General features: G+C 43.7%; 2 protein-coding genes and 1 pseudogene across 2 annotated transcripts; all 3 read left to right on the forward strand.

Annotated features, from left to right (window-relative positions):
* The first annotated feature begins 7,460 nt into the window (after positions 1 to 7,460).
* Positions 7,461 to 9,381, forward strand: LOC146578198 (E3 ubiquitin-protein ligase TRIM21-like; annotated as a pseudogene).
* A 17,811-nt stretch (positions 9,382 to 27,192) lies between these two features.
* On the forward strand, positions 27,193 to 46,816 carry LOC146578199 (uncharacterized). The gene is made up of 12 exons (XM_085268629.1): positions 27,193 to 27,264; positions 28,175 to 28,300; positions 28,385 to 28,468; positions 29,042 to 29,280; positions 30,226 to 32,023; positions 32,903 to 33,076; positions 35,470 to 35,556; positions 35,745 to 35,918; positions 36,087 to 36,260; positions 44,980 to 45,150; positions 45,913 to 45,959; positions 46,134 to 46,816. Exons 2-12 carry the CDS (start codon positions 28,224 to 28,226, stop codon positions 46,706 to 46,708), a joined length of 3,600 nt encoding a protein of 1,199 aa, XP_085124755.1. The 5' UTR covers positions 27,193 to 27,264; positions 28,175 to 28,223; the 3' UTR covers positions 46,709 to 46,816.
* Positions 46,817 to 64,599: 17,783 nt separating this feature from the next.
* On the forward strand, positions 64,600 to 66,293 carry LOC146578200 (E3 ubiquitin-protein ligase TRIM21-like). The gene has a single exon (XM_085268554.1). The coding sequence runs from the start codon at positions 64,611 to 64,613 to the stop codon at positions 66,291 to 66,293; it is 1,683 nt and encodes a 560-aa protein (XP_085124680.1). The 5' UTR covers positions 64,600 to 64,610.
* Positions 66,294 to 72,089: the final 5,796 nt, after the last annotated feature.

Raw genomic sequence — 72,089 nt, forward strand, 5'->3', positions numbered from 1 at the left:
GGACTGTCAAAACTGCTGCTGTATAATGCTCTCCACTATCTTTGTTTAATTGGTCACATGCCTGCATCACATGACTAACATGCATCATCGTTTTAGAAAGTCTCTGTTTTCACTGTTCACTGTGACACAAACGCACCGTCTCCAAATTATTCACTTTCCGGCTGTTTGAATCGTCGCAGCAGAGGTGAGCAGCGTGATAGGAGTGGATGTAGCTGTGGGTAATGAGAAAAGATGAAAAGAACGATTGATAACTTTTTCGTTAAGGCCGGTGCTCTGACACGGAGCCATCAACCTCTCAGTGTCTAACACTGGTCTGCAGACGGCATCAGATAATGAGCCACATTAGATGGACTCTGAGCCCACTGACAGTAAAAGGGTGAAGTGTAGACATTTGGAAGAGAGCGGCCTGACCAGTTTCTCTGACTATGATCTTGCCCAGGAGTGGGCTCCGCGGCTGCTCCCCCTGCTGTCTGGGGAGGCACAAACAGCGGCCCTGAGTCTGCCTCCGGCGTCGAGGAGCAGCTTCCCGGACGTGAGCCGGGCGGTGGTGGACAGGCTGGGGCTCACCGCCGAAGACCATCGCCGGCGGTTCCGGGCCTGTCGGCTGGCTACGACGGACCGACCATTCGCCTGGGCCCGGCAGCTGCGCGATGCGGCGGTGCGCTGGCTGCAACCAGGAGCATCGGAGGGCGAGACGAAGCTGGTGGACAAGGTGGTGCTGGAGCAGTTCACGGAGGGATTGCCAGCGGAGACGGCGAGATGGGTCCGGTGCCACCGGCCCGCGAGCCTGGAGGTAGCGGTGACGCTAGCGGAAGACCACCTTGCCGCTGGAGCAGGGGAACCCGGGGACGCCGGACGGAGGCCGAACAAACAGGCCCCAGTGCCGGCCCCGAGACGCCGTGTGCCGGCACCAGGGCAGGCAGAGCGGCTGCCGGCGCTGAGCCCCACTAACCCTTTCGCGGCGTTGGTGCCGTCCAGGGCAGCCGAGCCAAGTGGAGCCGCCCCCGAGCCACGGAGAGCAGCACAGACGCCGGGGCCGGAGTGTTGGAAGTGCGGGCAGCCGGGGCACCTGAGGAGGGATTGTCCGCTTATGGAAGTGGGGCAGGTGTTTCGTGTTGCTGGCGCCCCAGCACCCTCCCCCGGTCCAGGAGGGACATACAGTATTCCGGTAAGGACTCGAGGGGGTATACGCCAGGCGTTGGTGGACACGGGCTGCACGCAGACCCTCGTACACCAAAGCTTGGTTCGCCCCGGGGCATTGCTGGAGGCAGAATGGGTGGAGGTGAGGTGTGTGCATGGTGACGTTCACAGGTATCCCATAGTGCCGCTGTTATTAAAGTATAAGGGCAAAATGCATAGAGTAACGGCGGCGGTTAGCCCGCGCCTGTCGCACCCCCTGATTCTGGGTACCAATTGGCCGGGGTTTCATCAGCTACTGGGGCAGTACGCGGGGGTGCGATCACGACCGGAAGCGGGGTGTAGCGTGTGCGCGGCATTCAGCGGTGACGCGGGGTCGTCCGACACCGACTCCGGGGGGGAGGAGCCGGCGGGTCCCTCACGGGACGTCCCGCCGGCCCCGGAAGTGTCCCCCATGGGTGATTTCCCACTGGAGCAGTCTCGTGACGGCACCCTACGCTCAGCCTTTGACCAAGTGATGGCTATTGATGGTCACGTGGTGCGCCCTGAGGCCGCGCAGACCTACCCGCGTTTCGTCTTATTAAACGACCGGTTATATCGAGTGAGTCGTGACACTCAGACCGAGGAAACACACACCCAGTTGTTGGTGCCGCAGGGCCGCCGGGAAACGCTTTTCCAGGCGGCCCACTATAACCCCATGGCAGGGCATATGGGCTACGAGAAAACTCTGGAGCGAATAACGGCCCGATTTTATTGGCCTGGCATCCGAGCGGATGTGCGCCGCTGGTGCGCGTCCTGCCCGGACTGCCAACTTGTTAACCAGCCGGCCATACCGAAGGCGCCGCTGCGCCCTCTCCCCCTCATTGAGGTCCCGTTTGAGCGCATCGGCATGGACCTCATCGGGCCGTTTCACCGGAGTGCACGCGGCTACCGCTTTGTGTTAGTCCTGGTGGATTACGCAACGCGGTACCCGGAAGCAGTTCCGCTGCGCACCATCTCTGCAAAGAGTGTGGCGCAGGCACTGTTTCAGGTCATCTCCCGAGTCGGAATCCCGAAAGAGATACTGACTGACCAGGGCACGTCGTTTATGTCTCGTACACTGCGGGAACTGTACGAATTACTGGGCATTAAATCTATTCGGACCAGCGTCTACCACCCTCAGACTGACGGGCTGGTGGAGCGGCTGAATAAGACTTTAAAGTCCATGATTCGGAAGTTCATTAACGAGGATGAACGCAATTGGGATCACTGGCTAGACCCTCTGTTATTCGCAGTGCGGGAGGTGCCCCAGGCCTCCACGGGATTTTCTCCCTTTGAACTGCTGTTCGGCAGGAGGCCACGTGGGGTGCTCGACCTGATTAAAGAAAGCTGGGAGGACGGTCCGAGCCCCGCCAAAAATGAGATTCAGTACGTGTTGGACCTGAGAGCAAAACTCCACACTTTGGGGAGGTTGTCACGGGAGAATTTGCTCCAGGCTCAGCAGCGTCAGCAACGCCTGTATGACAGAGGGGCTAGGCTCAGGCAATTCTCACCGGGAGATAAAGTGCTTGTGTTACTCCCTACTTCCAGCTCGAAGTTGCTCGCCAAGTGGCAAGGACCCTTTGTGGTCACACGGCGAGTCGGGGACGTGGACTATGAGGTCGCTCGGTCGGACAGGGGAGGAGCCACGCAGATTTATCACCTCAATCTCCTCAAACTGTGGCGAGAGGTTGAAACCGCTTCTCTGGTGAGCTTGGTGAAGGAGAGAGATGAGTTGGGGCCTGAGGTGCCAAATTCTATCATTCCCGCCTCCCTCCCTTGTGATGACCATCTCACACAGGCCCAGAGAGCGGATGTTGTCGCGTTGCAACAGCGTTTTGCGGACGTGTTCTCCCCCCTGCCCGGCCGGACGTCCCTCATCGAGCACCATTTCGTGACGCAGCCTGGCGTGACGGTGCGTTCACGGCCCTACAGGCTCCCGGAGCACAAGCGAAAAATCGTGCAGAGGGAATTGGCGGAAATGCTGAGGATGGGAGTAATAGAAGAGTCGCACAGCACCTGGTGTAGCCCCATCGTTCTGGTGGCGAAGAAGGATGGGTCTATACGGTTCTGTGTCGACTATCGCAGGGTGAACGAAGTGTCACGCTTTGATGCCTACCCCATGCCTCGGGTCGACGAGCTCCTGGACCGGTTAGGCACGGCCCGCTTTTTCACGACACTGGACTTAACCAAGGGCTATTGGCAGATTCCCTTGTCTGCCGAGGCCAGGGAGAAAACGGCCTTCTCCACTCCGTACGGTTTGTACCAGTTCGTGACACTTCCGTTTGGCCTGTTCGGGGCCCCGGCCACTTTCCAGCGTCTCATGGACCGGGTACTGCGTCCGCACGCAGCGTATGCTGCCGCCTACCTGGATGACGTGATCATCCACAGCGACACCTGGGCGGAGCATGTGCTGCGGGTGGCCGCGGTCCTGGAGTCCCTGAGGGGGGCGGGGCTCACGGCCAATCCGAAGAAGTGCGCGGTTGGACGGAGGGAGGTGCAGTATCTGGGGTACCACCTGGGGGGCGGGCAGGTGCGTCCACAGGTGGAGAAGACGGCGGCTATCGCATCCTGCCCGCGCCCCAGGACGAAAAAGGAGGTGAGACGGTCCTTGGGGTTGGCGGGTTACTATCGTCGCTTTGTGCCGGGGTTTGCGCAGCTAACCAGCCCCCTGACCGATCTCACTCGAAAGGGTGCCCCGGATCTGGTCCAGTGGACGGGGCCGTGTCAGGCGGCGTTTGTGCAGGTGAAAAAGGCTCTCTGTGGGGAGCCGCTGCTTCACACTCCTAACTTTTCCCTCCCTTTTGTTCTGCAGACTGACGCCTCGGACAGAGGGCTGGGAGCCGTTTTGTCCCAGCAGGTGAGGGGGGCCGACCGCCCTGTCCTGTTCATCAGCCGGAAGCTGGCGGAGCGCGAGCGCCGGTACAGCACTGTGGAGAAGGAGTGCCTGGCCATCCGGTGGGCGGTCGGCTCCCTGCGCTATTACCTCCTGGGACGCTCATTCACCCTCTGTTCGGACCACGCCCCGCTGCAGTGGCTCCACCGCATGAAGGATGCCAACGCCCGGATCACCCGGTGGTATCTGGCGTTGCAGCCCTTTAAGTTCAAGGTGATCCATAGGCCGGGGGCGCAGATGGCAGTGGCCGATTTCCTCTCTCGCTCGCGGGGGGGGGAGTTGGCTCGGCCGGACGGCTCCCCGGCCTCGAACGGGCGGTGGGGGTGTGTGGCGGAGGCGTGGCCCCGGGCGCAGCTGCAGGGGAGGAGTGGAGTGGAAGGCTCAACGGGGCGGCGCCGCGAGGCTGGTAAGAACAGCTGATATTGTTTATGGACTAATGATGGTCTCCTCCGCTGTGTTTATAGTGAGACGAGGAGGAGCGGCCAAGGGAGATCAGCTGGGCTCGAGCTGTCAGACGGTGCGACTGAGTCAGCTGTCAAAATACAAATATATCAATAAACGTGGAAGTTGGCTATACCTGCCTGTGTGTGCGTGTGTCTGTGCTGGGTGTACTCTACAGACTCTAAAACAATTTGGTTTTGGGGAGTACTTTAGGGATTGGATTAAAATGATTTATCTGTGTCCGGTGTCCTGTATTCTCACTAATGCAGATAAATCCTCTCCCTTTCAATTACAACGCGGGGTGAGACAGGGGGATCCCCTCTCACCGCTTCTTTTTGATATAGCCCTGGAGCCCCTAGCCATTAACATAAGAAACCACCCAGGTATACAGGGAGTTAAATTTGGGAATGTGGAAAGTCTTGTTAACATTTATGCAGATGACTTACTGATCTGCCTTTCCAAACCAGAAATCTCATTCCCTAATCTTTTAAATTGTATTAAACACTTTGGGAAATTATCAGGATATATGATCAATTGGGATAAATCTGAATTTATGCCAATAACAGATAATCTATGCCCAAAGTTCCTCAGCTCACTCCCATTCAAATTAGTAACTACGTCTTTTACCTATCTTGGTCTTAAGATCTCTAAAAATCCCAAACTCCTTTATAAATTGAATTTCCTGGAAATGCTGGATAAGTTCAAAGATGATATTAGAAAATGGAAGCTGCTTCCTCTGTCTCTGATCGGTCGAATAAATCCAGTTAGAATGGTGTCTTTGCCACGATTTTTATATCTTTTTCAAAACCTTCCTATTCACTTGCCACTTAAATTTTTTAAGCAGCTTGATTCATTGATTCACTCATTCATTTGGGCAGGAAAACCCCCTCGGATATCCATGGCTCATCTTCAAAAAAACACTTCCTGCGGGGGGTTAGGTCTCCCTGTGTTTAGACATTATTATTGGGCAGCAAATTCAAGAGCTCTATTGCACTGGCAGTGGGGCTCGCCTATTGATTATTGTCATGACAAGCTTCCGATCTGGCTCCAGGTAGAGGCAGCAACAGTATCTGAAGCCTCATTACCGGGCTTATTGTTTTCTAACACGGGTTCTTTTAACAATTCGCTCAGTCGTAATTTTGTTGTTAAACACTCCTTAAAGATATTAAGTCAAATTAGGAAATCTCTCAAACAACCTGATTTTTCAGTAGGAATGCCAATAATACATAACTACTTGTTTAAACCAGGTAAAATGGATAGGGTGTTTTTAGAATGGGGGGAAAAGGGATTGAAATACATTGAGGACTTATATACAGATGACAAATTTATGTCCTTCCTTCAACTTCAAGAAAAGTTTCAATTACCTCAATCACATTTTTTTCGTTATCTTCAAATAAGGAATTTTGTTCAACAAAACTTTTCAGACTTTCCACTGAAGCCACGAAGTTATACTTACTTTGATATAATTCGGAAAGCAGATTTTAAACATTTGATATCTCAGTTTGTTAAGTGCTTTACAATCCCAGTTGATTCCGACCGAATTAAGAAAACATGGGCTGAAGACCTCGGGGTCCCTCTGTCTGAAGACCAATGGTCAAATTGTTTGTCCAATATTCAGAAAGGCTCAATAAATGCCAGATATAAACTAATCCAGTTTAAAGTCATTCATAGACTACACTTTTCTAAACTTAAACTTAACCGGATCTATAATTCTGTATCCCCCTTATGTGACAGATGTAAAGTCGGTGAAGGTTCCCTTGCACATTTATTTTGGCATTGCCCTGTTTTGAATGCTTTTTGGAGCCAGATTTTTTTATGTGGTTTTCAAACCAATTTAGGAAAAAAGTACCACGTGATGGTACATTGGCTATACTTGGATCATTTGCATCAGTCGAATCTTTTTCCTTTTCACAAAAACAGATAATTACAATGGGTATGCTGGCTGCAAAGAAACTTATTCTTTTACAGTGGTGGTCTTCTTCGGCCCCGTGTTTTAACAGGTGGCTTAATGAGATGGTGTCTGTGGCCAGGGTGGAGCAGATAAGATTTGATAGAGAGGGGAAACTGGCGAGTTTTTGTATGATTTGGCAACAATTTCTAGAATTCTTAAAAAAATAACTGATCATAATTCATGCCTCACACTCCGCGTGAATTATTTTATTTGTACTATTTTCTATATACAAAGAAAAAGAAGAAAATGTACAGAGAGGGTGTAGTTCTCTACCTCTTATCGCACTCACAGTATTGCACATTTGTTCCACAGATCTGTTTCACAAGTCTGTTGTGAGTGTATTGCCCGATGGTCAGTGAACCGATGATACATTCAAAGTGAGGTTAAGTAGTGCTGTGTTATTTTAAGTGTTCAGTGTGTTTTTGTTTGCCGTCAGTCTGACAGTTGTGGGGAAGAAGCTGTTGAAGAATCGTGTTCTGTGTGTGATGCTGCTGTCCGCTCTGTTGTGTCTGAGATTGTATGTGCAGCTTTGTATGTGCAGGTCCATGGATGCAAGTGTTGTTCCCATAATCCTCTCTGCAGACTTTCTGACTCTGCAGAGCCTTCCTCTCTGTCTGTGTAGTGTTTCCATACCAGACAGTGATGCCTGCGGTGAGGATGCTGTCTATCAGTCCTCTGCAGGCCTGGGTGAGAGGGTGGTGGCTCATGCCAGCTTTCCTGAGCAGCCGAATGAAATAAAGCCTTTGCTGGGCTTTTTTCACAGTTGCTGTAGTGTTGAGAGTCCAGCTCAGGTCTGATGTAACCTGCAGTCCCAGGAATCTGTGGCTGTTTGCCCTCTCTACCTCCGTCCCTTTGACGATAAGAGGCTGCAGGGGAGGGAGTTCTTCCAAAAGTGCAGTATTCATTCCTTGGTCCGTGTTGAGGATGAGGTGAAGAAGCTTCTGTGATGAGTAGAAACTTAAAGAAGTCCAGACGCTTTTCTCTCCAAGCTCCTCAGACTACTGACGCTTGTTTCTCTCTTTGTAAAAATGAAATTTAAAGTGAATTTTGAATCAAATGTTTCTCTTCTTTCTCCCTCAGAGTGCAGACATGTCTGCTGCCAGCAATCTGCGATCTGAAGATCAGTTTCTGTGCTCCATCTGTCTGGATGTGTTCACTGATCCAGTCTCTACACCATGTGGACACAACTTCTGCAAAACCTGCATCAGTCAGCACTGGGACATGAATCAGAGCTGTCAGTGTCCCATGTGTAAAGAGACTTTCTACACTCGACCTCAGCTGAAGATCAACACTTTGTTCTCTGAGATGGTTGCTCAGTTCAGACGTGAAGCTCAGCAGAAAGCCAGCAGCAGCAGCTCAGAGCAACAAGCTGCCAAACCAGGAGAAGTTCCCTGTGACGTCTGCACTGGAACCAGACTGAAGGCCCTGAAGTCCTGCCTGGTGTGTCAGACCTCCTACTGTCAGACTCACCTGGAGCCTCATCTGACACTGAAACGTCTGAAAAGACATCAGCTGGTTGATGCTGTGGAGAACCTGGAAGGCAGGATGTGCACGAAGCACGATAAACTCCTGGAGCTGTTCTGTAAGACCGACCAGACATGTGTCTGCATGCTCTGCTCTGTTTTAGACCACAAGAACCACGAGTTTGTTCCTCTGAGAGAAGAATATGAAGGAAAGAAGGCAGAGCTGGAGAAGACAGAGGCTGAGATTCAGCAGATGATCCAGAAGAGACGACTGAAGATTCAGGAGATCACAGAGTCGGTGAAGATGAGTAAAGATGCTGCAGACAGACAGAAAGCAGAAGGTGTTCAGGTCCTCACGGCTCTGATGGAGTCTGTTGAGAGATGCCTGAAGGAGCTCATGAAGGAGATCGAAGACAAACAGGAAGCTACAGAGAAACAGGCTGAAGGTCTCATCAAAGATCTGGAACAGGAAATCTCTGAGCTGATGGAGAGAAGCTCTGAGGTGGAGCAGCTCTCACGCTCTGAAGACCACCTCCACCTCCTCCAAAGCTTCTCCTCCCTGAAAGCTGCTCCACCCAGCAAGGACTGGACAGAGGTCAGAGTTCATCCACCATCATATGAGGGGACTGTGGGGAGAGCTGTGGCTCAGCTGGAGGAGACAATCAGGAAACTCATGAAGAAGAAGCTGTTTGAGGCTGAGCTGCAGAGGGTGCAGCAGCATGAGGTGGATGTGACTCTGGATCCTGATACAGCTCATCCTTATCTCATCCTGTCTGATGATGGAAAACAAGTGTATGATAGTGATGTGAGGAAGAATCTTCCAGACAACCCAGAGAGATTTTCTTACTGTGTGTTATGGTTTTAGGAGAGCAGAGTTTCTCTTCAGGCAGATTTTACTTTGAGGTTCAGGTTAAAGGAAAGACTGAGTGGGATTTAGGAGTGGCCACAGAGTCGATCAACAGGAAGGGACAAATCACACTGAGACCTCAGGATGGTTTCTGGACTGTAGGGCTGGTAAATGGAAATGAGTACAGTGCTTGTGCTGGTCCTTCAGTCCCCCTCTGTCTCCATCCTGGTCCTGAGAAGGTGGGGGTGTTTGTGGATTATGAGGAGGGTCTGGTCTCCTTTTATGATGTAGGTGCTGCAGCTCTGATCTACTCCTTTACTGGCTGCTCCTTCACTCACAGACTCCACCCATTCTTCAGTCCCAGTCTGAATTATGGAGGTAAAAACTCTGCACCTCTGATCATCTGTCCTGTCAATAACATTAATCTACCCCTGATTTCATTTGTAGAACCGCTTGATTTCTATTCTGATTCTGATTGAAGGGAACAAATGAACACATTGAGTGTAAATCCTCTACAGTCTCCATGTTTCTATAGAATCTGATCATCAGGACTCTGATTCACACTTTGATTCTCATGGAGTTTGATTTGAACAGAAGAAAAGTTGAATCAGGAAATGTTCCCACTGATGGAGACTCGAGCTGAAGAGCAAATATCAGAGAACAAATGTCCAAAAGCTTCATTTCCAATAAAGTTTGTTCAATGCTTTGAGTGAATCCAGACTCATGTGTGGCTGTTATACGGAGCATCAGAGTCCAGCTGAGTTATGTTGGATACAAACTGCTTATTTTGGCTCTGTGAGGAGTTTTGTTCACTGAAAACTGATGAGACGGATAATATTCAAAGAACTCTGTAGAGATTCATGCATCCATGTTCTCCACCTGCAGGTGTGGAGGAGAAAGGTGGAGCACAGACTGCTGCATCCTTCCAGTCACATCATTTTGATGATTATATTTGCATGTTGTGATGATTTGGGTTAAAGACAAACAGAGTTGAACGGCTGCAGTCACAGCATGAAGACGATGCTGAAGCTGAGCTGTCAGTGAACATGTTTCACTGTGATTTGATTTGAAGAATAGAAAGTGTGTGTGGCTGCTGACAGCTGCAGTCTCTGCTAGTCTGCATAACACACACACAACTTTCCCCCTGAGGCAACGATGCAGCAACAACACAACAGCTGCAGACACACACACACACTGTTAAAGAACACTTTACTGTTTAAGGCAGAATTCCTCAGTAACAATGATTTGAGTCTACTGTGTCTACTGTGGTTTCCAACATACAATCTACTGAAACATGTTTTTCTTTCTGCCGTACAAACTATTTGATCACAACATCTTTGCTTTTTTCCTCCAATCGTTTATTCTGATTATTTTATTTAGTTTAACTAAGAAAAGCTTAAAATTTAACTCTTAACCTGTGTAGGAATGTTTAGCTTATTTTAGAGTTTAGAAATATGTTATCATAGAATGTAGAATTATTGTAGGGACACTGTTTGTAAAGTAATAAAGGCCTCACTCTCTTGTGAAGTTAGGAGTAGATTTTGGAAGGCTTCTCCCCCACTGAGTGGAAATTCCCCAGAGGATGTCTTAAGGTGGGGGTGTTAACATTTGTAACTGTGGGGGGAGTTTTATGACCCCTAGGGAGTCATCTACACCCACAGTGTTTTAACTGTCACGCACACACATCCACACGCACACTCACTCATGTGCACTCACACATACACACAGGTATGCGCACACACTCACTCACGAGCACTCACATAGACACGTGGGAACGTGCACATGTAGGCATTCACGTGCTCGTGCACATAGACACAGACAGAGTTTGCAGCACACCGTAGGGGTTTTTTATGATGGGGTCACTTCTATAAAGCTGGCTGTAACTAACAAAGGGGTGAAGATTTTTGCAGAGGGACACCGGCCTCATCTTCCCTTCTAGAAGTGCATGCTTAAATGAAGAAGAGTAAAGATAAATGAAGATGAATAAAGATTTTGTAAAAATGACTACTGAGTCCGGTGCCATCTCTGGATACTCGAGGAATAAAAAGAACGTATCCCAGTGTAAATTCACTCAGTAGAAAAGGCGGCTAGTGACCGCCTCAGTGCGACTAAAGCAAGAGACTTTTTTAAGAACTCCAAGTTGATGTTTAGCGCCCCGTAAGGATATCTCGGTGCGTTAAAGCAGGAGACGTTTGTTACGGATTAATAGAATCGGTGTTTCATCCGTCCTAGTCATTAGGAAAAAAAGTGGCGGTGTGTGATCCATCCCCGTGCGTTAAAGCAGGAAACGTGTGTTATTATTAGTTAGAAAGCGGGGCTGAGAGGCCTCGTCGCCAGCTACGGGCTGCGCGTGTCACGGGTTTGGTTACCCCACCTAGTCTCGGACGCGGGGCTAGGACCTGAAGGCAGGAGATCCAGGGTGGTGACCTGGGGATTCGTGGCTCCTTAAATAACTAAGTCGGGGAGAGGTCCCTGTCACAGTCTGAAGTATGCATAAAAGCAGGATTGGTTGCTTTCGCCAGTTAGATTCCGAGCTGAGTTGAACCAGTGCCTGATGCAGAAGGAGGACGGTGTAGTGTGTGTGAAAGCGCCGTTAGAGTCGGCGTCTCGTCTGAAGTACGGGAGTCAATTAAAGTAATAAAAGAATTCGTGTCTAAAAGTGTGTGTTTGTGGTGTGCAGAAATCGCGGCAGGAGGCCGTGTCGCGAATTGTTGCAAGCTGTGAAGTCAATTGGGGGGTTTAATTTGGTTTTATATTTTTTCGGGGAAGAGAAACCGCGGTATCAAGTCCGTGGCGCAAGTTTTGAACAATTCGTGAGGTGCACGAGCGGACGGCACCCGCTCTGTGTGCCGCTTGGGGCGTTGTCCTGAATCAGCAGAAGTGTCTCGCAGAAAGTTTGAATGGGACTGCGAGAAGCATGAAGTGTGTGTGAGCCAGCCTCGAGGGGCGGGTTCACAGGTGGGACGAACAAAGAGTAAAGTGTGCGTGTGTGTGAGTGAGAAAGAAAAGGTGGGGGCGAGTGACCAGCCTGTGAGTGTGTGTGAATTCCTTGATCATAAAGAGGGAGACAAAGTAGATTAGTTGATTTTCTGTGAAATAATAAGAGTTAATAATTAAGAAATTGTAGTGATCAAATATGAGAAAATGAACTAAAGTAAATAAAGCAAATTAAAGAGTGGATCAGTGTTAGACTAATGATAAATAAATTGATAAAATTAATAGTGACATTTAAAGTGATCAAGTACTCAAGGATGAATGGAGAATTTGATTGCTGACTGTATGAGAGCTGTTGGGCTGAAAGGAAATGAGGTTGAAGGAGTGAGTTAACAGGTTAATGTGGGGTGAAAAAAAAAGAGAGAAAAGAAAATGATGAAAACAAAGAAAATAAAGTGTGGAAGTGGGAGTGGGAAATTGTCTCCAACTGGGAAGCAGTGACGCTACAGGTCACCTTCTTCCCCTGCTGGTTTTATGATGGGGTCGCTTCTATAAAGCTGACTGTAACGAACAAAGGAGTGAAGATTTTTGCAGAGGGACACCGGCCTCATCTTCCCTTCTAGAAGTGCATGCTTAAAGATGAATAAAGATGAATAAAGATTTTGTGAAAATGACTACTGAGTCCGGTGCCATCTCTGGATGCTCGAGGAATAAAAAGAACCGGGGTAAAACTGATTTCGCGACACCTGATTTAAACGTTTAATTTCTCATTAACTCAGACTTTTAATTTATTTCCTTGTTTAATGTATTATTTCTTTATCCTTGTTTAAGTTTTGCCGATCCTTTCTGTGTAACCTGTTTAATCTGACCTTTGACCCTTTAATTTTAACTTAACAGTACTCTTGTTTTGACCTTTGACCTCTTTATTCCTTATAACCAAAAAAACCCTTTTATCTGATATTTTCACCTTATTGATTGATTATATATATCTATTATATTTTCTCACCTTACCTTATTTTGACCTTTGACCTATGTCCTTGTTAGCCTTGATCTTCCTTCATCAAACGTGAAATTTCTTTCACCTTTGAACTTAAAGCTTAAATCAAACCTTTGTTAAAAAGCTTCTTACCAACTTGTAATTCCAACTTTCTGCATTAAACACGTATCTTATCATATAAACACTGGATCACTGAGAGAACTTTAGGCAGAACCAAATGAAGCAGCTGACCTCGTCAAACTCACAGCGACAGTAACTGACAGTGAATTATTTTAATCTTCTTCATTGTATTTGTTAGAAACATTTATTTTCCTTTAATTGGACTTTGGTTAAGTTCAATCCGATGTATTAACCGACCTTTGAGGTGAAGTGCAGCTGCGAAGAACGCTACGGCAGGCAATGAGGTGCGTTTAATGTCGCTCTGTTAATTTGAGCGTCCATAAATTGAATGTCTTATTTTTTCTTACTTTATTATTGCTCATTTATTGGAGAATTTGGCCATTTAATTAAGATAGATTTTATGTTGTTGGTGGTAAAGATCTGGATGGATGTTTTATTTTATTCTGTGTTTCTATTTTTCAGTTTTACTTTTCAAGACTTGGTGAATTGCCTTTTTCTACTTTTTGTTTAGTTTTGTTAAAATTAGCAGCAGTGAGAAGTGTTGTTGTCGGTCTTGAATATATTTGATGTAGCCCATACTGTTAAGGTAAGTGTCATGTTTTTAGTTGTTAGTCTGATGAAGAATCTTTTATTTTTCTCCAAAAGTTGATTGTGTTTATCTGGACATAGTGTTTTTCAGGTCCAGCTGAATGCAGGTTTCCCCAGTCTTATACGTGTCAGGAGCATCAGCACAGCTGAAATGCATTTTTCCTAAGCACCGCGTCTCTGTGGCTTTTAAACCCCAAAACACGCTAAAACAAAAATGGGTCCACCCCAAGGATGGGGTCCCCCGGTGTAGTAACCTCGTTTCTTCGAACATCGACGTTCATTCAGGAAACCACAGCTGCTAGTTGCACTCACCACACGTTTTTCTAATCTGCCTATTATGTATCCTTCACTTCCTTTAATAAGAGCAAGTTTTCCACTATAAACACAGAGTCTAACAAAAGACTGGAGACTGTTTTGGTCATTTCCCTCAGAGTTTGTATGTTTAGTTGTTTTTCTGGTGATGAGCTTCAAACAGCAGCAGATTGAGACTCAAATAGAACCTAATAAAATCAGTGAAGCTATTCATTGCTCATGTCATCCATCAGGGAGTTACTTTAATATCATTACATTGTTTGCTTTTAGTAAATGTGGAAATTGAATATGAATTCATTTTATGTTTTTCTTTTCTTTTTTATTTCTTAATACCTAACTGCTGCACCTGTACTGCCCGTATCTCTGCAGATATACTGTATAGCCACTCAAAACTGATGTTCAGATAGAGGGTGGGAGCCGCCTGTTTTCTCTCTCCACTATAATCCCTGACAATTTTATTAGTTTGGGCGACCTTTACATGTAGGTTGTTGGGATCACAGCAGAGTTAGAACAGAGGGGACATTGTGTTTGTTAAATGTCTGAATGGCCCAGGTGGAAGAAGCTGTTAGTGAATCTGGAGATGTGGGACCTGAGGTACCAACATACAACACTGTAAAAAATGACGGATGCCACCAAAGTAAATAGCAACATTTTACTTTGTTGTTTGCATCATTTTTAAAAATGTATAATTTCTATTTGCATTTCAAGTTATGAAAGGTATTGATTAAACATGTTTATGTTTTTTTTTTTTCTTTAACTGTTTTCCACTCGGACTATACAAGAGGTTGAAGATACTATTACATACGGAGAGAACTCCACACCGGGTGTAGGCTTGCATGACTAAGAAACTATTTGAGGAAATTTTGTGGAGTTTGAGGTTGGACTCGGCTGCACATGTGTTGAGGAGCACTTGGTGAGGGCTAGTTCTTTAAGGTTCAGCAGCTAACAAGACGGTGTATCGGTCAGGATACAGGAAGCAGGACAACAGGCTTCCACTTTGCTGGATTGTCACCACCAGCTGTTTTATTGCCACCTAGATGCTCAGTGTTGCCAGCAGTCTGTAGTAATAAACAAGTTGCCATCAGTATATAAATATATACAGCAACAGCTTCACTAAGATAAACATAACGGATTAAATGAAATAAACCAACACATCCATCTGAATATACACATAACAGAACATATATAATTTGAACTATGCCAATCTTTCATCTCTTGCTCCAAACACAGAAAGGACACAATTAAACACAGTGAGAATGTCATACATAGCCGAAACATCCACTCTAACTGTAAACAAAGGACTTTGGCACCAACGTGTGGCCGAATAAAATTACTACATAATGGCGGCGGCCGGCGGCACATGCTTCGAGTCACGAGATGAAAAAAAGCGGTGCTACAATGCGGTAGAATGTAACTAAAGCCGCGGCCAACATCAGAATCGGAAAATAAACATATTTAAGGAAACTTACTTCCAGTCATGAACTTAACACTCGGAGCATCACCGTGAAGGATGGCAACCAGGAACAGCTTACGAGGTAAACAGAACTAACACTGAAAAAATCTCCCCTTCTCGAGTAGCATCGCGATACCCCCAACTTCTGCCTACGTCATTTCCTACGACTCCACCCCACACAATATTGCAGAACATAGACATAAAATCCCAGAGCCTTTCATACAACATGTGTGCTTAAGCCGATCGATGGCTGCAGACTCTGTGGGAACTGAAATCAGCCCGTCATCGATGCAGAAGTGTCTCTCGACAAAGTGTCTTGTGTCTGCTCCAAAGTTCGTCTCGCCTTCCCAGGTGGCTCGTCATAGGTAATAGATGGTTACTACTGGTGACGGGCTATTACCAAAAATATGCACCCAGGCGTGGTCTTCCTGCACTTTGTCACATGAGTAGAAGTAATCAACAACTTTTTATTCATTTTTATTCTTATGAGCACGAGAGAGGGGGGGCAGGTACTAAAGATGAATAGCACAGCAATTAGTTGAATAGACGTTAAAAGAGAAGGTGTTTCAACAGCTGTTGTCTACACCCTTGACACAGGAGAACAGAAGACTTCACCACCAGGACCTCCCCACCAACTGGGTGTCACCAACTTTCTCACAACACCTAACTGTGACCTACACAGATAACCAGTGTGCAGCTTTGAAATATAACATCCAGAGTCTATGTGACAAATGGCTAAACAAGTGCCATCATAGCAGGGAGAAGGGTGAACATGGTAACATAGAAGATGCTCTCCCAGGCCTATTACTGCCTTCTGGTCATAATGTCCACTCTCTTTCAGTGACCTCTCACCTTTAATATCCTATGACCTTCATTGACCTCTGACTTTCAGTGACCTCTGACCTCCTGTTGCAGGTGTGTGTGTGCTGCTGCTGTCTGCACTGACTGTTTGTGCAGGTGAGTAGATGAAGTGCACCATGGTCCAGGGCCCTATTTCAGGAAGCCGGTTTAGTGCAAACTCTGAGTAAGTACACCCTGAGTTAACGAAAACTCCGGGTTTTCGGTTTCACAAAGCGAGTTCAGATTAATTCTGAGTGAGTTACTATGACGACACACTCCGTGAAGCTAACCTGCCCCCTAGCAGGTTTACTTCAACTAACCCTGACGTTCTCCGCCTCTGTGTCGGAAACCTGACTGTAGGAAGTGTCAGACATGGCCTGCCCCGTCCTTGAAGAGCCAGTAGATGTTGAAGCCCAAATTCTCCGCAGAGCTCTCCGCCGGGAGAGAGTGATTAGAGCACGTTTGGACATTTTATCATTTCCTGATGATTTTCTGTGTGAACGTCACCGTTTTTCAGCACAATCTATAATTTATTTGAATAACATCCTCAGGCCTAATATTGCTCATGTGACACATCGCGGACATTCCACAAAATTCCACAAAATTGCAGGTATCAGGATGAACAAAATTTAATTCATGATGTGGTGATACTTGAACTACTACTTAAATTTTACATTTATTTTCAGGGTTCCCAGGCGTGATTGGCTGTATAGATGGCACTCACATTCCAATCATTGCTCCTTCAGTAAATGAAGGAGACTATGTGAACAGGAAGTCTTTCCACAGCATTAATGTGCAGGTACATAGTTCCCTGTAGCATTTCAAACTAACAAATTATTTCATTATAGTAATGGATGCTAATTTGTGTTCTCTGCACTGTGAAGATCATATGTGATGCTGCCAACATTATCACAAATGTGGAAGCCAAGTGGCCAGGCTCTGTGAGTGGTGGTGGTGGAGGACCCCCACCTGTTTTTCGGGCCTCCGCTTTTTTTCTGTTGGCTATAACGGGTCACATTTGAGCATACAGAGTAAGCAAATATGTACTTGTAATGTGCTCAGATAATTTCAATAAGTGCTTACAGAAAGAAAATTAATGTAGCCTCTAACTGCAATTGATTTACATCGGACAAACAGATCAAGCACTATGGCTCATAATACAATTACACCTTACCTGTTTGGACTATATTTTTATATTTCATTTTTACTTGCTGCCAGGAACGTTTGGGGCCTGTTGGGTTGCACCTGCGCTCACATCACATCACAAAATAAAATGTATGAAATAAAAAATAAAATAAAATATAATAAAATAACGTGTTAAATGGGTGGAAATCCCTCGATCAATGTTTAAATTAACACTCACGCATTGACTCTGTCGGCTTTGTTTTGCCATGCATGCTCCCTTTCTTTTATTCAGGAATTAGAAAAAAACATCAAATCACTAGAAGAAGCCTACGCGTCCCACCAAGATCAGGAAACATTGAACAAAATACGCAAAACAAAACTAGAATTAAATGAGATAATTGATTAAAAAAACAAAATTATTAGTACAAAGACTACGCCTACAAAATTATGAACATGGTAATAAATCCGGTCAATTTCTAGCAAACCAGCTAAAAATAAATAAAGAAAAAACAACTATATGTGCTGTTCAAGATTCATCTGGGAACACAATATATGATCCGATACAAATAAACAACATTTTCAGGGATTTCTATAAAACGTTGTATTCACCACAAATAAACCCATCTAAAAAAGAAATTGATCAGTTTTTGGACAACATAACTCTTCCAAAATTATTGGACACTCAAGCAATGGCACTGGATTCACCACTGACACCAGGTGAACTCCAGGAAGCCCTGATAAGTATGCACAATAATAAGGCTCCAGGTCCAGATGGCTTTCCTGCAGAATTCTACAAAGAATTCTGGTCGATTCTAGCACCAGTTTTCTACAGAACGTTGTTGGAAATTAAAGAAAAGGGCAGACTTCCATCAAATATGAATTCTGCAAACATTAATCTCCTGCTAAAACCAGGCAAAGACCCTGTATATCCCTCAAGCTATCGTCCAATATCCCTTATAAATGTAGACCTTAAAATAACCTGCAAAGCTCTCTCAAAGAGACTGGAGAAAATAACCCCCCTTTTAATTCATCCTGACCAAACTGGTTTCATAAAAGGTAGGCACTCATCAACAAATACACGTAGATTACTTAATTTGATAGACTACTCATACAGTAAAAACCTAGAAACTACAATATTCTCTTTAGACGCAGAAAAAGCATTTGACAGAGTTAACTGGAAATTTCTATTTGCAACTTTACACAAATTTGGTTTTGGATCCTCTTTCATAAACTGGTTAAAAATATTATATAATTCCCCAACAGCTTGTGTTAGAACAAATGACCAGACATCCTCCAGCTTCTGTCTCTTGAGGGGCACCAGGCAGGGATGCCCACTCTCCCCTTCACTATTTGCAATTTTTATTGAACCACTAGCAGCAGCAATTAGACAGAATTCAGTAATTAAGGGCATAAAATGCAAGAACGTGGAACATAAAATCAGCCTTTATGCGGATGATGTGTTACTCTTTCTCCAAAATTCACAAACCAATATCTCTGGGGTGATTGAATTGATAAACTCTTTTGCAAGAATATCAGATTACTCAATTAACTGGTCAAAATCTACAGTCCTACCGATTAATTGCTCCTTCCATAATTCCTCTTCTACACCACTGCAATCGGGAAATATAAAATATTTAGGTATTAATGTTTCTCCCAAGCTTGCAGATCTAACTAAATTAAACCATATCCCACTTTTAAAGAAGGTAGAAGATGATCTGGCTAGATGGAAATGTCTACCCATATCACTCATGGGAAGGGTTGCCGCTATAAAAATGATGGTCTTACCAAAAATTAATTATTTATTCTCAATGATCCCAACTAAACCGCCACAAGATTGGTTCAGATCTCTAGATTCATGTATGTCCAAATTCCTTTGGAAAAATAAACCCCCACGTATAAGCTTAAAAACACTACAAAAGACCAAGGATAAAGGAGGACTAGAACTGCCTAACTTTCAGCACTACTTCTTAGCCAACAGGCTTCAGTTTATCTCAGGATGGCTAAAACACACCCTCTTAGATGAACCTTGGCTAGATGTAGAACAAGCACTCTGCAATAATCTAGAGATCTCAGACCTACCATTTATCAGCTCAAACATCCAACGACATGAATGCTTTAAAAGCATCAACATCAGCTCTTCTCTGACAGCATGGTGGGAGTTTCTAAAATTGACGGCGTCTTCATTAATCCCATGCAAACGTACACCTATCTGGAACAACCCTGACATATTACAAAACAATAATATGATAAACTTTTCAGATTGGAGTGATAAAGGAATCAAATATTTAGAACATATACTAGAAGGAACAGAATTTATTTCATTTGACGGACTAGTTACACAATATGGGATCAACAAGAAAAGATTTTTAGAATATCAACAAATTAAATCCATAGTAAAAAAGAAATTTAAACCGGGTCAAGTTGAACTACAAACACCACCAAGTGTGGTTCAATTTCTTACTCTTAAACCCCCCAAATTACTATCCAAAATATACAGAATGCTTTCTAAAACAGATGAATCAATATCACTTCCTATTGCAAAATGGGAAGTGGATTTATCAGTTAACTTAGACCTAAACTTCTGGTCTCAGATTTGCTTAAAAACCTTTCATCTAATTAGAAATCCCAGTCTTCAATTAATTCAATACAAAATATTACATAGAGTGCACTATACAGGTCATCGGATGTTCAAGATGGGCTTTACGTCTACCAACAACTGCTCACACTGCCAAACCAATTCACCGGACAATTATATCCACGCTCTTTGGTTCTGTCCACCAGTTCAGAAGTTTTGGCGCGAGATATGTGAAGACTTATCGAAGTGTCTGAAATGTAACATTCCAACTTCCCCCTTAGTGTGTTTGTTGGGCAGCTTAGATAATGTCACTTCAGAAAAGAATATCGCCCATATGGTTTTCACTGCCCTATGCATAGCCAAGAAAACAGTCCTCATGAACTGGAAAAATAAAAATAATCTTAATTCTAACCAATATAGAAATTATCTATTAGATTACATTAGTCTTGATACAGCCTCTGCCACCACATCAGATCAATTGCTCTGGGCTCCTTTGATCAGCTCCATCACCTAGTGGGGGTGGGGGGTCATAGTTTGGTCCCGCCTTCACTGTTGTGATTGGTGTGGGGGTAGGGACAGGCTTAGGGCGTCGGGGGGTTCCCCGGAGGCATCTTCCTTGGGGGGCTCAACCCGGGGTAGCGGTCATGTCCGGTTAGGGGCTCTGTTGGCTCTCCGGTGACTGTTTCCTCGCGGCTGCGTGCAGCGGGGCTAGGGGAGGGTCTGTGCTGACGGACGTGGGTTACTGACCTGGTAGCCTGGCTGCCCCTGGGTGGGTCCGGGATGGGCGTGAGGTTCTGGGGGCGCTCCGTCTCTGGGCTGGGACCCGGACCGGGCCTCGGGGGCTTGGGTCCTGGTTGGTGTGTTGCCGGGGTTGTGGGCGGGTGGGTGCATGGGGGCCCAGCCCTGGAGCAGGGTGCCGCCGGTGCGTCGAGCCACCTGGGGGGCTCTTCAACTGGTGGGGGAGATTGTCACATCTTGCAGGAGCTTTCCTCTCCTCAGGAGCTGCCTCTGCAGGAGGGGGAGATACAGGAGAGGTGGAGGAAGATCTCAGCCTGGGTGTTTATTGTCTTATGTAGTCTGGAAGATGAGTGGATGGTGGGGTGGGTGCAGTTTTCTCTGTGGTGGGGTTGGGTGGACTGTCCCGGGCTCTGTGGGGCCGGGCGGCGCTGCTGCACTGGGCCCGGTCTGGATGGGCCTGGGCCCCCTTTCCCTGGCGGGTCGCGGAGTATGGGGGTGCCTACTGGGGTCAGCGGGGGAGCTGGCCCCAGGGAGGGGTCACTTGCCCCTCCCTTCCTTCCCTCCCCATCTCCAGCTGCCTCCCTCTTCCCGCTCCACCACAACCACCCACACATGCAGGGCCTTGGAGTAGGGGTATGTCACCAGGGTGCAGAGGAGGCTACCCCCCCCCCCCCCCCCTGTCCCCTTCTGGCTGCCTCTGCCTCAATTTTATCCCACAACTTAGACATTCACATTACTCACACTCTCATTACACATACATATAGGATCTTGGGGGTGGGCACGATACACGGAGTCCAAAGTACCATCAGGGTGTACACCCCACCCCTGGCATCGTTGCCCACCTCTCAATTTTAAATACACGTAGACATTGAGGGCTAGCAGGAGGGACCATGCGCTTACCTGCTGCTCTCTGGCAGGTAGCTCCAAGCCCTCCTGGGTTTTAAATGCACCTTAGAACACAGATGCATCAACATTACAATGAGCGGGTGGAGGGAGGTTCGGAGTCTTCTCTCACCCCCGTTCTCTGCGACCTGCTGGAGCAGGGGGGCTAGGACTAGGAGGAGGAGTTGGCCGTCCGACTGCGGTCTGGAGTGTGGAGCCTTCCTGCTGCTGCGGAGTCGGGGCGGTCTGCCTCCCCCCACCGCAGGGAAAAGGGAAACACCACCTGGGTCTGGGTGCAGTTCCCCCCTCCAGGGGCGGGGGCACCTAGACCCGGTTTGTAGAGTACGCTTGGGGAGTGTGATCGTGTGTACAACGTCTCTTTATGTCTGTCTCCACGTTGGTTGAGTGTGGAGTAAGTGCATATGAGAGCATGAGGGTGGGAATGGATGTTTGTATCTGTGTGTGCCTGTATGTCTGTGTCTATATGTCAGGTTGGGTGTCAGGCGCCACCTCTCTGGGGACATCTCAGGCCCTCCAAGGTTTGGAGGCCTATCTCCCCCTACCACCACTTCCCCTGCCAGTGGCGGACCCCCTCAGACATCGGTGCGTTGGTGGTTCTTTGTGTCCGGGGATGGGCGCCCAGGTACACACCGGCTCACTCCTTGACGGCCGCTTATCGGGGCCTGGAGCCTGGGGCTCGCTCGGGCCACTTCGGAGGTGGGGTGCCCCCGGCCTCTTGGCCTGGGGCTCGGTCACTCAGGCGCAGCTGGCTGCCGGCGGAGCTCACGGGCGCGTCACTGCAACTCCCCCTGGCTTCTGCTCCGCGGCTGCTGAGTGAGCCCTCATCTGGGACTCTCCTCAGCTCTTTCCGGGACAGTGGCGCAGCTGCCCCTCTGTTGGTCTTCCTTGGTCTCTTGTGTTCTGGGGGCCTCTGGATGTCTGGAGTTTTGATCTCCTCCACACCTGCTTCACGCCCTGGAGGACGGGGCTGTGGCCCCCCCACACCCTCTAGCAGATTATTACATGAAGGAACCTTTTAAAAAAACAAAAAACAAGCGCGTCCATGCTCACAGGTGTACACACGGGTGATCACACCCACAAACTACACCCTTTTTGGCTCCTACCTCAAAGCACACTGTGTTCTGTTGATCTTATGTGCTGCACAATAATGTTTAACATTTAGTATTTACTGTCATATTCCCATATATCATTGTGATGTTGTTTATTCTATTACTCTTGTTCTCTTCTGCTTGCTTTCTTTTTTCTTTCTCAGCAGGTGATCCAGGTGATTGATATATGCATTTTTTTTTCTCTGCCCGTTCTGTTGGTTTTTGTCTTTTGCCCTTCTCCCCCGTCCCTCTTCTCAGCTGTTTCTCTTTCCCTCTTTCTTTCTCCCCTTCTTTCCCCCAGTCAAGTCTGTCCCGTATTCAGTAGGTGAAAATAAAATAAACAATAAAAGGTGAATCAAATGGACCATTACGGCAAGGCTGGGATGGTCAGTTTGGTAAAGTAAATCCGTTGGGCATCTTTCTTTGCCTTTAGACAACAATTCTGATGGCAAAAGAGCCAAACGGGACAGGCCAAAAAAAAAACAAAAAAAAAAACATTATCACAAATGTGGAAGCCAAGTGGCCAGGCTCTGTGAGTGGTGGTGGTGGAGGACCCCCACCTGTTTTTCGGGCCTCCTCTTTTTTTCTGTTGGCTATAACGGGTCACATTTGAGCATACAGAGTAAGCAAATATGTACTTGTAATGTGCTCAGATAATTTCAATAAGTGCTTACAGAAAGAAAATTAATGTAGCCTCTAACTGCAATTGATTTACATGGGACAAACAGACCAAGCACTATGGCTCATAATACAATTACACCTTACCTGTTTGGACTATATTTTTATATTTCATTTTTACTTGCTGCCAGGAACGTTTGGGGCCTGTTGGGTTGCACCTGCGCTCACATCACAAAATAAAATGTATGAAATAAAAAATAAAATAAAATATAATAAAATAACGTGTTAAATGGGTGGAAATCCCTAGATCAATGTTTAAATTAACACTCACGCATTGACTCTGTCGGCTTTGTTTTGCCATGCATGCTCCCTTTCTTTTGCAGCTGAGGCTGTGTTACTTTTTTTCTGCAAAATTTGCATGTTATCAGCATATGCTGCCATCAGAATTTCGGCCTCAAGCGCTGTAAAATACATTGACCGCGCCTTCTTTCCCTGCGTCTCCATGGTGACTCGCTTAATCTGTGCTCCACTAATCAGGGCTTTATGTATCCTCGTGCGCGCGCTTAACTTGGGGTTAAAGCAACTCCGCGTTGATTGAACTAATTGTTATCAGCCTTTCTGAAACCGAATATTCCGAGTTGGACAGTTCGGGGTTACTCAACCCTGAGTATCGTTTTTCACTCTGAGTTTTCTAAACCGGCTTCCTGAAATAGGGCCCAGGTATAGGTGGAGTTGTCTCCATCTGTGGGCTGTTTCAGGGTCAGACTGAGGTCTCCAGTTTTCAGCAGGTCTTCATTCATCTTTGTTCGGTCTCTGTAACGCTGGTGCTGTTCTTCAGGCTGGTCAGAGCAGTTCTCATGTTTCTGTCACACTGAATCTGCAGTAATGCATCATATTCTATAAAATCATATGTTTGTAGTGGCTGTCCTGTGAGGACCACGTCTCTCTAAACAAACAGCTGTTAATGAGCTCACAAACACAGGCCTACAGCTGGATTTGAAAAAGTCCATTCAATAGAAAATCAACAGTCACAGCTGGATTCAAAGGCTTGAGCTCTGTGTGACATGGTTACCTGTCAGCATCTACAGGGGGATTCAAATATGAAGGAAACATGAAGGTGGTGCATTAGAAAAACTGCTGCTTTCAAGCAGAGCAACAAACTGTTTGAACTGATCCAACTTTATTAACACAGACAAAGATTTGTGCATCAGCTGCTGTTTGCTGCTATAGATATAATCCAGCTGATGTGGAGAACTACATGTGACACTGTGATGCAGCCATGAATCTGACTGATTTCTTTCCATTTTCAAAGGTTGATGCATCAGTTAAAGTCCTTAAAAAGCTCAGAAATAAAGAGAAAGGTTGGTTACAGCAAAGAGAGGCACTGGCAGCATTTAAGACACTAAACAAGAGAAACAGATCAGAGAACATCAGACTGAATAAGTGGAATAAAGTGAAACAGAACTAACGCTCCCTAAGAATGGAGCTGTCAGAGGAAGAGAGCAGCAAACTGAAAGTCTCTGTTAGCTGCAGAGCTCTGAAACTTCACACAGCTTTGGATGATAACATGGAGAAAGGATGTGGAGATGTTCACACTTCTGCTAGAAATCATCTTCTAGTTATTGTGACTCAGATATGACTGATTATAGATGAGGACCAAAGAAGGTTGTTACTGAGATTTGAGCTGACTTAGCTTAGCCTGTGTTTCAGCCACATGCTAAACAAACACATGTTCAGAAACTAGAAGATGTGACCTTTCAGATGAAGTCTCACACATGAACTTTACTCCTACAGTTCATCTGCTGAAGCTTTTACATTTGGGAGGAAATCAAATAAAAACCAAAACAGCCACAAACATCAGACATGCTAACACTGTGACATTATTGGATGGAGCCACTGAGACTGAACCACCATCATGAGTCTGACCTCTGACCTTTGACCTGGATCTACAGCACTGACCTCTGACTTTCAGCTCCACTTGTTTCTCCATCAGGATGTTTCCCTCCCTGCTGTAGGCAGTGCAGGTGTAGGTGGAGTTGTCTCCATCTGTGGGCTGTTTCAGGGTCAGACTGAGGTCTCCAGGTTCCAGCAAGTTTCTCTTCATCTTTGTTCGGTTCTTGTATTTATCGTCCTGTTCTTCAGGCTGGTCAGAGCGGTTCTCATACATGTGGACCTTCCTGTTGTTTGCATCCTTCCACTCCACTTTAGCATCTTTAGGCAGGCAAACTGTGGTTTTGCAGATCAGCTGGACAGACTCCACCCCTGAATCCACCTCCACCCAGGGGACTGAGAGGACAACAAAGCACAGCATGAGCTGTAGTGAAGGTTACTAATGTTCTCCTCATGACCTGTTACAGAGGACTTATTTCTGGTTTGAGCTCAGTGTAGACCACAACATTTTACTACAAAAACTAAAACACACCATACTTATAAAAGGAAATTCACTGCAGTGGTTTGAATCAAATCTATCTAATTGATTCCATTTTGTTCATGTAAATGAGGAATTTCCTTGACAAATAAATATTAGGCAGGGATTTACATCGAGTTCTGTGTTGTAACTAAAGATTATGGAGGGGGGGGGGGGGGGGTGTCCTGTTTTGTCCACAATGTCTATCTTGTCCTTACATTTGTCTCTTATATATAACACATCTATATATACACTGTCAAAGATACTTGAGTGTCTTTGAGTGAAGATTTAAGGTGATAGGAAATATAAATAGCTGCAACTTGAATCTTTACTGAAGCTCAGTATTTGACAAAGAGTTCACTCACATGAATTTCCCTCACACGCGCTGTACCAGTGTACCTGCACATGTGATGTGACAATAGAAGTGATTTGATTTGAGAGTTCAAACTCACTGCTGTAATAACTAATAATGATTAATATAATAACTATAATATTGGCCAGCTCATATTTACACTGATTAGTCTCATGAACAACATTAACTATTTGTTATTTACTAGCTAATCTTAAATGACTGTTCAGTACAGAAGTGAAGCCCAACAATCATGTTTTACAGTCCTGTGGTCTCAGCCTCAGATACAAAATATGTTCTCCTTCATTTCTGTCAACCACACGTTTCCAGCTATCATGGTTGCTAGGCAACCTGGCCAGCGCGACGGCTAGACCCCCATTTCACAAGCCTCACACTTCCGGCCTTAGCGGTCTTTAAGTACGCGGCCCTTGAGGACCGTTGAGGCTCCGTACTTTAAGGCTGCAGACCCTGAATTGGGATACAGCCAATATAGCGCTCCCCAGTGGCTGTGTAACAGAGTCATAAATAACATTGTTATAATTACACAAAATGTGTTCTAAACCCCCAAACTTCTCCTTTTATACCTGACTTTTAGGACCTCCAAGCCTGTAGTTGTGTTCATTATCAGTTAGAGCCCCTCCTCATTCTTTTCTTCTTCTTTGGTGCAATACTATAAATACAGTGTACCCCTTTTGCCTCTCCCCTTTTTCTACAATTCCCCTGTGGGAGAGGTGGGTGTCATTTCTTTCCAGCACCTTAAAGCACACATAATTCATATTTAACCACCCTGATGTTTATGATTGCGATTTTAGTTCAGTTATTGTCATTATTGAGCCTGTTTTTGTAAGATGTTATAAGTGTGTAGTATGTGTGTGTCATAAATGTGTTTTAGGCGCCATAAATGATAGCATGAATATGTATTCCTTGCTAGCTTGGGAGCTGTGGTGGGTTGAGCTAATCCTCTTCCCCACTGTCTGTATTTGGTCGTAGGAGCTGGAGTGGGCAAATTATTTACTTGGAGGTCTTTCTTTCTTTTACCTTTTTTATCAGGTATGTCAGATTTCATGTTGCTTTTGTTTTATCTTATGTCAAATATGTTACGTGTAAATGCATATTTTATGTTTAATGTAAAAATAAATGCCAGCCTTTTTCTACAATTCCCCTGTGGGAGAGGAGCTGGAGTGGGCAAATTATTTACTTGGAGGTCTTTCTTTCTTTTACCTTTTTTATCAGACACAACGCAGAATCACACCGGTTACAGCTGCAGCCAGGTGCTCTTGATTAAATCAGGTACCGAAGCAGTTAAGTTCTAAATGAATCGTTGGACGTCACTGATCACGTGACTTTGGTCAAACGAATCAAGCTTCGACACCGCGGTGTCGAAGCTTTAAGCGAGCTAACACCAGCTTTTAGTGTCCAGGTGTGGAGTGTACCTTCTTTTTCATGTCTTTATGAGAATTAACTGTGAGTTTGCTTTGTTTCCTGCTTTAACAGTTTGTCTTTATGAACTTTACTGTTTGTTCAGCTCATGTTTGATTTTTTCATACAATAAAGTACCGTAAGTATTTTATGCAAATTTCTGCTTTTACAGAGTAATTCCAGCACAAATTTAAGTAGGTATGATGGTTTGCCATTTAACTAGTTGTAGCTAGTAGCTCATATTCATAAAGCCAGGGAGGTTTGTCACTTAATTTTACAAAAATGATGTATGCTAAGTGAAGTATGCTTGTAGGTCACAATCACAAAGGTAGGGTGGTTTGGCGCTGAGTATTTTTCTAGCTAATATTCATGAAGGTACGACGCGTCGTCACGTAATATCGTGTTGTGCGCATGCGCAGAAGCAACGGCTAGGATGGTTTGGCAGGTAGGATGGATTCCCAGAACACCTACTTACAAAACCGTCGTCTTGCTATTATAGCCAGCCCGTTGTAACTCGGCCGAGTGTGTCCGCCATTTCCTGTTTCTGTATGTGTGGTCCAGTGAGTCCAGGAATCGGGCTTAAAACGGAATGCGTCCTAAACTCGGCCGCTGTTCCACAGTAACTGCTGTCAGATTAACTGATACAGTACTTGGTTAGCTTAGCTAGCAGAGCAGCTAGCAGTTACAGTATGAGCTCTCTGTGAGCAGTCAGCTTGGGCATTGTTACTAAAATAAAGCTGCTCTCTGCAATTTCTACAGCGATGTTTCACCTGCTGCTTTGTAGGACTACAGTAATTGGGGGGATTTGGAGTCTGAAAGCAACTCTCTGAGGCACTTTTTGTAGTGAACTGATGAAAGCTGTGTCTCAGATGGAGTTGATGTTAGTCCAACACATCAGACATGACCTCTGCATCACCTAGTTGATGTGCACATGAATGATTTGTTTCCTCTGTAGGTGAGGGTAGAAAGTGTGTGTGAGCTGATGTGGATTTGAATTGAGCAGCATGGATCAGTGTGAGGACAGAGAGGAGGGAGTCCCTCCCTCTAAAAGAGCCAGAGAGAGCCAGACCAATGCTCAGAGGTGAGATGACCATCTCTAACTGTCCATGACTCTTCTACATGTCACAGCTCAACACTCACATCACTGCTCCATCATTATTCACAGTAACCAACTTGGACCTCCACCCAGTGACGAGTCAAAGGACATGGGTGATGAGTTTAAAGAAGACATCTGTCCTCCTGCAGAGAGGTAATTTGTGAATAAATGTTGTTGTCTCAGTGTTTGTTAATAAATCCTCCACGTTTAATGTCAGCTCACCTCTTGTTCACACACATTTCAGTCAGAGTGTAAAGAATGAATGTTGTAGGTACTTCTGCAGTGAAGAGGCTGAGTATCTTTAGGACTCGATCTGCTCAGCAGTGTTCTTAATTTTTCTTTAATTTGTGTATAAACAGCAGTGTCAAGGCTAAAGTTGCATTCAATGAAATATACATGCCTACTAGATGTCACTGCTAATTCTGTTTAATATCATGTTTTGTAGAAGAATCCTTGTTATTTATATTTGTATCTTATTCTACTAAGAGGCAAAGTGTTTTTCTTGAACAAATATTTTTTTCCTATAATAAAAATTAAAAATGATTAAAAAAGTGACTAATTTAATAAACAAGTTGTTACACAAACAAGCCTTACTTTTCTCCTTATTCATTTATTGAAGTACCACAAAAATCCAGATGTATTTTGACAAAACGAACAGTAAAAAGAAAAAAAAGAAAAGTCAGTCCTTATAAATGATCCAGTGAATCATGTCCACGTGTTTTACAGACCAAAGACAGAGGAGGCAGTGGGAGTGCAGCTGCTTGAAATGTTGAACAATCTGGGAGACGAGGAGCTGAAACGTTTCCAGTTTTACCTGCAGACTGACCCTGGCGATGACTTCCCCAAAGTCTTTAAACGCCAACTGGAAAATGCAGACAGACTGAAAACAGTTACACTGGTGCTGCAGACGTATGCGGGCAATGAGATGGAGGTGGCGAGCTCGATTTTAAAGAGGATGAATGAAGGTCAGACTACGCAGTATGCAGATACAACATTATCACAATTAATTTTGTGATATGTATTAAACTGAGGCTGTTTTAGTCTAAATGAATATCAATGGTACTAAAAGTAGCTGTAGCTAATACTACATCTGTGGGATGATTATGGGTAAATTTTTTTTCTCTAATGATTAAAATTTTGTGAAGAAGTTCATGAAGTCATTACTAGCTAACGTTAAAGGGATGGTTGGCTCAACAGAGCTCTGACTTTTTGTCAGCCTGGCTACAGTGCTGAAGAGAAACCTGGGGTTCTTATTTTCTTCAATCAGTGACGAATAGTAAGATGTTCTGGCTTTGCGGAGGGCTTTCTTATAAAGCAACCAACTATTTTTCCAGGCTAAATTATGATCTTCTAAATTTGTGACACGTTGTTTCATCTCTGGCTTATTAGATTTCATCCCGCTTTAAGGTGCAGGTGAAATCTACTCCCCACTGCTGTGTAATCAGTTATTGTATTAGGCTTTGTTATAAGGGAATGATCAGACGAGTGTTTTCAGTAAACACTGTTAGATGTTCAGTTTCTATTCCATATGTTAAAACTAAATCTGTGTGGGTTCTTTTACACACTGAGAGAAGCCAATTCAGTCTATTAACTAATTAAATGCTGTGTTTAGGCTGTCATTTTTAGCATCTTCATGGATGTTAATATAAATGAATGACCTTGTTCAATAAAATATTTAAGTATTTTCTATATCTAGAATTGTATGTTTCTAACCTTTGTGACATGTCATTTTCATGCTAATTGAAGATGGTTCAATGAAAGGTCCAATTTGATTTGTGTTCAAATTACCCAAATATCTCCTGAGATTTTAACGAAAGTTATTAAGATGGAAATGCATGATTATATAAATAATGGTTGACACTGTAAAAACCATAATAGACTAATCATCCTTCTTACTGTTTTTAATTCAGAGGCTCTTCAAAAGTGTCATCGTCATCTTAAATTCAAGTCTAATCTGAAGAAGAGGTTCCAGTGTGTGTTTGAGGGGATCGCTAAAGCAGGAAGCCCAACCCTCCTGAATCAGATCTACACAGAGCTCTACATCACAGAGGGAGGGACTGCAGAGGTCAATGATGAACATGAGGTCAGACAGATTGAAACAGCATCCAGGAAACCAGACAGACCAGAAACAAGAATCAGACAAGAGGACATCTTTAAAGCCTCACCTAAAAGGGATGAACCAATCAGAACAGTGCTGACAAAGGGAGTGGGTGGCATTGGGAAAACAGTCTTAACACAGAAATACACCCTGGACTGGGCTGAAGACAAAGCCAACCAGGACATCCAGTTCATATTTCCATTCACTTTCAGAGAGCTGAATGTGCTGGAAGAGGAAAAGTTCAGCTTGGTGGGACTTGTTCATCGCTTCTTTACTGAAACCAAAGAAGCAGGAATCTCCAGGTTTGAAGACTTCCAGGTTGTGTTCATCTTTGATGGTCTGGATGAGTGTCGACTTCCTCTGGACTTCCACAAAACTACAATCCTAACTGACCCCAGAGAGTACACCTCAGTGGATGCGCTGCTGATAAACCTCATCAGGGGGAAACTGCTTCCCTCTGCTCGCCTCTGGATAACCACACGACCTGCAGCAGCCAATCAGATCCCACCTGACTGTGTTGGCATGGTGACAGAGATCAGAGGGTTCACAGACCCACAGAAGGAGGAGTACTTCAGGAAGAGGTTCAGAGATGAGGAGCAGGCCAGCAGGATCATCTCCCACATCAAGACATCACGAAGCCTCCACATCATGTGCCACATCCCAGTCTTCTGCTGGATCACTGCTACAGTTCTGGAGGATGTGCTGGAAACCAGAGAGGGAGGACAGCTGCCCAAGACCCTGACTGAGATGTACATCCACTTCCTGGTGGTTCAGGCCAAAGTGAAGAAGGTCAAGTATGATGGAGGAGCTGAGACAGATCCACACTGGAGTCCAGAGAGCAGGAAGATGATGGAGTCTCTGGGAAAACTGGCTTTTGATCATCTGCAGAAAGGAAACCTGATCTTCTATGAATCAGACCTGACAGAGTGTGGCATCGATATCAGAGCAGCCTCAGTGTACTCAGGAGTGTTCACACAGATCTTTAAAGAGGAGAGAGGACTGTACCAGGACAAGGTGTTCTGCTTCATCCATCTGAGTGTTCAGGAGTTTCTGGCTGCTCTTCATGTCCAGACCATCATCAACTCTGGACTCAATCTGCTGGAAGACCAAGAAATGAACTCAAAGAAGTCTGAAACTAAAGAATCTGCAGAGAAACACTTCTACCAGAGTGCTGTGAACATGGCCTTACGGAGTCCAAATGGACACCTGGACTTGTTCCTCCGCTTCCTCCTGGGTCTTTCACTGCAGACCAATCGGGCTCTCCTGCGAGGCCTGCTGACACAGACAGGAGGTAGCTCGCAGACCAATCGGGAAACAGTCGAGTACATCAAGGAGAAGCTCAGTGAGAATCTGTCTGCAGAGAAAAGCATCAATCTGTTCCACTGTCTGAATGAACTGAATGATCACTCTCTAGTGGAGCAGGTCCAACAGTCCCTGAGATCAGGAAGTCTCTCCACAGATGAACTGTCTCCTGCTCAGTGGTCAGCTCTGGCCTTCATTTTACTGTCATCAGGAGAAGATGTGGATGTGTTTGACCTGAAGAAATACTCTGCTTCAGAGGAGGCTCTTCTGGAGCTGCTGCCAGTGGTCAAAGCCTCCAACAAAGCCATGTAAGTAAATTTGTGATCAGGCTTTTGTTTTGTTTTTTTAATATTTATTCTAGCAACAATTGCAATTTGTTAATTGCACAATTGTGTAAGTAACAAAAACTGTGATGGGTGCTTGTCCATTAACAAAACATTAACAAATTCCAAAGCGGCAGACGGTATCGGTGTTGCCAACTCCTCAGTAAGGAAACTTGCTAAGTTGCTAAATAACGTCATCTCCTAATTTGCGCAATTGGTCGTGCTTATGTAATTGTAACCTGTTTTAGGAGTTAGAAATAACATTGCGGAAGAGTAAAAAACACCCTAAATGCATTTGGAATACATTTAGAACTACAAATTAAATTCTTTTAGCAATTGTTTTGTTTAATGTCACATTTCCACCCCATCTCCCTTACCCGGTCTTGGTGCTGGCAGAAGCTGCCTCTACTAAACATATCATGCATTATGTATACAGTGTGCTGCTCAGTAAAATGTATTATTTACGATTACTTTTGCATTTGTTGTTGTTGTTGTTTTTTGTTTTTTTTTCTTCAACAGGTGGTCAAGCAGATTTTCAGTCTATCCCTCTTCACCTCCATTTTTCTCTACCTCTCCTTCTCGAGTATAGCAAAATATTCAATTGGGAAAGTCTGGGCATTTTTGTTTTGTGGGGGGTTTTTTTTTTGGTTTTTTTTTGGGGGGGGGGGGTGTGAAGGCATGTTTGCCTTCAGACAACAATTGTGATTGCTGCAGTGCCGGACAGACAATAAGTACATACTTCCTTCCTTCCAGCTTAAATTTAGAGATTTTTAGTTAACAATGACTTGTAGTGCCCCTGCAAGATGTGTTTTTCTTGTCTTTGTTTAATAAATGTCACAGATTTCATGCTGCTTTATTTTGTAGGCTAAGTGTCTGTGAGTTGTCAAAGACAGGCTGTGAAGCGCTGAAGTCAGTACTCAGCTTAAAGTCCTCTAGTCTGAGAGAGCTGGACCTGAGTATCAACAGCTTGGATGATTCAGGTGTGAAGCTTCTGTCCGCAGCCTTGAGGAGTACAAGTTGTAAACTGAATGCTCTGAGGTCAGTATATTCAGTTTTAGTTGGGTTTTTTTTGTATATTTCCCTTGTTCAGCTGACAAATTAATCAGTTAAAAATGTAGGTCATAATGAGAAATACTAATACACACTTATTTCTAAGTGAAACTGTCACATTTCTAACCTCTTTAATCCCAGGCAATAAGGATTCTTTAAAATACAGTGCTAAATGTAGCAGCTTCTTACTACACACTAGGGCAGGGCGATATGGCCAAAAAAATATATCACGATATACATTTGAAAATTTGCAATAACGATATAACTGACAATATAATTTCTGTGAGACAAAACTTTACTAGCGCAGAAAACCCCCATCCATTTATTTTCACTTAAACAAGCAGCTGTTTTTATTTCATTAAAGCTATATAAAAATTTAACAGTGCAAATGCAAATTACAAATAAAAAAAAGCCAAATATGTATTTTTCGGACCATAAGGTGCACGGGATTATAAGGCACATTAAGCGAAACAAAGCAGTCAGATAAATCAAACTTTATTCAACTCATTCTTCTTGCTTCCTCCACTTCCATACTATTGATTCATTAATGCTGTATTCTATCACAGCTCTGCTCTATTCCTATGTTATTGCAGTATAATGACTAACCTCGTATTGTGGATGGATTATCTCAGTTGTTGTCCTGACTGAAGTGTGGTCCGTTTACAGCATCCTGCCATGCGATTGCATTTGTCTCTAATCATCAGGAAGCTTCACGTTAACTTTGAATGAGTGGAAAAGTGTTAGCGTTCATCCTCCAGCTTCACTGTTGATGTTATGCTAACATAGCTGTGTCGCTAGCGATCACATAGCACATCATTATATACCACCTAGCCCAACTTCAGTAACCCTACAAACGTCACTGTAGTTTTCTGTCTTCATTTATGTTGGAAGTGATAGCAGAGCTGTACGTTTGAATTTTTTCAGAAATCTCTCAGTCAGAACATGCTATACCATGTTTAGGAAACTAGCGAGTTAACTTCCGCTAACTTCCTGCTAACTTCTAACTCCGTTAAATGTAATGAATTCTGTTTTCGTTGATGCCTAGATGTTAAACATCACAGTTTCACCTGGTTAAGCAGCAATGCTGATCATTTTATTAAAGATGAAAGAATTTAGACAGTTTTTAACTCTCAGTGATATTCGTTTGACTTCGGGACCTTAAAGGACGGAGTTTAGGACCCAGATTCACGAGCACCTTAGTTCGACAAATACGGTAGTAACGACGGCCCGCTTGCATGTTCTACAAAAAAAAAAAATTGCTCTGTGTATCTGACGGACAAACACCAAACCAGTTAAGTTGCACCTTTTTTTTTTTTTTTTTAAGAAACCAATTCTGGTTCATCCGCTTCACTCAACAATCTGCTTTCCCTATTCTCATTCTCCATTACCGTCGTTCTTTTTCAGTACTGAGCATGCACGTTTTACCCATATTCTATCGCTATATTTCATTGTCTTATCGTTGCCAAGCATTGGACCGGTATTACCGTGAACGGTATAATATGGCGGTCAAAGGAGCTTGCAAAGAAAAGCGTCTGGACTTCTTTAAGTTACTTGAAGACGTTTCACCTCTCATCCGAGAAGCTTCTTCAGTTCTAAGGTCAAATGGTGGAGATTCCCAGATATAAACCTAGTGGGAGTAACCCCCCACATTCCTCGCTGCACTGTGCCCAGACCTCTACATTGGAGAGACCAAACAGCCACTTCACAAGCGCATGGCACAACATAGAAGAGCCACCTCCACAGGACAAGACTCAGCAGTCCATCTGCATCTTAAGGATAAAGGACACTCTTTCGAGGATGCCAATGTTCACATTTTGGACAGAGAGGACAGATGGTTTGAAAGAGGAGTGAAAGAAGCCATCTATGTCCACTGTGAGCGACCATCTTTGAACAGAGGCGGGGTTTACGACACCAACTCTCTGCCATCTATAATCCAGTTTTGAGATCCCTTCCCAGACGCCTTAACGCCCACTCACATCCTGGGCCATCTGACCTCAGGAATTCGCATGATAAGGTGGGGCCAGGTTTCACAATGAACCCACCCGAAACTCTGGCTGATTGTGACCCACACCCAGTTTCACACCTTGGCTCAGGCGATTAGAGGATCATCAGGGGGTCCTTTTGTCCCTCTGTGGGGGGTCACTCCCACTAGGTTTATATCTGGGACTCTCCACCATTTGACCTTAGAACTGAAGAAGCTTCTCGGATGAGAGGTGAAACGTCTTCAAGTAACTTAAAGAAGTCCAGACGCTTTTCTTTGCAAGCTCCTTTGACTACGATGACCTGGATGACTGAGAACCTTCACAGGTATAATATGGCCCAGCCCTACTACACACTGATTAGTAAAATGAGTGTTTTATTGTTCATGTTATAATTTTCAGACTGAGTCTCAGTAACCTGTCAGAGAGGAGCTCTGAAACTCTTTCTGCTGGACTACAGAATCTAAACTGCAAACTGATTACTCTGAGGTCAGATCAAGGTTTTTGTTTTTTGTTTTTCTCAGAATTTGAAGTTTATCCATTCATTGTTGCATCTTGTAAGGTTTCTGGAGGTATTCCTTAAAACAACAACAGGATTAAATACTGGCAACAACTCTATACTGACAACACTTTTATACCAGTGTTTGTTTTCTTTCTTTCTTTATTTTTTTTTAAAGCCTGATGGGTTGTAAGTTCTCAAAGGGAAGCTGTGAAGCTCTGTCCTCAGTTCTCAGCTCCCAGTCCTCTAGTCTCAGAGAGCTGGACCTTAGTAATTCTGAACTGCAGGATTCAGGAATGAAGATTCTGTCTGAAGGAATAAAGACTTCACAGTGTACACTGGAAACACTCAGGTAAGATCAACAATGTTATATTTATTTTCGTCAGTGGCCAAAAATAACGAATAATTGCAGCTAATTTGATAAAGGTCATAAATATGTTTTGTATCATTTTGTAACTTCTCACTGCACTACGATTGCACTTTAACAAAGGTGTTGTTTGTGTTCTCAATGATTTTGCAGACTGAGTAGCTGTTTCCTGTCAGAGGGAAGTTGTGAAGCTCTGTCCTCGGCTCTCAGCTCTCAGTCCTCAAGTCTGAAAGAGCTAAACCTGAGTAACAACAACCTGCAGGATTTGGGTGTGAAGCTTCTGTCTGCTGCACTACAGAGTCCACAATGTAACCTTGAAACTCTCAGGTGAGGATTCAAATCTTTCCACAGATGAACATTTAAGTGTGATTTATATTGTTACGCAAAAAGCTAAGTTACCATTTTAGGTAAGGGTTTTTTTCCTTTTTAAATAAATGTAGTAATGTTTGTATTACAAAATGACAAAGTGGGATGGAAAAAAAGAAAGATGAGTTAGGGAGAAAGTTGACAGAAGGAGAGCAAGAGGAAAAAAAACATCTGCTTCAATACCCACTGTATAAAACAAAAAACAGCATAGCAGAGAAACCACAGAAACAACCAACATATCCACAAATTAGGACTGGGAGATGTAAAGAAAATCTGTGTGTGTGTGTGTGTGTGTGTGTGTGTGTGGGTGGAGACTGGATAGCGTAGTGGTTAGACTACACGCCTCCCCCCAGGATCGCAAGTTAGATTCCCGCCTGGGGCACCAGTGTCCTACTTACTGCTGGATATGCAGCACCATATCCTCCTTGTTGTCCTCCATATGGAGTTGTTAACTGCCCTTCCTCCACGGAAGACACAACAATGTTTTCAGTCAGCAGCGCTCCACCTAAACTATACACAGTGCAGGTAGGACACCGCTTTTTCCTCCTGAGTCGCCTGATGGCTTGCCAGAAATAGGTGTAGGTGTGCCAGGCCTGTCCAGCATCCTTCGGCATCCGAACCGGCTCTTACGGCTCACTAAAAAGAGCCGGCTCTTCAGGTTGCTTTAATGAATTTATTATTAACAATAATATAAAATTATGCACACAATGAACCTCTAATGTAAAAAATGTTTAATCATATAAATATTCTTGTATTTATTCAAGCACACAATGTAAAATAAATAAATATATTATAAAGTACAAAAACCAACTATTTACAATTCATCTTTTTACCTTTTAAATTTTCAGCTTTTTTCCTTTCAAACCAATTCAAAACAAAAGAACACACAACACTACAGATCACAACACAATAAAATATCGATTAAAATATGCAAAAGAAAAAATGAACAACCAGATCTCCAATTAACCCTTTAAAGCCGGTCAGAGCGGGCACGCTCTGTTTTGCGTAACTATTTTTAAATCCCAGTAGCTCTGCAACCACGTAAGCTAGCGCAATTTTTTTTGCATATGAAACTGGAGCAGTTGTACTTAGATCTTATGCCATCAGGTTGTCCTAGGTCACAGTTTCCTTCCACATATAGCTTTGCAAAAACTGCATAAAAAGCACTTGCAGCAACAAAAACATAATATTCCAGAAGCACGCTTTGCCGATCCGATCAGCTGTTTGTAGTACTTCCTAGGTCCATCAGCACGAACTATCGCACGTCCGCCATGACCTGCCTGAAACCGGAAGTGACGTCATTTTGCGGAAATGCAGTCTTTTACTATCAGGGCCTAATGAGCCTATACTAGTGTTTTTAAAAGTTATGTTTGACTTTGACTTTCTGTGTCGTTTCTGGGATGCTTAGGACTCATATTGCACTGTTGGAAATAGTTTATTTTGATGCATATGCTGTGGGGGTTGTTGTTGTTTTTTTTGTTTTTTGTTTTTTTTTTTGCAAATTTGCACTATAATATTCATTTTCGCTTTTTCTGCAATATATAAGAATTGGTGTATTTCAAAAATAAAACTATGAAGACACTTAAAGTAAATTTTCTGTGGTAGGAAACTATTTTGTGCAACTTTTTTGTATTTACAGTTTTGAGGGATAAGCCTCTTAAATTTCTCTAACTAGAAATATATATGTTAATAAAAACACAATTTTTTTTTATATAGTTTATTGCACTTTTTTGCAATTTATGTAATTACTATGCACTTAATGCAGACATATTATTAAAACTTGGACTATAATGGTTGTATTGATGTATAGCAACTTGAAATGCTCCCAAAAATGGCACTACAACATGTAAAAATATCATATAAGCTCTGGCGGACTTGGTTCTATGGTAGGTCTTAAAGGGTTAAGGGAAAGGTTGGCATTCAGGAATATCAAGTGCCTTAGCTTTGAGGATCTGATCCGGTTTCTTCTGTCATTCATTATCTGTCCTGTTTTGGAGAAGATTCTCTCTGAGGGGACTAATGTTGCTACAATGCAAAATCTCCATGTCATCACCTGGGTAAGACGTGGATAAGTATAAGCCTTTGTCTCCCACCAGCTCAGTGGATCTGCACTTCTCTGGCAAAGGGGCTCATCAATGTAGGATGTCACTTCCAGTATTCCATCTGCTGAGGGATTCCTTCTGGTAGTGTCTCTACTTGCTCGTTCTTCAAAGAACCTCCAAACAACAGATGCTTGTTGCTCCTTTTGTTCATCCCCTTCTGCCTCTTCTCCCTCTTGGTCCCCTGGCAGTGGAGTTGGTTTGCTGGATCTTGCTGCTGCAGTTATTCTCTGAAGAGCTTCATCCACCGCTCTGGTGTCATTAAAGACTAGCTTCTTGAATCTTGGATCAAGAATGGTGGTTTCAGAGAGAACAGCATTATATTCCATTCTTTTTTCTGTCTATGGATGCACAGAGAGCATCCACCAACTCTTTCACTTTTCCTGTAGTTACTCTGGTTTGGTGTTCAGCTATCACTCTCTGTAGACCCTTGCACAGGATTAACATTTTGGAGGCTGTGACATGGCTGAAAAAGAGTACATAACAAGTTTCAAAATTATGCTTTTTTTTTTTTTTTTAATAAATTCAGCAGTATATTAGTAGGGGTACAACGATACACAAAATTCACGGTTCGGTTCGATAGTTTGGTGTCACGGTTTGATATTTTTTTTGATACAAAAAATGTTCATGCCTTTTTTTTAAATTTGTCATTTATTAAATTTTCACGGCACATTCCGCACCACATCTCTGTGCGTTCATCATTTGTTTTAAGCCAGCTCACCTCCTGCAACCACTTTTCCGAGAATACGCGCTTCTTTTGTGGTTCGGACTCCTTCTAACATTTCTTTGGAGGTGGAGGAACATCACAGTAATTGCTTAAAGGAGCTTCTTCAACATCTTGAAGAGTTCTAAACAAATGTCTGTCCTCCTGAAAATCTTATGTACGCAAACACCGTTGCAACTTCTTATCTTGTGCGCGTTTTTTTTTTTAATTTATTTTGACAGCGAATGCGCACCTGCGGACCACTTATGTGCAGCCCTGGTTATTTAGCTCGTCATATTGCAGCCACAGAAATTCTTTTGTCCATGAAACCATAAAGCTGCACTTTCTTTTTGCCTTATATTCTGATTTGTCATAACTTTTCCGTTTTGTGGTAAGCTTTTCTTTGGCTGTCACTTCTTCACCCTGACCTGTCTTATTTGGCTCAGCAGAACTAAAATATATATGTCCTGCTGCTTTTACACACGCACTCACATAACGCTCAGCGATTCTCTGCGCGACCTCAACCTCTCACATGTTTAAGCTTGCTGCCGGAGATTTCACTTGTCATGTTTGCATAGTAAGCTAACGATTAATAAGACGATGTCAGAGGAATTGGTGCGCAAATTATCATCACTCACCAATCAGTGCTGTCGCTCTCTATACACAGTTCGTGCGATTGCAAAGTGAAAGCAAAAAACAAGCGCAAATTCAAACGCGATTTCAATATGTCACATATTGACAGTGGCTCACCGATGCCAATGACATACTTACCCAGCTACATTTCCGAAAGAATGCAAAAGCATTGACATATATTTTTCCTTCCGACGGGCAGGGCAGAGATAAATGTTGGTAGCCCGACTGGAAAAATTGCTAGCCCCGGGACGTCGGGCTAGCGATTTTGCAAGCCCTGTATGTGATTGAGGAATCACTCATCTTTGGAAAAGAGTTTATTACAGAGAAATGTCTCTTTCCAAAATAAAAGCTATACTATCCGCTTCTTCTGGGCTATATTCTCAGCAGCATATTAAACATATCAGGTCCCCATAAGGAGAATCATGTGCTAACGGCTGTCTAAATGACTCGGGTAAAGTTTGTAGCATGCGTGCTTGTTGTTTTTGTCTGCTTCCACTTGTCTTTGCACTAGGATGATGTCGGCGTAAATGTGCAGTCATATTCGTTGTGGCCACTAGTGCTGTCAGCGTTAATCTCGTTGAAATGACGTTAACGAGCTACCGCGGATCGCCCCGTGCATGGGGCTGGACGGCCAACACGTTAACAAGCTAACTGCGCTAACACACTAGCTCCCACCCATGTAATTGAGCATTGCGTGGCACATCCAACATACTGTTTTACTTTAGTCCATGACGCGCTTACCTTCAGGGTCATACTTCACATGAAAACCAAAATAATTCCAAACGCCAGATCTGAATGAGGGTGGGGGAGGTTCAATTTGCCATGTTGCAAGGAGAGCTTAACTTTTGTCTCGCTAGCTTGCCCTGCGCTCAGTGAATCTGCGTTCGACTACTCCGCCTAGGCTGCACTGTCGAGCGCAGATCCACTGAGCGCTCAACACAGAAAGCATCGTCAGAAGGAAAGTTGATAAAATTAAAAATTTTGTATTGTTCGATACATATACGTACCGAACCGAAAGCACTGAATCGAACGGTTCAATATCGATACTCATATCGTTGCACCCCAATTATTTATGTTCATGTCTAATCTACTTTTCATACCAGCAATGGAACTTACTACTACTAATAATGCAATAACATTTGCACATAGGGCTGTTTGATATAACGATATATATCGGATGACGATATAAAAACGTCTAGTTTGATTTTATGCTATCGTTTGTTTCGTGGTGTCGCAAAAAAACCTGTTTACGGCAATTTTTTTTTTTTTCACCGTTTTGATGCTCACTGTAGTGGCTGTATTAATTTCTTAAAGTTCTTTCTCTTATATTTAATATAACCACACTATGGACGGAAAAAACGCCTGTTTTTATGAGTTGTCACTGGCAAGAACAACAGTAACACCATCGCGTGTCCGCTTGTTTATGTTCCACATAAACCTTTCACAATAAAGCTCAAGATCCTGTTGAGACTTTTAAAAATAAACTGAGAGTCCCAGATGAGGGGTCACTCAGCAGCCGCGGAGCAGAAGCTGGGGGGGTTGCCGTGACGCGCCCGTGAGCTCCGCCGGCAGCCAGATGTGCCTGAGTGACCGAGCCCCAGGCCGAGAGGCCAGGGGCACCCCACCTCCGAAGTGGCCCGAGCGAGCCCCAGGCTCCAGGCCCCGATAAGCGGCCGCCAAGGAGTGAGCCGGTGTGTACCTGGGCGCCCATCCCCGGACACAAAGAACCACCAACGCACCGATGTCTGAGGGGGTCCGCCACTGGCAGGGGAAGTGGTGGTAGGGGGAGATAGGCCTCCAAACCTTGGAGGGCCTGAGATGTCCCCAGAGAGGTGGCGCCTGACACCCAACCTGACATATAGACACAGACATACAGGCACACACAGATACAAACATCCATTCCCACCCTCATGCTCTCATATGCACTTACTCCACACTCAACCAACGTGGAGACAGACATAAAGAGACGTTGTACACACGATCACACTCCCCAAGCGTACTCTACAAACCGGGTCTAGGTGCCCCCGCCCCTGGAGGGGGGAACTGCACCCAGACCCAGGTGGTGTTTCCCTTTTCCCTGCGGTGGGGGGAGGCAGACCGCCCCGACTCCGCAGCAGCAGGAAGGCTCCACACTCCAGACCCCAGTTGGACGGCCAACTCCTCCTCCTAGCCCCCCGCTCCAGCAGACCGCAGACAACGGGGGTGAGAGAAGACTCCGAACCTCCCTCCACACACCCCTACTCCAAGGCCCTGCATGTGTGGGTGGTTGTGGTGGAGTGGGAAGAGGGAGACAGCTGGAGATGGGGAGGGAAGGAAGGGAGGGGCAAGTTACCCCTCCCTGGGGCCAGCTCCCCTGCTGACCCCAGTAGGCACCCCCATACTCTGCGACGCGCCAGGGAAAGGGAGCCTAGGCCCATCCGGACCGGGACAGTCCACCCAACCCCACCACAGAGAAAACTGCACCCACCCCATCATCCACTCATCTTCCAGACTACATAAGACGATAGACGCCCAGGCTGAGATCTTCCTCCACCTCTCCTGTATCTCCCCCTCCTGCAGAGAGAGTTCCTGAACTAGTCCATGCATTCATCTTTAGTAGGCTTGATTACTGTAACAGCATCTTTACAGGTCTACCTAAAAAATCAGTCAGACAACTACAGCTCATTCAGAACTCTGCTGCTCGAGTCCTCACTAAGACCAAAAAAGTGGACCACATCAGTCCAGCTCTGAGGTCTTTACACTGGCTGCCTGTCCGTCAGAGGATAGACTTTAAAGTTCTGATGCTGGCCTATAAAGCTCTGAATGGTTTAGGACCAAAATACATCAATGACCTCCTGACCCAGTATGAACCATCCAGATCCCTCAGGTCATCTGGATCCGGTCTTTTATCAGTTCCCAGAGTCAGAACCAGACACGGAGAAGCTGCATTCAGCTTTTATGCTCCTTATATCTGGAACAAACTCCCAGAAAGCCTCAGATCAGCTGAAACACTCAGTTTATTTAAATCCAGGTTGAAGACTCACCTGTTCTCAGCTGCATTTGAATAAAGCACCAAATCCACACTTTAAGCTTAAATTTCAAAACTTACATTTAACTACTGATTTTATCTACTGTTCTGATTTTATCTGTTTTGATTTTATATACTGTTGTTTGTTTGTTTGTTTGTTAATTAGTTAGTTAGTTTATTTGCTTGTTTTAATCAATTTTAAATCATGCTTTTTATTTGTTCTTGTTTCTAATGTCTCTGTAAAGCACTTTGAATCACCTTGTTGTTGAATTGTGCTATACAAATAAACTTGCCTTGCCTTGCCTTGCCTGAAGAGAGGAAAGCTCCTGCAAGATGTGACAACTTCCCCCACCAGTTGAAAAGCCCCCCAGGTGGCTCGACGCACCGGCGGCACCCTGCGCCAGGGCCGGGCCCCCACACACCCACCCGCCCACAACCCTGGCAACACACCGGCCAGGGCCCCAGAGCCGGAGCGCCCCAGAACCTCATGCCCATCCCGGACCCACCCTGGGGCAGCCAGGCTACCAGGTCAGTAACCCACGTCCATCAGCACAGACCCTCCCCTAGCCCCACTGCACGCAGCCACGAGGAAACCGTCACATAAGAGCCAACAGAGCCCCTAATTGGCCATGACCGCTACCCCGGGTTGAGCCCCCTAAGGAAGATGCCTCCGGGGAACCCCCCCGACGCCCTAAGCCTGTCCCTACCCCCACACCAATCACAACAGTGAAGGCCTTCACTTTGTCCACAGCTGGCTTCATCACCTTCAAAGCATCTCTCACAACAAGGTTAATTGTGTGCGAAAGACATGGGTGGTGGGTCCATTTCAGGATTTGAATTGCTTTTGTTATGTTAGCTGCATTGTCAGTAACACAGCAAACCACTTTGTTTTCCACATCCCACTCTTTTGCCACTTTGAGCAGCTCTTCTGCTAAGTTCTCAGAAGTGTGTCTGTCGCTGAACTCAAAATAATCCAGAAGACAGGATACCATTTTATAATTTTCAATAAAGTGACACGTAACTGACAAGAAGGATGTGGTGGTTTGGGATGTCCAGCTGTCAGTTGTTAGACACACTGCTGTTGCTTTTTTTTAACCCTCTTGCAGTGATGCACGTTCTTTCATATATGCCTGGGATGATGATATTTTTTTTGGGGGGGGAGAGAGCCTTCCTGCTTTGAATTACATACAGGGATTCAGTGCATGTATAAAAGTCTTGAATCCCTTATCGTCCACAACAGAAAATGGTTGGAAATCAAGTGCTGTCATTTTTGCGAGTTCTTCATCAATTGTGTTCTGTCTTGCTGGGGTCACAGACTTCTGCAGAAACTGTCTCATTGAGCTCTGGCTTGGTTTAGGTGGTATACTGCATGACGCTTCAGAGACTGCAGCAGAAGAAGGAGCAGCAACAGTTGCAGTAGACACACTAGCACCTTCATTTATATCACCCTCAACTGACTGTGTTTTTGTTTTGTTTTGTTTCTCCCCCATTGCACTGATGGGTGGGCAGTTCTCAGGTGCCTATGCATATTGTTTGTGGAGCCAGCTCTATATGAAATTCTTTTCTTGCAGACTCTACACTCTGCCTTTGTATTGTCAATAAAATTGAAGTGGTTCCAGATTTTGCTTGTTTTCTTGGTTGCTTCACTCATTTTCTTTACTGTACCTTTCTAAATTGACGACGTTGTCTCTTGTTGTTGCTCTCTTTCTCTCTTTCTCTCTCTCCCTCCTGCTCTGTTCGTGTTGTTCTACTGCCCAGCGCTGAGCAGAGGGGGGAGGGGCACAAACGCATAGCTGTGTTTGCTCCCCTCCCCCCCTCTGCTCAGCGCAAACACGGGCTAATTTATTGAGTTTATCTCAAGGTTCTTTATTTGTCACATGCATAGTTATACAAGTATAACACACAGTGAAATGTAGCACGAGGCTCACGTCAAGCGAAAAAAAGTTAGCGAGAGGGCAAGAGAAAGAAAAACACCCCCACGGCTCCCAATAAGAAGCCGGCTCCTGTCGTTCACTTCAAAGATCCGGCTCTAAGAGCCATTTCGTTCACAAACGACCTATCACTATTCCCCGCCATCTGATCCAACTGACTACCAGGTGGCGATCAGTTGACAGCTCAGCTCCTCTTTCTTCTCAACTCCTGTTTTTAATCCTGATGCTTAGATTTCATGGATGGAAATGGATAATGTTGTATCAGGCATCCAATCGTTGACAGATGGATTGTTTTGTGTGTCTGCAGTCTGTCAGGCTGTCTGATAAAAGAGGAAGGCTGTACTTCTCTGATCTCAGCTCTGATCGCCAACCCCTCCCATCTAAGAGAGCTGGACCTGAGCTACAATCATACAGGAGACTCTGGAATGACGCTGCTGTCATATGGAAAACAGGAATTACCTTCTCTGGACACTCTCAGGTATGATGAAAATGTCTGATAGAGGAGGAAGAGATGGAAATGGTTCTTGTGTCCTTCACTCACTTTTTTTCTTGATGCATGCTCATCATCCAATAAGGAAATCCCAAAAATTTGATTCTGTTCATCTGGATGAGCGTTTTCAGTGGGAGAAACGTTTCGTCACTCATCCAAGTGACTTCTTCAGTCTCAGCTGACTGCAGGTTTCGTCTCCCCAACCTTATAAATAGTAAATTTATGCGTGAAACTAGCACCACTGGTGAACAATGGGCTATAAAGTCAATTTCTTGATCATTAATATGCACATTTTAATTGTTCTCAGAGCTAACCCAGGACCATTGTGAAAATGGGTTCATCATGAAACTGACCTAAAAGCCCTTTTTTTTCTTTCATTCAAGTGGTTAGTTTAAGTCAATGCTGCACTCAGAGGTCGTGTACAGTAACCACACTGACACAAAGATGAGAAAAACAGCTAGCAGCAAAGGCAGGGGGGTGTCCTTTCCAGCTAAACAGATAAGGAATATAAAGATAATGACGGTCACAGTTTGAATCAGTCATATTTCATTCAATACAGTGGTGTACTGACAGATCCAGGATCAGTCAAAATCATCAGCAGTTTGATCCACATATGGATTGAAGTGTATTTGTGAAAATGTTGTTCTGTTCCTTTATCGGTGTCTAACAGTATGTGTATGAGAGCGACATAATGTCCATGTGTGCATGCTGGAAGAGACTGTGCTGGTCTGACCCCCCTCCTCCTTTCAGGTTGGAGCCTGCTGGAGAACAATGGTTGACACCAGGTCTGAGGAAGTGTAAGTGTGTTTTTAATGTGATTCATGAAAACAAAGCAGCACACATTCAACCATCTTCAAACTGTCACATCACTCATACACATCTCTGATGTCAGGAGTCATCATCAAAGTGTCAATCAATGAACAGATGATGTTTCAATAACTGCAGCTGGATTGTGTTTGTTCTCTCATCAGATTCCTGTCAACTCACAATCGACACAAACACAGTACACAGATGGCTCAAACTGTCTGACGACAACACGAAGGTGACACGTGTGTGGGACACTTTTTCATATCCTGATCATCCAGACAGATTTAATTGGCATCCACAGCTGCTGTGTGAAAATGGTCTAACTGGTCGCTGTTACTGGGAGGTCGAGTGGAGCAGAAGCGTTCATATATCAGTGAGTTACAGAAGAATAATAAGGAAAGGAAAGGGCATTGACTGTGTGCTTGGATACAATGCTCATTCCTGGAGTCTGAGGTGCTCAGGTTTTGGTCCTCATTCTGTCTGTCATAATAAGAGAGAAACACCCATCTCCTCCTCCTCATCCTCCTCTGTCTCTAACAGAGCAGCAGTGTATGTGGACTGTCCTGCTGGCACTCTGTCCTTCTACAGAGTCTCCTCTGACACTCTGATCCACCTCCACACCTTCAACACCACATTCACTGAACCTCTTTATCCTGGATTTGCATTTGGCTATGATTCCTCAGTGTCCCTGTGCTCAGTTGAGTGTAAAGAGTCTCCTCCTGTTAGAGAAACACTCTGACTGTTGAACAGATAGTTCAGTCTGTACATGTCTGTCTCTTTCACTCAGAAAAACGTTTTCAGATTCATGAATTCAATCGGTTGATGTTTTAAACCGTTTTAAATGATTCCTTGTGAACGTCTTCCTCTTCAGTCCTTTAAACATGGAAGCTCCCATTATTCCAGGATCCACATGTTGTTTTTGTCTTTTTCCACTCAAAGCTTCATCGTGAATATTAGTATGTTGTGTTTCTCTGAAGCTCAGGTCACAACCAGATCCTCTGCATTTTCAACAAGTCTGAGCTCATTGAAATGAATCCAAATGTTTGATTTCTTTCTTAATTGGATTTTTCCATCATGGCTGAATAAGTGGACATCCAATAGTACTGTGTATAAACTATTAAAGACATTCAGCATCTCTCATGTTTCTGTCATTCTATAAAAACAGCTGCTTTTGATCAGTTTTTAAGAAACTCCTTGATCTCTTCATTGATGATTATTTTTTTTGACCCTCATCCGGTGAGCAGATGAACTGCATGTCAGTTTGATGAGCACAGTTGCCATGAAGTGTTTTAAAATTTTTACTATGTGTCAAAAATTTTGAAGCCAGCAAGCCAAATAACCTAAACCACCTGAAGATGTGGAGATTCACCTTTTTCTTTTTTGTTCTTTTAGATCCAATTAAAATCAAATCGCTCAAAGGTCGTCTGGAAAAAGAGTACAATTCTTGAAACAGCGTTTATTAAACAGAGTCATATAAACAGCAAAACATGTCAAAGCAAGCGAAACAAACTCTGGGGTCTAGAGCCTTAAGCACAGACAGAAAGAGCTGATGGGGACATTTCTGACCCTACTTCTCCAAGATTCCGTAACCCCTCCTCTAGCAAGCTTTTAACTTTTGACTTTTTTGTCTTTTAGTTGTTTAAGTTTAAACTATAGGTATTTTCCCAATTTTACAAATGTCGGTATTATAACAATTATTGACTAAATGTGTTTGTCAATGTTTTACTGTAACCAACATGTTGAATTTACACATTTTTGGCACTTGTCTTACATCATTTTCTGGGCACTCTTCACACACCTTGTCATCCATCATTTCATTAGGTCATCTTGGAGTTGGATGGCCAAAAGGAATTTAGAAGTTCAAGTAATAACAGGTGTAAGGCCAGCTACTTAGTAGGAAAAAGAGAGTTCCAGGTGCATCGTCAGCAGGGCCAACTTCGATTAACCTGATGTTTTGACTTATTACAATAGGCCATAACATGGTCAAAAGTTACATGTTAATCCTAATTATTAAATCTCACAAACTGTGAGCTCACGCAACAAGTGGCGCCGACTTGTGATATAAGTGGATAATACTAGACCTAAACATATGGTGACAGATAGTTTGAATATAATGTGGCTGTTTACAGAGATTCGTGGCGTTGCACCTCGGATCCTTCAGAGGTTTTTCAGGTTTCCCTGTTGCTGTTATGTGGGAAACAGGTTTCTGTATGTGTAGTGGCCAGTGGTGGGACTAACGCATTATTAAGTAACACTTAAAGTAACTACGTTATTATTGTGGTAACGAGCACGGTAACTAGTTATTATGACAAAATCAGGAACGCGTTAGTTGTTACAGCAGGTGGATCAGAGAAAGGGGACGCCAGTCCAAGTGTGAACTGAACTTCAGGTAAGAAGTTATGACCTGCAGTCTCTCTGGGTCAGATATGAACCAAGTTTAGGTGGAGTTTATTTTCGTTATGCTGACTTTTTCCGTACTGCGTACTAGCTAGCATGACGGAGTTTCTATACAGCTGGGTGGGTGCTATGAAGTTAACGATGTTGAACTTTATTTTGTTCATAAGGTTAATTATTAGAGTTGCCAACAGTCCCGTAAAAAACAGAATCGTCTCGTATTAAGAGAAAACATCACGCGCAAAGCTGGGGTTATTCTGTCTTTGCTGCACAGCTGCCTCTTCTTCTCTCATCCTCTCCCCTCCCTCTCCTGTTTCTACTTCAATCATGAAAACGGATCAATGATCAGCTGATCGGCTCTCTTGTTTGTTTATCGCCCACTTTGCCAGAAAGAGGAAACCAGCGGATGTCGCGCTAAACAACAGCAGGACGTTTAAGCTTGATCAGCTGTTGTTAGAATTTATTTAATATTAATTTCTAGTATCAGCTGATGTTTGCTGGAGCCACAGCTGTAAAGCTGCTGGTCATGATATCGGTTTGGATATGTGGTGAGCAGAGATGGGCAGTTACTGTAATCCGAATACTTTTTTCAAGTAACGAGTAAAGTAAGGGATTACTATTGCAAAAACGGTAATTAGATTACCTTTACTTTCCCGTAGGAACGCTGCGTTACTGCGTTACTAAAACCGTGATTTTTTTGCGAGAATTTCTCATGACAGTGACGTAAGCGAGTGCGACGGTCGTGACAACAGCTGTGTGCAGATCAACAATGGATCATATATCGAGTGCGGGAGAGAGTATGAGCGTGCAGCGTTTAAAGCGTGGAAGTACTGACCTTACTTTAAGTTTGAATCCATAAAAAGTGACAAAAACATTAGCGTCCGTTGTGCGTGGGAAGAAAACATCTTTTTACAGCGAAAAAAAACCCTGAACTTCCAAGCAAGCTCCGAGTGTGCTATGACGTAATGGGAAATTCACAGAGAAACTGCCGTATCCTTCCACTGACCGCTGCGGCACACCTGCACCAGGGTATACCTCCGCCTACCCAACTCCTGCTTTACAGGTGAAAATAGAGCAACAGGACCGCTAGTTTTTGATTTTATTTATTTTCTGCTGTGTTTCACTTGCATCTATTTGAAAGACTGAGTGTAAACACAAAAAATATTATATTTTATGTGCTGGAATGTGCAGAAAATAGGTTTAAATATTAAACAAATTTCTTCCAGTCAGAGAATGTTGCATATAATTAAATTTTTGCTTGATGCATAAAGTTAAAAGATTAAAATTAATAAAACTATAAAAGTTTTAAAAAGAGACTTTTCCATTTGATTACATTTTGTATGATGGATTATGCAGAAAAAGTAGAATTGGGCTGAAATATCTATCACTTTATCACCTCTTCAGGTTGTAAATTGTGTTTTTAAAAAGTAACTAAGTAATTAATTACTTTTGAAAATAAGTAATCAGTAAAGTAACTGGATTACTTTTTGGGGGAAGTAATCAGTAATTAGTTACTGATTACAAGTAACTTGACCAACACTGGTGGTGAGAGGGAAACATGAAGATGAAACCAGGAGATGTCCTTACTGAATCATCAGAGCTGTGATGGAGAAACAGGTTTACCTTTTAGGTGACATGAATGAGTTGAAGGGAAGTTATGAACTGTTTCTGAGAGACAAATAACACCAGGATCCTTTTTTAGGTAGCTGACAGCTGGTAACTGTGCAGGGGCGGGTCTAGCAAAGTGTTGCCAGGTGACCCGGTGGGGCATTAACAAGAAGAGGGGGGCACAAAGAAATACTTTTCTTTCTTATTCTCATTTAAAATGTCTCACCTTTAAAAAATAATTATCTGAATCTTACAACAAATGATTGATAGATTGATGCATATATACCATCAGAACAGTGAATATCACTGTCACAGCAGCGTTTGTTTTCATTCAAAGGCTTTATGATTTTTCCTATAATGGCGGGCCAGTTTGTAGTCAAAATGCCTGGGACGATTCTTTGTCCCAGTCCAGCTCTGTATGCAGCTCATCTGCAGTCTGGTGTTACCCACATCTTCCTATTCGGAAGGCAGAATTTCCGAGTTCTGAGTACAATTGAAAGCACCACGACTGCAGTTTTTGTGTTGGATGTAAAAGGCGCACATGACTCTGTGACGTAGGCTAGAATCATGGCAGCAGTCAATGACGGTCCTGGCGTGGGATTTCTCTCGTGGAAATGTGCACATTATCTTTTCCTTTCTATTGGTAGGTGGCACAGTGCACTTGTGGCAAGTAAGCAAGCTAGAAGACTGGCAAAGTTATGGAAGCAACACATTAACAAGAGAATTCTGAGTAAAACCAAAGTTACTTTCCCTAGTAACTAGTTACTTTGAAAGTAACGAGTAACTTGAAGTAACTGAGTTACTTTTTATAGAAGTAACTAGTAATGTAACTAAGTTACTAATTGAAAGTAACTTACCCAACACTGGTAGTGGCTAACTGTTGACGTGTCAGAAAGTGGTCATTAAATGTCCTGATGAAGGCTCTTTAGTTTAAAACTAAACTAAACTGACCAGAGCTGAACAGTTACATTTATTCTGCTTTCAGCCTGTTAAAAATAAAATTCAGCTTTCATCAATTTCCAGTTTTCCTGGTAACACTCTTAAACCCACAAAATCCCAGTGTCAGCTGTAACTGTGTCAGAACAGCCTGTGGCAGTTTGCCTACATTCACCAGTTTCAGCCTGAACTAGCTGAAGCTTTAATCCGTCCAAATCTAAATCCAAAGATAACAGCTGACAGGTCAAAACACATGTCACTGCACTCAAACACACCTTCAGTTTGAACGTCTCTGCTGGCAGAATCTTTTTTTGTTCCAGGAAGAGAAAATACATCAGGGAAGGAGGAGAGTGAAGGAACCTATCAAAGCTTTTAGGGAACCTGTGTCAGTGTAAGATATTAATAATTAAACATTAATGTGGCCCACCCAAAATTAACAGAAACACTGAAAGTAATGGAGGGTATTTACATGTACATAAAAATGTGAATTAGCCATCTGTAGGTGTAATTATTGTAGGGTCAGTGTTCTCATTAACTGTAGTTTACAGGGTCATATGACACAGTCTGCAGTGTAGCAGCAGTGCACGAGTCTGAGGGCAGGTACTGTAAACTGTTGGTTTTAGTTTCCAGGCAGTTTTTTCACCAGTTTAATAAATGTGATTGTTTTTTTATCCCAACCACACAAATCTCATTTACAGATAAAATAGTCATAGTCTTTACTTCCTTGTTGATCTGCAGTGCATCCTGAATACACCATGACAAATCTTAGAAACTGGCTTCTCCAAAAAAAAAACAAGCTGTAGCGGTCAGCAGCAACCATATCGAACAGTAATATTTATCACAGATTAGTAGTCTTGTTTTGCTTACTGACATCTGCAGAGGCTCCAATTCACTGTTGGTGATTACTGCATCTGTTCACCAGGAGAAACCATTGATGTTTGGAGGGTGGAGTGGTGACATGTATGCTTTAAATCCACCAATCACAGAGCTCCATCATTGATCTTACAGTCACAACATTCACCAGCAGAGCTCTGATCATACTTCTCTCCACAATCACTAGATGTCTCCACACTCTGTGCTGACTCCAATGAATGATTTATGTTGTAAGTTAAAGACTCAATACAATAATACAGAGAAAACCCAATAATCATATGACCCCCCCCCCTCCCCATGACGAAGAGCTTTGGTGACAGTGGGAGGGAAAAACTCCCTTTTAACAGTGAAAACCAAAAAGAAAGTATAAAAAGACACAAAATAAATTAATTTAAAAAAATCATGTTCTATAAAAGTTATTTCACCTGGAAACAAATCTTTACAAAATCTACACCCCCCCCCCCCCCCCCCTTCTCTGGCCATGCTTAATCAACTCTATGTATGTATGGAGTTTATGCATACACTTGAACTTGCTTTGAGGAGATATGGCTGGCTGCACACCAAAACACATTTTTATTGGAATTCCACGTGAAAGACCAACACAAAGTGGTGCACATGTGAGAAGTGGAACGAAAATCATACATGATTCAAAACATTTTTTACAAATAAATAACTGAAAAGTGGGGTGTGTGTAATTGTTCAGCCCCCTGAGTCAATACTTTGTAGAACCACCTTTTGCTGCAATTACAGCTGCCAGTCTTTTTGGGTATGTCTCTACCAGCTTTGCACATCTACAGACTGAAATCCTTGCCCATTCTTCTCAATGTCGGGTAAGTTACTTTGAAAAAGTAATTAATTACTAATTACTAATTACTTAGTCAATATTGTATTTAAAATACTTATCTAATTACTGTGTCAGAAAAGTAACTTAATTACTAAATAAGTAATTTAACTAAATACTTCTTAAAATCCCTATAAACCTTGAGTGTGCAAACTATAGAAATTAAACTCTTTAAATAATTTTTTTTTTTAAAGACGGAGACTCTACAGTACACAGCGGTAGCATCTCTTCCACAATGTAGCCTGCAATCATTTTTTCAACTCACCTTCAGACACTTTCTGTGCTGCTAAAGTAAAATCAAGTTTTGCCTGCTTAGCAGGAGTTGCCGCGGTGTTATCCATGGATGATGAACAAGGATCACTCAGAAGTGTTCGTCTATGCTCTCGTGTCAGGCGCTTCAGTAGATTACTCCTGCTATTAACAACGGCCGATAGTTTTTACATATTACTGTAATGTTCTTGTCTGCTTGTTTCAGAAAAGTGAAGAGACGGGAATATTTCCATTTCATAAAACGGCCACTCGCTTCAGCCGAGTCCAACATCTTCCGCTTTAGAATACGACTATGCAGCAAACTGGTGTGAGATGATGTCCACCTGCACTACAGCGATGTTAAAGCGGCAGAGTTTAATTTACTTGTATGTGGTAGTCAGAGGGCCCGGTGGCACCAGTGTCCGGCAGCCTCGCCTCTGTCAGTGCGCCCCAGGGCAGCTGTGGCTACAATGTAGCTTGCCATTGCCAGTGTGTGTATGTGTGTGTGAATGGGGTTGATAACAGAATGTAGTGTAAAGCACTTTGGGGTCCTTAGGAACTGAGTAAAGCGCTATACAAATGCAGGCAATTTATGTTTAGAAGACAAATTATTGAAATTAAATAATTATATTCAGCGAGTTTAATTATTTTACAATGTAACGCAAGTACATTGTAAGTAACTGTAATTAAAGTACCTAAAAATGAACAGTAATTAGTTACTCTACTTTTTCAGTGGAAAAGTAATTTAATTACAGTAACGCGTTACTTAGTAACGCATTACACCCAACACTGATTCTTCTTTGCAAAACAGCTCCAGCTCAGTCAGATTAGATGGACAGCGTTTGTAAGCAGCAGTTTTCAGATCTTGCCAATGTCAGGGAGTTTTTAATGTTTTATTTGATTATGCTTCAAATGTTATGTTATACTTATGTTCACATATTTCACCAGACAGATTTCTTTTGCAACAGGAAGCTGACCCTGTGACTGTAGACATTTACCGCAAGAGACCAGTACAGAAATACACATCCGCAGAAGTTGACTTGCATTATATTATTCTTAGAAATTGACTTGTAGCACACACACTTTGTGACACACACACACACAGCTTACACACAGACAGCATCAGGACCTGCGTAACAGGAAATGTGATTATATTTGCATATTGACGATGTAACCTATAAAAATAAACAAATGCTGCAGTTCGAGGTGTCTCTCTGTCTGAGATTCACCCATGCAGCACGTTAACTATCTCGAGTGTCTCAGTGTTGTTTATTCACCTGACTGTTTGTTAACTATAAATCTCTGACAGCCAAAGATTCGTGATTGGATTTAGATCTGGACTTTGACTGGGCCATTCTAACACATGGATATGTTTTGTTTTAAACCATTCCATTGTTGCCCTGGCTTTATGTGGGGATGGGGATGGGGATGGTGTGTTCAGAGTGATGTGCAGTGTTAGTTTTCTGCCACACATAGTGTTTTACATTTTGGCCAAAAAGTTCCATTTTGGTCTCATCTGACCAGAGCACCTTCTTCCACATGTTTGCTGTGTCCCCCACATGGCTTGTGGCAAACTGCAAACGGGACTTCTTATGGTTTTCTGTTAACAATGGTGTCATGACCCTGTGCCTTCTCAGCTTACTCTGCATGGCTACAAGTGTTTCTGTTGTGTTGCATCTCTCTCTCCTCCCGCGCACCATGCTCTACCGGGGTGGAGTCATGACGACAAATGCTAGTAAGGCTCAGCGGAGAAGTGGCATCACTAACTCAGGCTGTCGCCCAATGGATTCCACTGTCCGACAACCCGCTTCCTGCGGCCCCTCCCCAGGTAACACATGCTCCTGCCGTCAATACAGTAGCCACAGCCACGCCTCAGTAGCTTCCGCGGTGTCGCTGGATAAGCTTTTACCTTCACCTGAGGCTTTTTCTGGGGAGATGGGAAAGTGTGCGGGATTTTTGTTGCAGTGTTCCATGCAGTTTCAATTATTACCGCATGTGTTTGCTACTAACGGGGTTAAGATTGTTTATGTCACCCAGCTACTACGAGATCGTGTCTGCCCTGTCCGGTCACCGTTTGTCAGACATAATGCACATCACCTTGCCTGTCACACTCACCCTCTCCGGTAACCACGTTGAGAACATTTGTCTCTGTGTGTTTAAGGCACCAGTGACCCCGCTCGTACTAGGTTATCCATGGCTTTCACAACACAACCCACTGACTGGAACCCAACCCATTGACTGGAAGAAAGAGCAAATAATGGGGTGGAGTACGGACTGCCACATGAACTGCCTTCGGGCTGCCACTCCATCTGTCCCTTCACGCCTCCCTGCGAAGCCTTCAAAAGCGCCAGAATTATCTTCCCCGGTGGGGGCAGGTTTCTTCTTTTTGACAAAAAGACAAAACACTCCGGCCGTGTATAGATTACCGCGGCCTCAACAAGATCACTGTAAAGAACAAGTACCCTCTTCCCCTCCTGAATTCCGCTTTCGAACTACTCCAAGTGGGCACAGTGTTCAGCAAACTAGACCTACGAAACGCATACCACCTGGTGAGAGTTCGAGAAGGAGATGAGTGGAAGACCGCCTTCAACACACATATTGGACACTTCGAGTATCTCGTCATGCCCTTTGGATTAATCAACGCGCCCGCGGTCTTCCAGGCTTTAGTAACAATGTTTTGAGGGATTTTATAAATCAATGTGCTTTTGTGTACCATTCTAAGTCCCAGGCTGAGCACGAGAGACACATGAGGCAGGTCCTGCAGCGCTCCTGGAGAACAGGCTATTCGTGAAAGGGGAAAAGTGTGAATTTCACGTTGACACGGTCGCCTTCCTAGGCTAAGTCATCTCTCGTGGAGATCTCAAACCTGACCCAGAGAAGGTCCGGGCCGTCGTGGACTGGCCCCAACCAGCAACTCCAACGGTTCCTAGGATTCGCCTTACAAAACTCACCTCCCCCAAAGTTCCTTTTCAGTGGGACCTCTGCTCAGGTGGCCTTTTCCCTGCTAAAGGAGAAGTTTGCTACCGACCCCATCCTCCGTCAGCCCAATCTCAGGCAACCGTTCGTGGTGGAGGTGGACGCTTCAGACACCGGAGTGGGAGCTGTTCTGTCACAGCGATTCGAAGGTACACTCCATCCCTGTGTGTTCTTTTGTCATCGTCTCTCCCCCGCAGAACAAAACTACGGCATTGGCAATCATGAGTTGTTACCGTGTGTTCACACCGAACACGATGGGCGCGTGAAAAAAGCCCCAAACGCCCCTAACTTGACGCCTGCACATTCGCAACCTCTACGCGTGTCCAAGAAAAATCCATCGCGCCCCAAAATATCATATTTTAACGCGCGTGAACTGGAAATGTGGGAGGGATGTGGGAGGAAGTTTTGCCAGACTGGTATCTTTGCAAGATGGCAGCTGTCGAGCTAGCGCTTGAGGAGAGAGTCTCCCTTCTCTATTTACTGTGGAGAGCAGAGCAGCAGCGTAAAAGACGTCCTCGCCGTACCTGGGTCCATCAGGTCCTCCAGAGGTGGGAGCAGTTTGGTGAGTTTCACCATTTGCTCCAGGAGCTGCGCCTGGATGACGGCCGATTCCAGCGCTATCACCGTCATTCACTCGGCCAGTTTGAGGACCTGCTGTCCCGCGTCGGTCCCAGAATCGCCCGCCTAGACACCAATTACAGGCGCTCAATCCCACCTGCAGAGCGCCTGTCCATCTGCCTGAGGTTAGTAAAAGTATTTAATACGGTAGTCCTTTATTGATACCTGTGCTAATATATGCTAAACCATCCTCATGCTGGATTTGAACAGGACAGGAAGATAAGCTCCGCCCAGCAGCTGAGTCCTCTCTGCTCACACTGGTGTTGGACTGCAACATCAGGGAGTCTGCTTCCACATCTGGTTTCCACAGCTGGAGGAAGCTGTCCCACGAGCACGCCTACGCCCCTCTGTCATTACTGAAGTAGTGATGGTGTTTAGTCAGTGTGAGACTGTTTCACTGGTCCAAGCAGAGATTTACATAAATGAGCTTTTATGAGTTCTTATATTATCTGATCAGGCCGTTTGCTCCTGTTAAAGATAAATGTGCATCGAACGTTGTGGGTATTCATGAGTCTAACAGTTTAAACCTGTGTGTGACGTTGTGTCCTTGAACGGCCCTGACAGACGGCTGTAGTCCATAATATTAATGTTTCCTGCTGACTGAAATAAGCAGCTGAGCTCTGTGAGGGCAGAGCTGCTGCTAACAGGTGAGTCTGTTACCTGGACTGGATTGAGTGAGCTGCTGTGTCACAGCTTTATCAGTGACACACTCAGCATGTGTGTGTGTGATATGTCATAGTGCTTGAAACACACATGAAAATATATTAAAGGTTGAATCTTTTTTCTTTTGGTTTGTGGAACAAAAATCAGCAACGAAGAAACGCGAGCGTAAAACTTGGTGTAGAAGTGCAACAAATGTAAGCCGGCTCATTTGATGCTGTGAAGCTTGAAAAGGATTTGCGCACCTACATCATTATTTACGGTTTAAATTGTGCTGCCTTCAGGTGCACCTGGTAAATTCAGGAATCTCTACTCCAAACCACAGCAGGTTGTTTTAGAGGCTTTTCTGGGTTAATGTTGGTTTGTTGGCAGAAACATGTCTGTGATCGCTGTGTTGTTCTTTTTGATGCAGGATTTCATGTAACTCGGTGCTAAAGTCATAACAATGAAGTTTAACAGTTCTAGTGCTCATGCGTCAGCTAGCATGCATCAGCTAGCATGCATCAGCTAGCATGCAGCCTGTTTCAGTTGCTCCTGCTTTTACTCTTTACTCTAATTTTTTCTTACTTATTTCTTTGTCCTTTACTGAGTGTGTTCATCTGTTTAAAAGCTTTCTTTTCAGACATGTGGATCGAGAGAGTTTTTGTTCTGCTGTTGCTTTCACTGAGGAATGGGAGCGCAGCACAGCAGCTACACACCAGAGATCAGCTGAGCCGCCTGATGCTGGTGTTGCAGATTAACTGGATTAACTGGCCTGTAAATGGAGAAAACTGAACACAGGAATATTTGGATTTGCTTCTTTTTCTCTGCTCATGTTCAACTTGTCTGATTCAAGCTGGGAATATTTATTAGAAACAAAGTGAATAATATTATTTTATTATCACGTTGATGCAGCACATGGTTCAGTTAGCTTTGTATAAACATGTGTTAGAAATGTTCTTCAATCAGCTCTTTTTACTCTCATTTCACAGCCAGTACTTTTTACTTTTACTTGAGTAAAGAAGTTGAATTAGTACTTGGAGTATTTTTAACAGTAGTACTTCTACTTCAGTACACACTGTGTGTACTTTTACCACCTGTGTCTGAGACCTCCTTCAGGGTCCACCTGAAGCTCTCAGTCTGCTGTGGAAAAAGGAAATCCAGGTGAGTTTCTCCTGATCACCTGAGGCCGTCATTACTGTGTGAACCCACACACCACTCCTCACTCCTCCCACCCGCTGCACACAGTCACTGAGTACAGACCGGCTGATTCCTGTAAAGGGAGAGGCAGGAAGAGGCGGAGCAACAGCTGAAAAACAAGAAGCTCAACGTCATTTTGCAGAAGTGAAAGTGTGAGAGAGCAGCAGCAGAGCTGCAGTCGAGTCCTGTTTGTCTCTAAAAGAAGATTCACTGGAGTCCATCAGGTTTCTCTCAGCAACAGTGGTGAGTGCAGCTGATCACACTTCCTGCTTCTACACAAATCTTCACTCTGTTCACTTCATCAGGACTCATCACAGTCACACTGGATCCATAGAAATCTGCTCATGTAACCACAGATCCACTGTAGGAGTATCGAGCTGCTGCTTCAGTCTCACTGTGGCTCTGCTCAGGACTGTGGACTCAGGCTGTGCTCTGGACTTCAGACTGACTCCACACTTCCTGGTTATTCATCACTTCCTGTTCCTATTAGATTGATTCTGGATCTGATTGATCATAAGGATTACAGATGTGAAAACACCTATTTATTCTTTATTGATATAAAGCCTTTGACACTGTAAACCAGCAGATTTTGGTCAGTACTTCAAAAAGTCATTCACACATTTTACAAAGCTTATCTGACTTACTGTATCCTGTAAGAGTCACAGATGTTCCTCAATCATTCAGAAAACAGTCGATGCTGCACTTTATAACTTTGTGTGGAAACATGAATCTCATTATTTAAACAGATGTGTTTGAATCATCCTGATAATCAGGCTTTAACCCTTTAGAGCCGATCGGAGCGGGCACGCTCTGTTTTGCGTAACTATTTTTAAATCCCAGTAGCACTGCAACCACGTAAGCTAGCGCAAAATTTTTTTTTGCTTATGAAACCGGAGGAGTTGTCCTTACATCTTATGCCATCAGCTTGTCCTCGGTCACGGTTTCCTTCCACATAAAGCTTTGCAAAAACTGCATAAAAAGCGCTTGCAGGAACAAAAACATAATATTCCAGAAACACGCTTTGCCGATCCGATCAGCTGTTCATAACACTTCCTACGTTGGAATAGACGTCAGCGCGAACTTTTGCATTTCCGCCATTACCTGCCCGAAACCGGAAGTGAAGTCATTTTCGCGGAAATGTAGTTTTTTTTTACCATCAGGGCCTCAGGGCCTATACTGGTCTTTTTAAAAGTTATCTTTGACTTTATGACTTTCTGTGTCGTTTCTGGGATGATTAGGACTCATATTGCACTGCTGGAAATAGTTTATTTTGATGCATATGCTGCTTTTTTGCAAATTTGCAGTATAATATTTATTTTCGTTTTTCCTGCAGTGTATAAAAATTGGTGTATTTCAAAAATAAAACTATGAAGACACTCAAAATAAATTTCCTGTGGTGGGAAACTATTTTGTGCAACTTTTTTGTATTTACAGTTTTGAGGGATAAGCCTCTTAAATTTCTCTAACTACAAATATATGTTAAAAAAGCAAAAACGATTTTCAATTTTTTTGTAGTTTATTGCACTTTTTTGCAATTTATGTAATTACTATGCACTTAATGAATACATATTATTAAAATCTGGGCTATAATGGTTGTATTGATGTATAGCAACTTGAAACGCTCCCAAAAATGGCTCCACAGCATGTAAAAATATCATATAAGCTCTGGCGGACTTGGTTCTATGGTAGGTCTTAAAGGGTTAAACATGTCAGAGTTCCACACATCAGCTGTGATATTCAAGCTGACCTGGATCAAACATGTTGTAGCGGCAACCTTCGGTCCTTCTTTGCCGCTTCTGCAGAACGTAAAGTTTCTGACTCGTGCTCTTGTTCAGTCGCTTGGATGCCTTCCGGTAGCAAAAAACGAGGCGAAGGAAAAAAGGGGCAAAACATTTATTTTCCATACAAATCGAAAGGTACAAAACAAATGCCTCTGGTGGGAGCTCCGTTTATATTCCCTTTATGTTACAACAAAAAAAAAAAAACATTAAAACGGCGACGGTCAAAAAACTGTTGCTCCACGTCCTGCTTGCTTACCTAACCTTTTTACCCACACCCCTCCGCATGCGGGCCAAATACACACCCCTTTACGACATCTACCAACACTTTACAACAACAACAGACTAATAAAGCAGGATTAATTTATGGAGCACAGCATATTACATTATAACATAAAATGATCAAGATTATAATAGAAACTTAAAGATCATGACAAATACTTAAATATGGCATGATGTAACTGAGTAAAATATTGGCCTGGACTTGGCTCCAACACATGTCATCAGACACAAACATAGATGATGCTGTTTAATCCCAAAGCTTATTTAAACAAACTGGAGGACAGAATTCCTCCTTAAATGGGATTTTGATCAAATCCACTGATCTCGTTTTCACACACAGGCTTTATCATGGTGGCTTCTTCTCTACTAACATCAATCTTTCATTTAGACAAACAAATATGTGAAACACAAAAATAAATCAATGTTTTCTGAGGATCCAGAATAACACGAATGATGTATCCCAGCGAGTGACTGGGAAAGTTCATCTTCTTCCACATCCTGAGTTTGTGAGGAGCTGTGATGTTCCAGTATCTGTGAGAGAAAACAGGACAGTTTTTACTGACGCACAAATGGACCAAATATACAGACACCTCTGAATAAACATGTTCTCATCAATGCCATTAAAATACTGGATCAACAGTTAATAACACATTTCTGAGGTTTGTGATTCATCGTCCTCCTCACTGTCAGCTCTACTGGAACAGTCACTGTTTAATATTAATGGGTCGTTGATCTGGACGTACAATAAGAAGTATTCAGTCACCAACAAGGTCGAAGTTTACTTCACAGTAATTGATGGAAAATATCCAACAAACTGATTTATTCAAGTATACAAATGATCTGGATGAATCTTGGACCTTCTGTAAAACAGAGAAACAATTTCACATCTTTGTAACGACTGTATTTATCTTCATCCCCAAACGTTGATCCTGTCCATCTGGACGCTGCACTGTATAGCAGACACTACGATGTTAGGTTTGTGTTTGGATGAACCAGTTTGTGTCTGAGTGTGTTGCTGGGTCTCCACCAGTTACTCTGAGAACTGAAGAAGCTTCTCTGATGAAACGTCTTCAAGAAACTCAAAGAAGTCCAGACGCTTTTCTCTCCAAGCTCCTCAGACTACTGAGATTTGAGATTTAAGTATTTATTGTCATTGTCAGAGAACAATGAAATTGTGTTTGGGGCTCCGTACAACCCGTAAATAAAAAAATGGAAGAGTACCCCTTAAAACCCAAGTGTAAATATTTAACCCAGTGTGACTCCAGTGCAATAAGACAATCCTTAACAACAACATAAGAACATGACAAGTAATGTTCATAAGAAATTCGGGAGGGGGAAAGAGAATAAAGATATGATGCACCAATGCAGACCAGTTCAGTGCTATTTAGAAGTTGGATATGGTTATTGTCCGTGAGAGGGGGGCAGAGAGTTCAGGAGCCTCACAGCCTGTGGATACAGGCTGTTGGCCAGTCTGGATGTTCTGGCCTGTATAGACCTGTACCTTCTCCCTGAGGGCAGCAGGTGGAAAAGGTGGCGTGCAGGGTGATGTTGGTCCCGCAGGATACTGTGCACCCTCCTCAGACAACGAGTGCGGAAGATGTTACTGATCTCTGGCAGACTTGTTCCAATAATTCTGCCAGCTTCTTTCACCACCCGCTGGAGTGCTTGCTGATCGGCCTTGGTGCAGCTGGGGAACCACACTAGAAATCCATGCGTCAGAACGCTGCTGATGGCACAGTTGTAGAAGTTCAACATCAGAGATCTGGGAATGTGTGCACTCCGCAGTCTCCTCAGGTAGTAGAGGCGCTGTTGGGCCTTCCGTGCAACTGAGGTGATATGGTTGCCCCAGGACAGGTCCTCAGTCACAGTTACCCCCAAGAATTTAAAACTGCTCACCCTCTCCACCGCCTCACTGCCAATAAAGAGAGGCAGATGGTTGTTATGATCCTTCCTCCGGAAATCTACAATGATCTCCTTGGTCTTTTTGGTGTTTAAGACCAAGTTATTGTCGTGGCACCATGACTCTAGTTGTTGCACCTCTGTCCTGTAGTTTGTCTCATCGTTGTTGGATATAAGTCCGAGCACTGTAGTGTCATCGGCAAACTTAACGATGAGATTGGACGCGCAGGAGGAAATACAGTCATGGGTGAAGAGAGTGTATAGCAGAGGGCTCAGGACACACCCCTGAGGGGCACCGGTGTTGACCACAAGGGTGGAAGAGGTGTTCTTACCCACTCTGACACTCTGTCTACGGTTAGTGAGGAAGTCCATAATCCAGTTGCACAGAGAGGAGTTAAGTCCCAGTTGGTGGAGTTTGGGACGGAGTTTGTATGGCCGGATGGTATTAAAAGCCGAGCTGTAGTCTACAAAGAGGAGCCGTGCATAGGTGTTCCTGTGTTCCAAGTGCTTCAGTAATGTGTGCAGCACTGTGGCGATCGCATCCTCGGTTGACCGGTTCTCCCTGTATGCAAACTGGTGCGAGTCCAGGGATGGTGGAAAAGCAGCTCTGATGTGTTTAATGACCAGTCTCTCCAGGCATTTGGCGGGAATGGGGGTGAGTGCCACAGGTCTGAAATCGTTCAGACATGTGACATTTGACTGTTTTGGGATGGGAACGATGGTTGCTGCTTTGAAACAGGATGGTACCAGTGAACAGGACAACGAGGTGTTATATATAGAGGTGAAGACGTCCGCCAGGTCCGCAGCACAGTCTTTTAGCACCCGGCCCAGCACTCCATCAAACCTGGCCTCGATACGCCTCCTGTGCTGCTGCTTGGCAGTCTTGATGCCTCTTCTCAGGTTGGCCCTGGCAGCACTGTATGCCTCCTGGTCCCCGGATTTGAAAGCGTTGTTCCTCGTTCGAATAAGTTGTTGAACTCCGTGTGTCATCCAGGGTGGATTATTAGGGAACACACGGAGTCGTTTCCAAGTTGTTACATTGTCCACACAGAAACAGATGTAGTCCAAGACAGCGGAGGTGTAACTGTCCAATGCGACACGATTGTCAGTGTCCTTCACCTTGAATACATCCCAGTCTGTGCAGTGGAAACAGTCCTGAAGCATCGGAATAGCATCCTGCGGCCATATTCTCACGGTTTTGGTTGTAATCCCAGTGCTCTTGATCTTTTGTGTGTATATTGGGTGTAGCAGAAGGGAGAGATGGTCTGACAGACCCAGGTGGGGATAAGCCTGGGCTCTGTATGCATTCGCCATGTTGGTATACACCTGGTCCAACGTTCTATCTCCTCTGGTAGCACACTTCACATTTCGGTGGAAATTGTGAAGTACAGATTTCAGGTCCGCGTGGTTAAAATCCCCAGCCGCAATAAAGACACTGTCCGGGTGTGCTACCAGGCTGTTATTGATGCTGCTGCTCAATTGTGCTAACGCTAGCTTAGCATTAGCATCTGGTGGAATGTAAACAGCGCAGATGTAAACGGCAGAAAATTCCCGAGGGAGATAGAATGGACGGCACTTTAACACCAACAGTTCTACCTCTGTACTGCACAGCCTTTCCGTTACCGTGACGTTCGTGCACCAAAAGTTGTTAATATAGATGCACAGCCCCCCGCCGGTCTTCTTGCCCGAGTCCGCAGACCTGTCGGCTCGATAGGCGGTGCGGCCCGCTAGATCAATAGCCGCATCGGGAATGGCGCTGTCCAGCCAGGTTTCAGTGAAAATCATGCACGAACAGTTATTAAAAGTCCGTCGAGTGGCGATCTGCAGTCGTATTTCATCCAGTTTGTAACGGATTGAACGGGCATTGGAGAGGAATATGGTCGGGAGTGGTGGTTTAAACGGACTAGTCTTTAGCCGTGCCCACAAGCCTCCCCGCCTGCCTCTCTTCTGCCTCCGCTCGCAACGTCTCCTCCTGCGGCTTGCTGTTGCGGGTAGCCCCGGGGGTTGCTTAACGATCTCCGGGGGGATGAGATACTCGGATGCTAGTTGAAGATCTCCACGGCTTAGTTGTAGTAGATCATCTCTGTTGTATTGAAGTAACCCCAGACTGTGTGAAATAATACCATCCATCCATCCATCTTCATCCGCTTTATCCGGAGCCGGGTCGCGGGGGCAGCAGCCTAAATAATACCCAATACCACCAAAAGTGCAAAAATGTAGGAGCTCCGGGTCGCTGCGTCTGTGCGCGCCGCCATCTTTTACTGACGTTTGTTTCTCTCTTTGTAAAATGAAATTTAAAGTGAATTTTGAATCAAATGTTTCTCTTCTTTCTCCCTCAGAGTGCAGACATGTCTGCTGCCAGCAATCTGCGATCTGAAGATCAGTTTCTGTGCTCCATCTGTCTGGATGTGTTCACTGATCCAGTCACTACATCATGTGGACACAACTTCTGCAAAACCTGCATCAGTCAGCACTGGGACATGAATGTCATCTGTCAGTGTCCCATGTGTAAAGAGACTTTCTACACTCGACCTCAGCTGAAGATCAACACTTTGTTCTCTGAGATGGTTGCTCAGTTCAGACGTGAAGCTCAGCAGAAAGCCAGCAGCAGCTCAGAGCAACAAGCTGCCAAACCAGGAGAAGTTCCCTGTGACGTCTGCACTGGAACCAGACTGAAGGCCCTGAAGTCCTGCCTGGTGTGTCAGACCTCCTACTGTCACACTCACCTGGAGCCTCATCTGACACTGAAACGTCTGAAAAGACATCAGCTGGTTGATGCTGTGGAGAACCTGGAAGGCAGGATGTGCACGAAGCACGATAACCTTCTGCAGCTGTTCTGTAAGACCGACCAGACATGTGTCTGCACGCTCTGCCCTGTTTTAGACCACAAGAACCACGAGTTTGTTCCTCTGAGAGAAGAATATGAAGGAAAGAAGGCAGAGCTGGAGAAGACAGAGGCTGAGATTCAGCAGATGATCCAGAAGAGACGACTGAAGATTCAGGAAATCACAGAGTCGGTGAAGATGAGTAAAGATGCTGCAGACAGACAGAAAGCAGAAGGTGTTCAGGTCCTCATGGCTCTGATGGAGTCTGTTGAGAGACGCCTGAAGGAGCTCATGAAGGAGATCGAAGACAAACAGGAAGCTACAGAGAAACAGGCTGAAGGTCTCATCAAAGATCTGGAACAGGAAATCTCTGAGCTGATGGAGAGAAGCTCTGAGGTGGAGCAGCTCTCACGCTCTGAAGACCACCTCCACCTCCTCCAAAGCTTCTCCTCCCTGAAAGCTGCTCCACCCAGCAAGGACTGGACAGAGGTCAGAGTTCATCCACCATCATATGAGGGGACTGTGGGGAGAGCTGTGGCTCAGCTGGAGGAGACAATCAGGAAACTCATGAAGAAGAAGCTGTTTGAGGCTGAGCTGCAGAGAGTGCAGCAGCATGAGGTGGATGTGACTCTGGATCCTGATACAGCTCATCCTAAACTCATCCTGTCTGATGATGGAAAACAAGTTTATCATAGTGATGTGAAGAAGAATCTTCCAGACAACCCAGAGAGATTTTCTCACTGTGTTTGTGTTTTAGGAGAGCAGAGTTTCTCTTCAGGCAGATTTTACTTTGAGGTTCAGGTTAAAGGAAAGACTGAGTGGAATTTAGGAGTGGCCACAGAGTCGATCAACAGGAAGGGACAAATCACACTGAGACCTCAGGATGGTTTCTGGACTGTGAGGCTGAGAAATGGAAATGAGTACAGTGCTTGTGCTGACTCTCCAGTTGATCTCTGTCTTCATCCTGGTCCTGAGAAGGTGGGGGTGTTTGTGGATTATGAGGAGGGTCTGGTCTCCTTTTATGATGTAGGTGCTGCAGCTCTGATCTACTCCTTTACTGGCTGCTCCTTCACTCACAAACTCCACCCATTCTTCAGTCCCAGTCTGAATTATGGAGGTAAAAACTCTGCACCTCTGATCATCTGTCCTGTCAATCAAACTGATCAACGACTGATTTTATTTGATGAACTGATTGATTTTTCTTGAAGGGAACAAATGAACATATTGAGTGTAAATCCTCTACAGTCTCCATGTTTCTATAGAATCTGATCATCAGGACTCTGATTCACACTTTGATTCTCATGGAGTTTGATTTGAACAGAAGAAAAGTTGAATCAGGAAATGTTCCCACTGATGGAGACTCGAGCTGAAGAGCAAATATCAGAGAACAAATGTCCAAAAGCTTCATTTCCAATAAAGTTTGTTCAATGCTTTGAGTGAATCCAGACTCATGTGTGGCTGTTATACGGAGCATCAGAGTCCAGCTGAGTTATGTTGGATACAAACTGCTTATTTTGGCTCTGTGAGGAGTTTTGTTCACTGAAAACTGATGAGACGGATAATATTCAAAGAACTCTGTAGAGATTCATGCATCCATGTTCTCCACCTGCAGGTGTGGAGGAGAAAGGTGGAGCACAGACTGCTGCATCCTTCCAGTCACATCATTTTGATGATTATATTTGCATGTTGTGATGATTTGGGTTAAAGACAAACAGAGTTGAACGGCTGCAGTCACAGCATGAAGACGATGCTGAAGCTGAGCTGTCAGTGAACATGTTTCACTGTGATTTGATTTGAAGAATAGAAAGTGTGTGTGGCTGCTGACAGCTGCAGTCTCTGCTAGTCTGCATAACACACACACAACTTTCCCCCTGAGGCAACGATGCAGCAACAACACAAAGAACAGCTGCACACACACACACACACACACACTGTTAAAGAACACTTTACTGTTTAAGGCAGAATTCCTCAGTAACAATGATTTGAGTCTACTGTGTCTACTGTGGTTTCCAACATACAATCTACTGAAACATGTTTTTCTTTCTGCCGTACAAACTATTTGATCACAACATCTTTGCTTTTTTCCTCCAATCGTTTATTCTGATTATTTTATTTAGTTTAACTAAGAAAAGCTTAAAATTTAACTCTTAACCTGATTTAAACGTTTAATTTCTCATTAACTCAGACTTTTAATTTATTTCCTTGTTTAATGTATTATTTCTTTATCCTTGTTTAAGTTTTGCCGATCCTTTCTGTGTAACCTGTTTAATCTGACCTTTGACCCTTTAATTTTAACTTAACAGTACTCTTGTTTTGACCTTTGACCTCTTTATTCCTTATAACCAAAAAAAACACCTTTTATCTGATATTTTCACCTTATTGATTGATTATATATATCTATTATATTTTCTCACCTTACCTTTCATTTCATTCATTCATTTCATTTATTTTTTCATTTTCAGGCACAACAAATACGTATATTGAACATAAAATACACAAAACAAAAAACAAAAATTGCCTGAAAAAGGAGTGGGACGAAGAAAACTTATTAAATCCCACCCCTATACTCACTCATCAACAAAAAAAACAATAAACTTCCCGCAGCTACGCCCATCATTGCATACAGACCCATCAACAGCCCCGGGCACATACAAGCTTCTAAACGGCAGCTCGCAAACAACAATTAGAGCCTTCATAACTGAATACAGAATATATAAATTATAAATTACATTACCACAGGTAACAGGCAGTAATAACTACAAGTAACAAACACACATACATATACATACATATATATCTACACACACAAGTACATATATGTACATACATATTTTGGAATTTTTTTGCATTGTTTCAATTGTAAACTCAGACTGTTCCAGATTTTCACACCACATACAGACACACAAAAACCTTTACGGGTTGTTCGAGTTCTGGGTAATTTGAATTCTCCAAAGCCTCTCACATTATAAACCTTTTCTCGAATTTCAAATCTAGTTTGTTAATTTGCCGGTAAAAGTTTAGTAAAAGCCTTATACAAAATTATGGATGTATTGTAATTAACCAGATCCTGGAATTTAAGTAACTTTGCCTGAAGAAAGAGTTTATGAGTATGATCTAGATACAGTAACCAGCCTTGTGAATAATACGCAGTGCTCGTTTCTGTACTGTGACTAATGGATTAGTTGTATTTTTATATGTATTTCCCCACACTTCCACACAATATGTAAGATATGGAAGAACCAGGGTACAGTACAGAGTACGAAGTGCATCTTTATCAAGGAATTGTTTCACTTTGTTCAAAACTGCGAGGCTTCTGGAAATTTAGGTTTTTATGTGTCTGACGTGGGGTTTCCATGAAATTTTGTTATCAATTACAACTCCCCAAAATTTGTTTTCACTCACATTATCAATTGGTACACCTTCAATGATAATTGGTAATCCTATATTATATTTTAAATTACCAAAAAACATTGCTTTAGTTTTATTTATATTTAATGATAATTTATTTATGTCCATCCATTTTTTTATTAATTTTAGCTCCCTGTTTACAGTCATTACAAGATCAGTATAATCATCGCTACTGAAAAATATGTTGGTGTCATCTGCGAACAGTATGAGTTTAAGTACTTGAGAAACATCAAAAATATCATTTATGTATACATTGAAAAGTTTTGGTCCCAACACTGACCCTTGGGGAACACCACATGTAATACCAAGTTTCTCTGAATGGTAATGCCCTATGCTAACATATTGTTCCCGACCCGTTAGGTAACTTTTTAACCAGTTACCAGCTTTCCCTCGAATACCATATCTTTCCAATTTATCCAGTAAAATTGAGTGATTGATTGTGTTGAAGGCCTTTTTGAGATCAACAAAAATACCAACTGCATATTTATTTTTATCCAGTGTATCAGTAATTTCTTCTACTGCCTCAATTATCGCCATTGAAGTGGTTCTTTGTGTTCTGAAACCATACTGACCAACATTTATTATTTGATGTTTTTCAAGGAATTTTTCTAATCTTGAATTAAAAAGTTTTTCTAGAATTTTTGAGAATTGAGGCAGTAGAGAAATAGGCCTATAATTGGTAAAACTGTGTTTGTCATTACTTTTATATAGTGGTATTACTTTCGCAATTTTCATTTTTTTTGGAAAACAACCGGACTGAAATGATAAATTACAGATATATGTTAAGGGACTAACAATATTCAGAATAACCTGTTTAACTACAGACATATTTATGTCATGATAATCCATTGAAGACTTACTTTTACATTTTAATGTGATATTTATTACTTTTTGCTCATTTGTAGCTGAGAGGAACAGTGAAAAGGGATTTGATTTTATATTACTGATATTTTCATTTTTATGACACGGGATGTCCGCTGCTAGTTCAGGGCCAACATTTATGAAGAATTTATTGAACCCATCGACAATATTACTCATGTTGTGATTTTCACCATTTGCATCAGTAAAATATTCAGGATATGATGTTCCAGAAGATCCTTGTTTAATTAAGTTGTTTAACACATCCCAAGTTCCTTTTATATTGTTTTTATTTTCATATAATCTTCTTCTATAATAAAGTTGTTTGCTCGTTCTTATAATATCAGTCAATTTATTTCTATATGCTTTATATCTTTGTTCCACTTCTTTTGTTTTTACTTTGATAAACTGTTTATACAGATTGTTTTTCTTTTTGCAAGCATTAATAATTCCTTTTGTGAGCCAAGGACTTTTTATCTTTTTTTTCTTTGTCATGTGTTCGTTTACAGGACAATGTTTATTGTACCACATAGTAAAAATATATAGAAAATTATCATAAGCCTTGTCCACATCTGACTCTTCATACACCGAACTCCAATCTTGTTGTGCTAAATCGAAATTGAAGGCATGAATTGCTTCTTCATTTATTGTTCGCTTTGCTATCATGATCTTGGTATCTATTTTTTTTAAATCACAGTCACACAAAGTAAAAACTGGTAAGTGGTCAGTTATATCACAGACAAGCAGACCACTATTAATTTGGAAATCCATGACATTAGTAAAAATGTTGTCAATAATAGTGGCGCTATGTGAAGTTATTCTGCTTGGCTTTGTTATTGTTGGATATAGTGATAAGCTGTACATCGTGTCAGTAAAGTCATCAATGGCTTTTAACCTTGTTGGATTTAGCAAATCAATGTTAAAATCACCACAGATGAATAGTGATTTTTGGTTCACCGAAGCAAACGTTTTTTCTATCCATTCATTAAAAGTGTCAATACTTGAACTGGGTGTCCGATATATGCAACTTATTATAACATTTCTCTTTTTTTCATTCATAATCTCAATAGTCAAACATTCCAAAATTCCATCAATAGCCATAGACATAGTTGTTACAACATTATATTTTATAGAGTTATGAACATATATAGCAACCCCGCCGCCCGCCTTATTTAATCTATTCATGTATTTTAAATCATATCCATTCAAACAAAAATCTATTCCTTTATCGACATTGAACCAAGTTTCAGTGATGGCTATAACACTAAAGGGGCGAGAAAATTGTTGCAAATAGTCCTTAATGAAATCAAAATTAGAGTACATACTTCTGCTGTTAAAGTGAATTAATGAGAGCTTCCCGTCTAGGTTAATTTCTTTTTCATATTGTTCCTGAGTGAAATAATTACAATTTTTAACAAAAGAAGAGAGAAAGTTACTTTCAGAATCTATTTCTGGATCTATTATATTATGCTCCTTATATTCAATCTAGATCAATTACTTTCTGTTGAAGAACTAATTTCAACGTGTCCATGTCATTTCCTGGTGTAATTGATACATTGGTGTCAGTTATACTTGTCCAGATCCTCCATGTTCCTCACTATCAGTACTTTTGCCTCTTCTGGTGTCCCGTTTAGCTTAATGAAAATCTTACAGTTTGTTACCCATGTATATGTTGTATTTTACCGTTCTTCTTCAGTTGCCTTGCCTTCCTCGCGATGTCTGCGTTTTTTCGTGTCAGATGCTCATTAATGAAAACGTCCGTGCCTTTCAGTTTGCGTCCTTGTTTCAGCAGTGCGACCTTGTTCTTCCGATTGACAAATCTCATAACGACGGCCGGCAGTCTGTCACTCCTCCTGGGCAGTGAGTGACATGCTTCTATGTGCTCCAGGTCCATCTCTATCCCCTTGCTTTGGAGGAAGGACGCCACCTGTTGCTCCACCGAGCGGGTCTCCTCGTCGCTGGGCTCCCCGACGTTCCCGGCCACCGCGCGCGCGTACGAGCGTGGCTTGATTTTAATACCGCTGATGACCACGTCGTTCGTACGGGTGTACTGCTCCAGCTCATCCACCCGCCGCTCGAGATCCATGATCCGTCTGTCCTTCTCGGCATTTTGGAGGCGTAGCTGTTTTACCTCCTCCAGAAGCCCCAGAAGCAGCTCCTGCTGCGCCCTGACTGCGGCCACGTCTCCGCACAGCGCTCCGAGGGAGGTTTTAATGTCTTCAACCTCCTCTGGTGTTGGGCCTTTCTTGGGTGGCATACTGAAGCGAGAGCACGAGGCGGCCACCACGAGGGACCCGGAAGCGGAATTTCTGATGATGGCGCCTGGCTAGGCCTGCTGGCTGATGGTGGAGCCTGGCTGTGGCCTGCTGGCTGATGGAGGAGCGTGGCTGGGCCTGCTGGCTGATGGAGGAGCGTGGCTGGGCCTGCTGGCTGATGATGGCGCCTGGCTAGGCCTGCTGGCTGATGGTGGAGCCTGGCTGTGGCCTGCTGGCTGATGGAGGAGCGTGGCTGGGCCTGCTGGCTGATGGAGGAGCGTGGCTGGGCCTGCTGGCTGATGGTGGAGCCTGGCTGTGGCCTGCTGGCTGATGGAGGAGCGTGGCTGGGCCTGCTGGCTGATGGAGGAGCCTGGCTGTGGCCTGCTGGCTGATGGAGGAGCGTGGCTGGGCCTGCTGGCTGATGGAGGAGCGTGGCTGGGCCTGCTGGTTGATGGTGGAGCCTGGCTGTGGCCTGCTGGCT

This window comes from Mchenga conophoros, linkage group LG3 (genome assembly GCF_057382185.1).
Source record: "Mchenga conophoros isolate Kocher_MC1m ecotype Shallow Benthic linkage group LG3, M_conophoros_male_GT1.1, whole genome shotgun sequence".
NCBI classification, from domain to species: domain Eukaryota; kingdom Metazoa; phylum Chordata; class Actinopteri; order Cichliformes; family Cichlidae; genus Mchenga; species Mchenga conophoros.

Coding starts and splice junctions, on each gene's coding strand:
- LOC146578199 (XM_085268629.1), top strand. CDS start 28,224: ATGGATCAGTGTGAGGACAGAGAGGAGGGAGTCCCTCCCTCTAAAAGA. Junction 36,261..44,979: donor TGTAACCTTGAAACTCTCAG/GTGAGGATTCAA, acceptor GTGTGTCTGCAG/TCTGTCAGGCTGTCTGATAA. Junction 45,151..45,912: donor CCTTCTCTGGACACTCTCAG/GTATGATGAAAA, acceptor TCCTCCTTTCAG/GTTGGAGCCTGCTGGAGAAC.
- LOC146578200 (XM_085268554.1), top strand. CDS start 64,611: ATGTCTGCTGCCAGCAATCTGCGATCTGAAGATCAGTTTCTGTGCTCC.